The sequence below is a fragment of the Sturnira hondurensis genome, unplaced genomic scaffold (genome assembly GCF_014824575.4).
Source record: "Sturnira hondurensis isolate 20B ecotype Veracruz unplaced genomic scaffold, ASM1482457v3 Scaffold0009223, whole genome shotgun sequence".
Lineage (NCBI taxonomy): Eukaryota > Metazoa > Chordata > Mammalia > Chiroptera > Phyllostomidae > Sturnira > Sturnira hondurensis.
In genome coordinates this window covers 1704557-1758738 of record NW_028081854.1, presented here as the reverse complement: position 1 = coordinate 1758738, position 54182 = coordinate 1704557, and the positions used below count along the sequence as shown (strand labels likewise).

The 54182-nt window shown below is 41.8% G+C and overlaps 1 protein-coding gene across 2 annotated transcripts; it reads right to left on the bottom strand.

The window, feature by feature from the left end:
• Positions 1–3947: 3947 nt before the first annotated feature.
• DCUN1D3 (defective in cullin neddylation 1 domain containing 3) lies at positions 3948–49813 on the bottom strand. Of its 2 annotated transcripts, none has more exons than XM_037056899.1 (3): positions 49446–49813; positions 10387–10922; positions 3948–8987 (listed from the first exon to the last, which is right to left on the bottom strand). In XM_037056899.1, the coding sequence occupies exons 2-3, from the start codon at positions 10815–10817 to the stop codon at positions 8504–8506; spliced, it is 915 nt and encodes a 304-aa protein (XP_036912794.1). In that variant the 5' UTR covers positions 10818–10922; positions 49446–49813; the 3' UTR covers positions 3948–8503. The 2 variants fall into 2 exon arrangements, with proteins under 2 accessions (XP_036912794.1, XP_036912795.1); XM_037056900.1 differs by having other exon boundaries at positions 49519–49813.
• Positions 49814–54182: the final 4369 nt, after the last annotated feature.

Below are 54182 nucleotides of genomic sequence, written 5' to 3'. Positions count from 1 at the left end.
GGATCAGAATATACTACTTTTATAATGGGGGGGGGGGTCTCAAAATTCTGAAGGTTGGGCACTCAGGCAGTGTTTAATCCTTTAAATGTGACTTCTCAATGAATGATCTGGCCCTATGTGAAAGGTGGGACCAGGAACCAGAACTGAAGAGCCTGATTTGGGGTGAGAGACACTGCAACCTGAAGCTCCTTGTAAAGAGGCAGTTTCCCCAGGTACACTGCCACCTCTCCCCTGCAAGGCCTGAGAGTATCCCAAAACTAAGAGTGCTGCTAAACTCCTTCCTGCCCAGGAAGTAGATTCAGATGAGATTTAAGTTATTTGCCCAAGAGCAGAGCCAAAGCACCAACTCCAGGGCCTGTCCATATCAAGGCAAATACTTGTCTCAGGACTGGATTCTCATGAGGTAAACAGCAGCTCAGCTCAAAAGCAGTGGAAGTAGCTCAAAAGCAGTGGGAGTAGCTCAAAAGCAGTGGGAGCTGAGCTGCTGTTTACCTCATGAGAATCCAGTCCTGAGACAAGTATTTGCCTTGATATGGACAGGCCTGGAGTTGATGCTTTGGCTCTGCTCTTGGGCAAATAACTTAAATCTCGTCTGAATCTACTTCCTCAGGTGTATAAAATGAGAAAGTATCTATACTTTCGAGGATTACTGTAAAAAATCAAAGATACACTTTGTGGATATTGACAAGATATTGTGCTATATGAATTATTTTCCCTCTTTGAGCCTCAGTTTCCTCACCTTTAAAATGGGACATTAATACTTCATATATCAGGGAAAACCTACATTGTCAATAAATGACATTTTACTAAGGATTCTCTTCCATGTGCAAGATCACAGAGCAGATTAGGGCTCTCTGTGCCAAGAGCTCCCTTTGCTTCTAGTCATAGCCAAGACCATTTCCTTCTGGATGGGTGGGGCTAGAGGTCCCCTGTGAACCCCCAACTCCAGAACTGCAGAGATAGGCCAGGACCACAGGCCTCTATGAGGCTTCAGTCTGCACACACTGGTTTTGTGGCTCACTCTCTCATCTTTTGGAAGCCAAAGCTGCCAACCTGGGCTCTTGCAAAACATATTCCATTCATAACTGCGTTTGTGCATTTTTCCTCCCACACCCTCTAGACAGCCAGTGCAGAACTGCCAGTGCTGCTGCTTCTTGCAGCGGGTGAGAGCAGCTTTGAGGGTTTTTACAGAACTCTCTATTCAGCTCTAAACATAGTCCTCTGCCTCTGCCCTCCTCACCCACAATGGGGTTGTTCAGACCACTTGGCCATATTTGTCTTTATCTCCTTTTGTCCTTACAAAGGGAACTCATTAATGAAGAACTGAAAAATACAAAAAAGTTAAAATCACATCTAATACCATCACTCGGAGTCAGCGACTGCCACTATTTCATCATTTTCTATCATACCTTTCCATTATTCAAAAGCAGAGTTTTTAATAGCTGCATAATATTCCAGAATGTTAGTGTGTGCCATAATTTCTAAGTTTCCTATGGCTGACACTTAAATTGTTCCCAAATGATGCTATAAATTATGTCCTTGCACACACATCTTTGGCACATAATATATCTTGAAAAATTCCTAGAAGTGAAATTATTGGATTAGACCATAAAAACTTAGTTTCATTTTTTTTATTTCAGAAAAGTTTTTACCCTATGTTTGCTATCATGGATTTGTTTCAAATACTTGCCAATTTGATAAATCATAAAAGTTTTTCATTATAGGTTTATTTTCTGGGTTTTTTAATACCCTTCAGATTGCCATCTACTATTTTTTCCAGAAGGTTTTTGGCTAATCAGTTTTCTTCCACAAGTTGTCAATATCCTTTGCCCATGTGTCTATTAAGTACTTTTCCATGTGCAATTTTTAAGGTCTTAGGGATTAAGTATGCATTCCTCAATCATTGCAAAAGTGTTTCTAATTGTTTTTTTATGTTTTAGAATTTTGTTTTTTATTTTTTCTATCTGCTTTTTTGCTTAGAAAGTCTTGATTGATCCAGAGATCAATTTAATATCCACTAACAGGTATGTATTTTTTAATGCTTTAATTTTTATACTTATACCTTTATTCCTCCTGGAATTTATTTTGGCCTATGGTAACTTTCCCCAAAATATTTAGATTTTACCCAATTATCTATCTTACCCAATAAAGGACTATGCCTCCTTTATTATGTAAGTCCACATATACAAGAGCCTGTGTCCATATTGTCTTGTCTTACACTAGTTCCACACTATTTTGTAGCTCTGTATTTTAGTTTATTAGCAATTTTAGTAGCACCTCCCATAATAAACATAGGCAGGGCCCATGGAGAGTCCCCATCAGCATGGATACTTTGCTGCTGACAGCATTGCTGCCATATTCCACTAGGACTTTCTCAGCACCCCTAAGGTTGGGAAATTATATAGTAAGTGCCTTATGGCTTTCATAGACAGGACATCCTGAAAAATATTAGCACAGGACAGGAAATGGAGAGGTTAGCCTGGCTCCCTCCCTTGCCCTTCCTTCCCAGGCAGACTAACCCTTTTGATATAGATGAAAACCCAGAGGTAGAGGATGACTTCCAGAACCAACCCAGGCATGTGCTTGGCTGGATTTGAGAGGAGGGAAGAGGCCCGTGTTGTGGTGATTCATCTGTACTACTTTGAGCCATCAACATTACACTCAGTATACCTTTCTGCTAGGAAAAGTCCATTGCAGTTAGGCTCATCTGGTAATTGTATGAAGTTGGCTTGCCCCTCATCTAATTGAAAATTGGATTTTAGCCTTATATAATCTGCACACCCCTGTGACAACACTTTGAATAACTCTAGGCTATCTACAAGCATCTAAATCAGTATTTTCACTTTGTTACTTCCCATACCTGTATCTGTAAAGCCCAGTGGCTCATTATTCTTGAAGTGTCACATCACAGAAAGTACAAGCCCAGGAACCAAACAAGTACATGTTCTGGAGGTTTACATTTTAAGTGAGAAAGAAAAGAATCACCATCTAGATTTCCTATATCTGAAGCTGTAGGCTTTGGTAATAATTGAGAAAAAGGAAAAAGTCAAGTTGAGAAATCTTTGTAACCCTCTTTACTGGAGAGGATTATAACCAATGACTCCAGGCCCTTTCCAACTGGAACAGAAACAAAAGCATTTCTAATCCCACCACAGTACTTACTTATTTTTAGGGGACACCAACATGAGATTGGGAATCTTTGGGAAGGCCATTAGGGCTTCCATCAAAGAAGAAGGGTGGCTGGCCAATTGCTTCCCTGAATATAAATACTAACTAGACAAAAAATACAATGAAAGGAAGCTAAGGATTATTAAGCAGTCTATCATAATGAAACTTACATATGTAAGAGCCAGAGAGAGCCATCAGGGATCATCTTAGTCTAAGCTGTCTAAGTCTTTCATCTCTTCCCCAAATTTGGCACAGAGGGAAGCTGGGCCTGTGGGAGACAGTGACCTGGAAAGTTATGTGTGACCATGTCAACCTTCCTCTCCTATTCTCTGGATTTCCTGCATTACTCTCATAACATCCTTTTGAAAATCTTAAACTTACAAGTTTTAGGATTTACAAAGAGTTTTGGAAGCACTTAACACTGATGGAAATAACAGTCTTTGGATTTTACAGATAAGTCAAAGAAACTCAGATTTTCACTCACCTGCCAATGGTCACACAGCAGTGGCACATGACAGCTTCAGCTTGTCTCCTCTGCCTTAATCACTGCCAATCTGATATATGTAGAAGTCATTCATTCAGCACAGTGCTCAAATTTACTTTTTATTCCTCATCGGAAGCCGTATCAGTTGCTAAGGTAAGACTATTTAGGAAATGGCCCTGTGAGGATTTGTTTTCTGCCTAAAGTACTGGGACCCCAAAGGCAATTAAGGGTGGTGAGTGGCAGAGTCTGGGGATCTTATACTATCTGGATTTTCCAAAGCACAGGAATTGCTATCTAGTGTCACTCCAGAATAAAACCACTGATTTTTTATTATTTTCTTCCAGAACTGTTAATAACCAAGTAAACAAATTTGTTAAACCCAATAGCAGGTAACCTTCCAAATAAAAGAACATCAAAAAAAAATAATGTAGGCAGAGATAGAGATATGTGTAATAAGTTAATAAAAATATTCAAGGGGCTATTTGGAGTGTAAGTGCAGAGAAGACAGGTAAGTATTGCCTTCTGTCAATAAATTTGTACAACCTCAAGAAACATACTGGTCACAAACGAAGAGGAATCCATAAAGGTGGAGGGCACATGAGCAGTGGACTCATCACCTCAGCAGGTTAAGGCAGGGTATCTGTAAGACCAATTTATTCGATCAAGCCCCCTTTGGAACCTAGAATCATTTGTTAGTGCAACAGGTAAGAGCAATCAATCACAGACCTGGGTCTGAGACCAGAGTAAGGGAAGACACTTCTACCAGAATAAATGTGTACTGGATAGGTGGAGGGGGGAGAAAGCAGCTGCTGGATGGCTTCCTCTGGATACCCAAGATCTGTGTTGAAAGGTAGGGAGTGGAGGTGGGCAGTGGAAATAGGTCAGTATGAGAGCTGGCTGACCTTTCAAGAGGAACAGGGAGGCTGTGATCAGAAGCAGATCCTGATGGTTACTCAAAGCCATTTGGAAATATCTTGGTTTCTGAACCAGAGCTCAAGCATCTACTTCATCTTCTAATAAGGAAAATATCTGCTGATCCTCACTGACACACAGTCACAGTTCAGGTTCTACTAAATATATTCTGTATTTGCAGCTTCCCTTAGTAGTAAACTGCAGGGAGGTAGTGGGAACCCCCTCTAAATAATTCAGAAAACAAGAATGAAGTAAGAGAAGGGTTGATTTCATGTGCCCTCAAGTGAGTCCCCATCAACACACCCTCATGACTTCAGAGTCCTTTCAGCCAGAGTCCATTACTTGGTTAAGTCCTCACTAAGCAAACAGAGATGTAAGGAAAATGGAAACTCAGGTAACTAACCTAGCAGCACCTTCCTTGCAGTTCTTGCCTTATAATTGTATTGCACAGAACACTTTGCTTTCAGTGTGGCATACCAAACACAGTCCTAAATACAGATGTTTTGGTTTTAAAACTTAAACTCAAGTTCTGATCCCAGTATTTTCCCACCACTGTTTAATACAATTTGGCTTAGTCTGATATGAGGCCATCGTATGACCCATGACACGCCACACCCTGCATTCTCCAGCCCCTGGGAGATGATCTGTTTCAAAGACCATCTAATACTGTGGCTTAAGCCTTTTAATATTGAAAACAATGCCTATACATTTTCAATTGGATTTCCTTGGGCCTGGGAGCTTGGTTGAAATTTGTATCTTTAACCAGCTCTAGATTTTTCTTATGAACTCAGTATGGAGTCTTGGAACCAATTCATACTATGGGCCCATCTGGCAGGGATGAGGGAGAACGGCTGAGTCAACCAACTGATGCCTAACAAAGTACCATTACAGGAGGTGGGGTTAAGAATGAAACATGGCAGAGATGGGGAAGAGTAGTTCAATGAAGTCATACCATCTCATACAGCTTTCCAATAAATTGGTAAAGAAACCTCACTGAAGCTCACAAAACCATCTGCCAAAGCCAAGCAATTTGCCAGCACATGAATTCAGTTTGTGCTCTCTTGGATATCTGCCCGTTTTCAAAAAGTCATCTGTATCCTGCCCCTCCACACCTTGTCACACTGTTCAAATGAAGGGTGCCTTGCTTATTAGCCAAGGGGCATGCATTTGGCCTCTTCCACACAGTTCCTGCTCATTAAGTAGGAAACTTATTTATGGGGCAAGAACAGGCTCTTTCATTTCCCAGAAGTACAAACTGAAAAGCCTACACACCCAGCTTGGATCCCTTTGGAGAAAAACTGCATTTTCCTGTGGTTATAAGACTATTATAATAAGCACTGGCCCAGAGCTACTACAGAATTCCTTGCATCAGGGACTCAAATTTGGAAGGATCTGGTAAGTCCCTCCCTTTTCTAGTTTCTCATTTTTTATTTTTGTAACAACTATATCAGTAAAAATATAACCAAAAAAGATCTTTAAATGGTGGTTCTGTGGGGACTGGGGAAGCTGAACAATTAATTGAAAAGCAAAATCCATCTACTGTAGCACACCTAATGCATGGAATGCCTTCTGGTAGGCTAGGGATGGAATCCAGTGCCTCTCTCCAGTCTTCAGAATCCTTTGTGCACTTCTCTCTATACTTTTCTTATCTGGGACAGAAGGAACCTTAACCTGGCTAGGAGGAGCCTGCCTTTTGCCTTGCTCTACCTTTACCCAATTCAGAATTGGGGAAAATAAGGGATTGCTGACTAGATGAGAATCAGTGTGGGGATTCGGACTACAACTGAACCTGGAGAACTAGCTGTAGCCCCTAGAAACTATTAAGGATCTTGTCTTAGGCTAGAACAAAGCCAGACATGGGGACTGAGATCCAACCCTCTTCTGCTTTCCAGCAGTACTGCTAACTTGCTGTGGCTGACCTTAAATTTCCCCATTTGCCCTGCTAAAGGGACAACTATCAAGTTTAGGATTATAAAAATCCATGCCAATTCAATGCCAATTTCAGAAAGACATCAACTGCAGGATATCCTTAAATAGTCGTTCTAAAGATGGGAGCCTGAATCCATAAGGCTAGTTAGTAATAAACTCAAACTTCTGCCTAGGCTGAGAAACATACCTGGGAGGCAGAGGGGGTAGCTAGGGGAGGAAACTCCAAGCGTTCTATAGACAAACTTGTTATTTCAAAAGCATAAATATTTTTGTAAGTTTTTATTTGAAAGGTTCCTTTTTTAATCTGTTCCAAAGTGTTGAAAGCTGAACTGTACAGTACCTTCCACCCACCCTTCCAGTTCAGTTTTCTAAGGTCATTTCTTTTTAAATGAAAAAATGGCAAGAAGACCCTCTACTGCAACGAGGTAGGACCAGAGTCAGCTCCTATGTGGCAGTTTGTCCAAAGCTGGCCTCATGAAGGGAGCGCGCAGAGGAGTCTGGGGAACTGGGCCTCCCTCTAGTGAGGAAAGAGCTGAGAAAATTCATGTTCTCTTTAGTGAAAATAGTCCAAACTCAAATTCAAAAGCTTCCATTACAACATTCCCTGTGCTCTTATACTTTATATAGTGAAGGCAGCTCCCTCTTTTTATGGCCAGTTTTAGCAGGCAAAGATACAAGAATATAGATACATATACATGTATATATATATATATATTTTAGACAGGTAAAATATATACATATCATATATGTATATTTACCTTATTTGGGTGGAGGGGAAGGAAAGAGGGTCATGTAAACCTAAACAGTCATCACATTACCCCCAAATGAGCCTGACATTAACAGAAATAAATAATGCCTAGGGGTAAAGTGACAACATGGGTACAGCAAAAAGGGAAAGGGCACACATTTAACTATTCAATACCTGCCTGCATTTGTTTGGCAAAGTTCAGGCCGGCCCCAGACTTTTGCACTTGCCAGACAAGTAAGTTGATGATACTCAAAATGTTTTTTAAAAAGTATTCAAGCAGAGCTCCACACCACAGTTTTCCTTCAAGTCAGGTGGCCAACAGGCAATTTTCTGACCACCAGAAACAAACTTTGGCTCCAAGGCAAATAAAAAAATGTATTTCCACTTACAACATGAAAATACAGAAAATTCACCAAAAACAAAAACTATCAAAGTCTACTTCCAGCAAAACTGAGGTAGCACTGCTTTCTCTGCATTCAGTACTTAAGTGGTTGTTAGTATGTGTTCTAAAATCACTGCTCACTTGACTGACAGGTGCAGCATGTTGGTGCATAAAGTCAATGTGAAATGCAATGGGTCAAAGAAATGAGCAAGAAGTGCGAGAAGGAAGGATTTCAGATAAATTCACTTAAAAGAGGTTTGTCACCAGACTACAGACACTCGGCTGGCCTTGGCTCTCCCAGAGCTTTTACTCACCTGGAAATTAATGCAATGTGGTTAACAGTTAACACTGCTAATCAACTCTGTGTAAATCTTTAAAAATTGTCATTACAACCTAAATTCAACCATGTAAACAGCACTACACACAGTACAGACCTGCCCTGAAAAACACTATGCAAAACTGAGATCTGGCACTGCATTGTTTGCAATGTTAATTCAACCTAACTCGCCCACGTTCCCCACCCTGCTCTATGCCCTCCCAACCTGCCCCCCTCCAAAAAAAAATCTGTGCAACAAATGGCAGGCCAATACTATCTGAAGGCTTCAAAAAAAAAAAAAGAAGAAGAAGAAGATACACAACATGTAGCCAGGTTCAAATATTTTGGGGGACCCCCCCAAAATAACCAAAGTAATCCCCCCAAAAGAAAAAAACAGAAAGTGCCTAAAACATGGTACAGCATTTTAGAGCCCTTTCAGATACAAGGCAGAGAAAGGCATAGAGTAGAAAATAATCTGGATATTACGTAATTTCCAGAAAGGTCCAATTCCTCGGGTGGCTCCAGGGCAGCGGGCAGACCCTCATGGCTGCCTGGAACAGAGCACTAAGTCTGCTCCTGGGGACACAAGCCCAAGGGCCCTGAGCTGAGCACACCTCCCCCAGCCCCTTCACTTTTCCTCCGCTCCATCTCCCACTCCACAAAGGTATCAAAGAGACTCGGCCAGGCCTCATCTTCACTGTAGTTGCTGAGGTCGGGGCCAATCACCTGAGTGAAGTTAAGGAACATGTTCCAAGTGTCCCGGGAGATGCCCTTGATCCCGGAAGGGTTCTCTGTTAGGAAGTTTAGCCACTGGTCCAACACTGGAGGATTGTTCTGGGTAAAGACTAACTTCCACAGGGCAATGGCTATTTCCCGATGCAGTGACCGCTGCCCTTCTTCAGAATCCAGGCCAAACTGAAATGTAAACCGGTAGAGATCCTTGAATTTGTCCTCTTGTTTGGCTTCTATTAAGAGGCTGGGGAACTGGGCACAGATCCCATCAATGCTGTCTGCACTTATTGCTTTGCAGCCATCAAAAAACTCCTTCCTGCAACAGGAAGTAAGAGGCATAATTAATAACTGTAAATGAGAATCATTTCCTGTGAGGCAATACAGTGTAGTGATTAGCACCACAGCTCTGGGGATGGATGGCCTGGATGTGAATTCCTACTCCTCCACTTAACGAGTTATCTGTGAAATGCTAAGACTACTACATTGCTTCACAGGGCTTTGGTGAGGACAAGTTAGTATATGCCAACTGATTCTAATAGTGCCTGCACATGGTAGGCAGCTGACGATGGTCCATTCATGTATTCACCTTCCCAAAGCTAAACTCCCACTCCATGCCCTGCTTTCCATCCTGCAGTAGTGACTGAGTTTCAGACTCTCCTCCTATACGAGGCCCTTCCTGCTTTCCTTTCGATTCTCTGAGTATTGTTTTTGGAATATTTTTGGTGACTGCCAAGGGAGATTTCTAAAGCCAAAGATTGTGCATGAACCTAGGTAACTGCCACCATAGATCAAAGTTCTATTATTAACAAACAAAAACTGTGTATGTATTCTGAATATCTGTGTAACACTTCAGCTCAAAATATGGTCTCACATTGATCATCTTCTCAGAGAATACAGTATCCACTAAAGATACAAGGCCCCTGAGGTCTGCTTGGTAAGCTACCCAGGGGCTAGAAATTATAGGAGGGACTTCTCAAAGTAAATTCTTTTTTTAAAGATTTTATTTATTTACTTTTAGAGAGAATGAAAGGGAGAGGGGGAGAGAAACAATATACGAAAGAAATATCAATTGGCTGCCTCTTGCATGCCCCAACTAGGGACCTGACCTACAATCCAGGCACATGCCCTGACTGGGAATTGAACTGGCGACCTTGTGGTTCACAGGCTGACACTCAATCCACTAAGCCATACCAGCCAGGGCTCAAAGTTAATTCTTATTTATCACCCAGTACTTTGCAAACCACACCTTGGGGTGATCCTGCCATGTCCTTTCCAACAAACAACCTCTATAGGGATGTATGACCATGACTGTGCAATTACTGCTAGATAACTGGGCCAGCTGAGGGCACTGTGTGAAATGCAGTGACAGGCACTCCCTCTACAGATACTCTCAGAGTCTGGCACATGACAAGTGCACAATAAATATTGAGGAAGTGAGGGAACTGGTTATTAGGGGAGTGAAAGGCCTGAAGCAACAGGGAGGCTTGGCAGCAACTTGGCAACAGGGCTCAACATGGATTATACCTCATTTAACTTCAGGCAAAGATGGTAGATGCCCAGTTATTCAGAGGCTAAATAGCTTTAGGGTAATTAGACAGAGAGAAAGACTTACCTAAACCCTTTGAAGCCAACCTAGTTTTACCCTAGCTGGGCACTACTGTCCAATGGTGTTCTCTTTCCTTCTCTGCTCACTTGGAAAAATATTTGTGACTAACCTGGTAAATTTGCACATGGTAGCAGCCTGGAACTTCCAAGCCAAAAGCAGCACTCGAAATTCTGTGGGGTCAACACATAGGTCACTGCAAAAGCGCTCCATGCCTTCCTCCAAAATTGCATCCTCCCGCTCGTCCTTGTAGCGCCTGAACAGTTCTTCTAACCGCTGCAAAGAAGATTCTTCGGCATTAGACTTGGGCTCCCTCCCAGCATCTCCTGAGGATGTTGGCAGCTGGCAGGCCTCAGTGGCAGCCTCTGCCTTCTTGGTCCCATTGACGACGATATCCCCACCTGGCTTGCCACAAGCCGGCAGCTGTTCATCACGGTGGCCTGCACCTCGCCTGTTGTGTGACTTGCAGCTGGGGTCTCGATCTCCATTCTTGCTCCCCAGGGTTGATGAGGGATTCTTGCACTTGGTGACACACTGGCCCATGGTACTGGTAGCCTGGCCTCTAGAGTGGCCCCTTCTGGATCAGATGCCCTCGCTGCCAGTGGCCCTTGAATCTCAACATGCCATCAACCAGAGGACCCAGCCAAACTGGAAGGAAATGAGAGAGCAGTCACCACTGGACAAGGAAAAAGGATATGGAAGCCATCCTCTGGGGACTGGGCAGCACATGGAGCCAAGCACAAACCAGGAGAGACCCTGAGCTCATCAGCCCCTTCCCTGTAAGGCAGCTCTGTACATTCACCTTTAAAATGCAGAGGCTATACAGCACAAATGGAGAACCAATACAGAAAATTCCTAAAATTCCTACAATAACACAGGTTACAAAGAAGTTGATTCATGTGCAGAATGCATCAAGGAAAACTATATGTTTGCCAAAAATATTCCAGAGGAAATCTGTCTTGCTAACTTGCCATCACATAAGAAAGTTATCTGAACACAAATTAAACCAGAAGGGGCACATAAAAGGCTCATCTTCTGGTCTCAGGTCAAAATTCTCAGATTTCCTTTTCAAGCAGGATGAATAGAGAGAAGGGGTGTCCACATCCAAGACAACTATAGATTTCATAATGACCTGAAAAAGAGGTAAAGGATTTTTACCTCAAAGGATGAGGTAAAGAGTCAAGGCTACGAGAAGAGTCCCAGCCAAAGAGCAAAGTAAAATTTGTCTCTGATCTCTTCAGAGTCCTTTCTGAGACTCCCACATAGTGTGTGAAATGCCCCTTCTCTACCTTAGGAGCCATGCACAAAACCTGTAGTCCATGCCAAGCTTCCCAGTCCCCGAGCTGCTTTTCTCCCCACCTCAGATCCTCTGCAAAGTAGTATGTAGGTAGAATGCAAGCCAAGTTCACACTATCTATTAATGTCCTATAGGCCTTCAGACTCAGTCCTCCAAGAGGGTGTCGCCAATAGAAACATTTCAAATAAAAAAAAACCTAACCCTACATCTACAAGAACTGGAAGAACAATAACAAACAAAGCCCAGGGGAAGTAGAAGGAAGGAAATCAAGATCAGAACAGAAGTAAATGACATAGAGACTAAAAGAACAATTCAAAGGACCAATAAATCCAGGAGCTAGTTCTATGAAAAGATAACAGAAAATCGACAGGCCTTTAACCAGAGTACTCAAGAGAAAAAAAGAAAGAGGATTCAAATAAATAAAATCAGAAACAAAAGAAGAAAAATTACAACAAATACCACAGAAGTACAAATGATTGTGAGAAATTACTATGAACAGTTATATGCAAAAAAGTATGAAAACCTGGGCAAAAGGGACAAATTTCTAGAAACATATAATACTCCCAAACTGAATCAAGAACTAGCAGAGAGCCTGAATAGACCAATACCAGCTGACAAAATTGAAGCAGTCATCAAAAAATTCCCGGCACACAAAAGCCATGGACTAGATGGGGTCACAGGAGCACTATACAAAACATTTAGGAAAGAGCTAATAACCACTATCCTTCTTAGACTATTCCAAAAAACCCAAGAAGAAGGAAGACTCCCAAACTCTCTTCATGAGGCCAGCATCGTACTAATCCCCCAAAAGACAAAGACAACAAAGAAAAACTACAGGTCTATATTGCTGATGAATAAAAATGCTAAAATCTTTAACAAAATATTGGCAAACCAGATCCAGAAATATGTTAAAAAGGTGATAAACCACCATCAAGTGGGATTCATCCCAGGGATGCAAGGATGGTACAATATTCACAAATCAATAAATGTAATAGCTTCTTCCAGCCAAAATGGAGGCATAGGCAGATACACTCTGCCTCTTTGCTAAAACAAAAGGACAACAACAAATTTACTAAAATAAATAAATAAATAAATAACCAGAACTGCCAGAAAATCAAACTGTATGGAAGTCCAACACCTAAGAAGTTAAAGAAGAAACATTCATCCAGACTGTTACGGGGGATAGAAATAGGCAGCCATGGCAGAGAAGACTTACTGCAAGGTGGTGGCTGGAGGAGCCAGCGGTTCCTCATTTGCATGTGGATAAACTGGGAGGAAAAACAAGGGAGAGAGACAGATTGTGCAACCCAGGGTTCCAGTGCAGGGAAATAAAAGCCTCAAAACCTCTGGGAGTAAAAACCCAGGGGGGTTGAGGCAGAAGGAGAAACTCCCAGCCACACAGGAGAGTTCACTGGGGAGACACACAGGGTTCTAAAACCTACACAAAACCACCCACCTGGGAGTCAATATCCTAAGGGCCCAATTTGCTTGTGGGTATCGCTGGAGGAGACTGGAAGCCAGCAAGGGCTGAACAAGCAGCATTGTTCCCACTTGGACCCCTCCTCCACATATTGCCATAACTCAGTGACCTGGGGTTGGGCTGCCCTGGCAAATACCTAAGGCTCCACCCCTTACTCCATAACAAGCACGCCGAGACAAAAATATATGACCCTAATGAACGAACTGATCAAAGCTCCAGAAAAAATACAACTAGGTGATGAGGAGATGCAGATTTCAAAACACTGGTAATCAGGATGCTCACAGAAGTGACTGAGTATGGTCAAAAAACTGAGGAAAAACTGAAGGCTATGAAAAATGAAATAAAGGAAAACACACAGGGAACCAACAGTGAAGGGAAGGAAACCAGGACTCAAATCAATGGTTTAGACCAGAAGGAAGAAATAAACATTCAACCAGGACAGAATGAAGAAACAAGAATTCAAAAAATGAGGAAAGGCCTAGGAGCCTCCAAAACAACTTTAAATGCTCCAGTATCTGAATCATAGGGATGTCAGAAAGAGAATAGAAAGAGCAAGAAATTGAAAACATAATGGAGGACTTCCCTAACCTTGCAAAGGAAATAGACTTCCAAAAAGTCCAGGAAGCTCAGAGTCCCAAGAAGTTGGACCCAAGGAAGCACACACCAAGGTACATTACAATTACATTAACTAAGATTAAAGATAAGAAGACAATCTTAAAAGCAGCAACAAAAAAGGAAACAGATACATACAAAGCAGTTCCCAGGAGACTATCAGTTGATTTCTCAAAAGAAACCTTGTAGGCAAGAAGGGGCTAGAAAGAACTATTTGAAGTCTGAAAAGCAAGGACCTACATCCAAGATTATTCTATCAAACAAAGTTTTCATTTATACTGGAAGGGCAGGTAAAGTGCTCCCCAGATATTAAGTTAAAGGGGTTCATCATCACCAAGCCCTTATTATATGAAATGCTAAAGGGATTTCGACAAGAAAAAGATAAAAAATACAAACATTAAAATGACAAGAAACACAACTATCCCCAAGTGAACCTAAAAAAACAAAAACAAACTAAGCAAACAATAGAACAAGAACAGAATCACAGAAATGGAGACCAGAGGGAGGGTTATCAGCAGGGAGGTGGTGGGGGGAAGAACGGGGGAAAAGGTACAGGGATAAGAAGCATAAATGGTAGATACAAAATAGACAGGGGAAGGTTAAGAATAGTATGGGAATTGGAGAAGCCAAACTATTTATATGTATGACACATAGACATGAACTAAGATGGGGGAATGATGGTACAGGAGGGTGGTACAGGGTGGAGGGGAATAAAGGGTAGAAAAAAATGGGACAACTATAATAGCACAGTCAATAAAATATATTTAAAAAATAAACATAACATCACATAAACAAAGTGAAAGACAAAAAACACATGATCATATCAATAGATGTGGAAAAAGCATTTGACAAAGTACACTACCCATTTATGATAAAAACATTCAGCAAAGTGGGAGTAGAGGGAGTATACCTCAAGAGAATAAAGCCTTATGAGAAACTTACAGGCAACACCATACTCAACAGACAAAAACTATAAGCTTTCACCATAAGATGAGGAACAAAGCAAGGATGCCCACTTTTACCACTTCTATTCAACACAGTACTGGAAGTTCTAGCCACAGTGATCAGATAAGAAAACGAAAGAAAAGTCATCCAGACTGGAAAGGAGAAAGTAAAACTGTCATTGTTTGCAGATAACATGATAGTATATACAGAAAATCCTTCACCAAAAAACTACTTGATCTGATAAGTGAATTTGGCAAAACAGTGGGATTCAAAGTCAATATTCAGAAATTGAAGGCATTTTTGCACACCAACAAAGAAATAATCAAAACAGAAATCAGGAAAAAATTCCATTTACTATAGCAACAAGAAAAATAAAGTACCTAGGAATAAACTTAAACAAGGAGATAAAAGATCTGTACTTAGAAAACTAAAGCCCTGGCTGGCATAGCTCAGTGGATTGAGTGCGGGCCTGCGAACCAGGCGATTGCGGTTCAATTCCCAGTCAGGGCACATGCCTGGGTTGCAGGCCAGTTCCTTGCAGGCTAACTACCAGCAGGGGACACACAAAAGGCAACCATACATTGATGTTTCTCTCCCTCTCTCCTTCCCCTCTAAGAATAAATAAATAAATAAATAAAATCTTTAAAAAAAAAAACAACTAAAGAACACTGAAGAAAGAAATTAAGGAAGACACAATAAATGGAAGCATGTACCATGTTCATGGATTGCAAGAATTAACATCATTAAAATTCCCATACTACCCAAAGCAATTTATAGATTCAATGCAATCCCTATTAAAATACCAATGACATATATAGAACAAATATTTCAAAAATTTATATGGAACCATAAATGACCCTCAATAGCCTCAGCAATTTTAAGAAAGAAAAACAAAGTAGGAGGTATCACAATACCTGACAAACTATATTACAAGGCCACTGTATTCAAAACAGTCTCATACTAGCATAAGAACAGATACACAGATCAATGGAATAGAACAAACAAGCCACAAATAAAGCCATGCCTCTGTGATCTATTACTATCTGACAAAAGAGGGAGGTGCATAAAATGGAGTAAAAAAAGCCTCTTCAATAAATAGTGTTGGGAGATCTAGGCAGGTACTTGCAAAAAAAAAAGAAGAAACTAGACCACCAACTTACACCATATACACAAAAATAAACTAAAGATGAATGTAAGACTTAAATATAAATTGTGACACCATAAAAGTCCTAAAGGAGAACATAGGCAGGAAAATCTCAGATATCCCACACAGCAATATTTTCACTGACATTTCCCCTAGGGCAAGGGATATAAAGGAAAAACAAACAAATGGGACTATATCAAATTAAAAAGCTTCTGCACAGATAAAGAAAAAAACATCAGCAAAATGAAAAGGGAACCTACCGTAAAGGAAACCATATTTTCCAATGATACCTCAGACAAGGGTTTGATCTCCCAAATATATAAAGAATGTACATAACTGTACTCCAGGAAGACAAACAATCCAATTTAAAAAAATGGGCAAAGGAAATGAATAGACACTTTTCTAGGGAGGACACAGAGGGCCCAGAAACATATGAAAAGATGCTCAGTATCACTAGCCATCAGAGAGATACAAAGTAAACCACAATGAGATACCACTTCACACCAGTGAGAATGGCCACCATAAACAAAGCAACAAACAAGTGCTGGTGAGGTTGTGGAGAAAAGGGGACCCTGGTGCACTGTTGGTGGGAATGCAGATTGGTATAGCCACTGTGAAAAACAGTATGGTATTTTCCCCCCAAAATTAAAGACGGAATTGCCTTTTGATCCAGTGATCCCACTGCTGGGAGTATAACCTAAGAATCCTGAAACACAAATCCAAAAGAACCTATGCACCCCAATGTTCATAGCAGCACAATTTACAATAGCCAGGAGCTGGAAGCAACCTAAGTGCCCATCAGTAAATGAGTGGATGAAAAAATTGTGGTACAAATGTGGTACACAATGGAACACTAAACAGCAGAAAGAAAGCACTGCTAATCTTGACACGAGCATGAACAGAACTGGAGAGTTTCATGCTAAATGAAATAAGCCAGGCAGGGAAAAACAAATACCATATGATTTCACTTGTAAGTGGAACCTAATCAACAAAACAAACAAACAAAACAAACAACCAAAACAGAATAAGAGAGATGGAAATAAAGAACAAACTGACATGACAGTAAGTAGAGGGGTGGGGGTGGGGGATAACAGAAGAAAGAAGGGGAAGAGCCAAGTCAAGGAACATGTATAAAGGACCCATGGACATGGACAACTGTGTGGGGATTTATGGTGGGAGTGGGGGACTGGGCAGGGAAGAGCAACAGGAAAAACTGGGATAACTGTAATTGAACAATTTTTTTAAAAAAAGGTTGTCTCCATCTTAAAAGCAGGGCTGATTTATGCAAATACAATCTCTAAATGGTAGGGAAATTGCTGCATGGAAAAGAAAAGTCTGCATAACAAACCCATCATGGTGGTTTATTATTAGGTAATTAAAAGGTTTTTTTATTTATATTTTTAAAGATTGTATGTATGTATGTATGTATATATGTTCGTATGTATGTATGTGTTTCAGAGAGGAAAAGGGAGGGAGAAAGAAAGGGAGAGATACTTCAATGTGTGGTTGCCTCTGGGGACCCAGGCATGTGCCCTAGAATGGGAATGGAACCAGCGACCCTTTGGTTTGCAGGCCAGCACTCAATCCACTGAATCCAAGCACTCAATCCAAGCGAGGGGTAGGAAGTGTTTTTTAAAGAATTTAAAAGTTCTGGGCCAGGAGTAAGACAATTTCCCTAATGTCCTTGTCTACAAGGACTCTTAATTCTTACTTCTGACTAGTCCACTAGAAGATCTATCTACAAATTAATACAGACTGTCCTTGACTTATGACGGTTCAACTTACAATGCTGCAAAAACTATGTGTATAATAAATTACGTGAGATACACTTATTATAAAAACAGCCTTTGTGTTAGATGATTTTATAGGTTAACATAAATTCTGAGCATATTTAAGGTAGGCTAGGCTAAGCTGGAATGCTTGGTACATTAGGTATATTAAATGCATTTTGACTTACAATATTTTTAGCCTGTGACAGGTTTACTGGGGCAAAACCCACAATAAGTGGAGGAACACCTGTACTTATAAAATTGTACCACCTTCTATAACTCAAGTTATAATGTTAATAGAATTTAGACCAGGAGCCAGAAGTATAATAGGGAAAGTGGACCAACCAATATTAGTACCATGCCTCTGTTCTAAGAACCTTCATGATACAAGTTCAGTGGGCTTAGGAGACTGATAATAGGATAGAGGGTGCTTTTTACAGAAGGTTGAAGCTTTGAACTTTAAAAAAGAACTTCAGCTTCCTCCACATAGTGCCTGGATAAATTCAAGATTATTATCAAAAGGAATTCTAAGGGGAAGTCTGAGTGTACATGTTTAAAATGAAGACCAGAATCATTCTGCAGTTATAGGAGATTCATTTTATTGGGTGTGTCCTATTCTCTACCCTCAAAAAGGATAAATGAACAGAGACACGTCTATGCCTGCACATGCCCTCAAAAGACTCACAGTTTCACTTAGGCTTCAAAAACACACTGAAACCCTTAAACAGTTTTTGATGTCGAAAATGACAGACCCTAATATGCATTTTAAGTCTTTTTATGCTTTAAGAGTTCAACGCCTAAGACAAAAGCATAGCTTAGTAAGCATATAAGGGAAGCAACTGTTTGAGCTGAATTATCTCAAAACAAGCAGGAATATACCATGTGGGGGGGGGGGTCTGATTTCCAGGTTTGTGTTTCTAAATACTAGAGCACCAAAAGAAACAAAAGGCCCAGACTCCACCCTCCCCTCCATACTTGTGAACTGGCAACTCTAATTCCAGGAAACCTGCTTACCAAGGTTTGTTACTCAGCTCCTGCTGCTGAGGAAGACCCAGGTACCAGGTAGGGTAAGAGGATTTCCTGGCCTCCCTCTGACCTACCTACTTCAGAACACTCACCCCACTCCCACCAGACAGATGTGTCACTGCAACAGCTTCCTCCAAAACCTTGTGCCAAAGCCTTCAGGTAGGGGCAAAAAAGGTGGGCTTCCCAAAGACCCCAAATCCAACTTACACACTCAGCCCCCCAAGTTAAGAGCATCTTTGATGATCTGATACAGTACAGCCAGCTGAAACCTGAAGGCTTTTAACATGCTGAGCAGATGAGAAAAAGAAGGGGAAAATCAATTTAAAAAGATGATCAATCAGCAAGTGCCAGCACTACATCCCTTTCTTTCATTCTGGTCCCATCTTTGAAATACTCCCATTCCCGCCAAGTACTGAGGCAAGTGGTAGGCTCAAGACAGGAGAAAATGTTTTCATATATGACGGTGAGGACAGCCACCTGACTATGCAGTGGGCTCTCTTCTATTATGTCTACCTTCTAGTTCTGTTCCCACGTTTTCCCCAGGCTCAATCACAATGCCCAACCCTGGGTCCCAGGCTACCCACACTTAATTAAGCATTTTACAGTTGAAATTTTTCCTGGTCCCACTAGTTGTTGGCTAATAACTAGTAATAGCAGTTATCAATTATTGAACACTTGATATTATGCTGGGCATTAGTACAAAGAAAAAGCACTAGTATGGACATTAAAACTCAAATATCCTCACCACAATCCCATTTAAAGACAAAACTGAGGCACAAAGCAAATTACCTAACATCGCAAACACAAAAATGGCATGTCGGGCTTGAGAAACCATGACCCTTACCTGCTGAGCCCACCCATAACAGTGCACCTAGAGGAAAGCCCAGAAACAAATGGGTCCCAAACTCAAGAGTGTTACCACACAACCCCAGAGTAGTGAATCTTTCCATCAGCCAGCCACTGGAAAGAGAGCAACATGTGGTCTGTGCCCAGTGCTCAAGGAAGGTGTCCTATTCACTGCCCTCTCCCAGGTGAGTCCTTGGTGATCCAGGTAGACCATATGCCCTTGGGCTCAGCCTCCCAGAGGTGGGGACTAAAGTGATTCCAGAGGCCCTAACCCTGTGAAGCTTCAGCCCACTAGTATGGTTCAGAGATCCAGCTCTGCCAGTGCTATCTGACCCTGACTGACACGTGAATTTCTTCAGCTTGCAAATATCTGCTTCACTGTTGTAAGGATGCATCAGGAAATGCAGATAAAGGGTACCTGTCACACAATGTCTCCCTACCTCCTAAAGCCACTTAATATGATAACTATTATCAGCCAAGTAGTATCTGGTTAGCCTACCAGAAACCCCAGCTTGTCCCATCTGAACAATGGGCTCTAGGCTACTGTTTCCCAGACCCTGCCAGGACACCAACCCCTCCTTTACTCATGCACTTGGGTCTTATTCAAAAAACAGTCCCTTGAACCATGGCACCATTTCTGCTTAAAGGCACCACTGCCCAGAAATACCTGGGAGATCAGGTTCTACATAAAATAAGACTCCTTGTGACAGATCCTGAATAAAATCAAGCTAAGTACTGACTGATCTTCCCTAGGGATATTCTGAATCACTGGTCACTCCCTGTCCAATGGGCAAGCTTCCAGCCAGTTCCAGAGTCCTTCCCTTTCCACTTATTCCCAGGTTTGTAAGTTTGCAAAAGACAGAATTTCTAACTATTCATTTATTATACTCATTTAATGGAAATGCCTTCCCATTCAGTCCTCTTGCTAAGTGTTTGAAGTGAACAGTCTGGGTACTCCAGAATCAAATGTCATCAGTAACAGCATCACTATTAATGAATACCACTCAGTACTTATTAGTACATTATAATAGATACACATAAATGTAGCTCTGGGAAGACATCCTCATTTCATAGAAAAAGTAGTAAAGGCACACCAGTGTCAAGGAGCTACATAGGGAGTCAGAAAAAGTAGAATAATTAAGAGGGTAAGCTTAGCAGGCAGATAAACCTGAATCTGTGTCATCAGAATGGAACCAGCTACGTGGCTTCAGCAGGTAAGTTTAAAATTGGACAGCTGGACCTCAAGGACTGGTGGGTGCAGTAAATGAGATAATTCATGTAAAATGCTCTGCCCATACCTGACTCATAGAAAGGACTCAGCCATTTATTGGAGTTGTTAATATCAAAAAGTTCACGACAGAATAAAACCTCCCTTGTAACAGTGCCCTTTTCTGTGGCCATCCCACTTTGCCACAGTATACGGGCATGTGGGACTTCCCAGAGCCCACAGCAACTCTGCTCACAGTGACTGCTACCTCCTTCTGCTAAGTGGCAAAAATGAGTTGAATGGAGCCAGGGATAAGGAGGGTGGAGAGAAAGAAAAGGCAGAAATAATACAGGAAAAAACAAAACAAAACAGTTGTAACTTAGGGATTACATGAAAGATAGAAGACAGCAACTGCTCAGCCTATGCTGGACCAAGATCAGTCTCCAGGTTTTCCTCTTCAACTTCAGCTCCAGCGGCTTCTGTCTCTCTCCTCCCCCCTCTATGAACATCAGCCTTCAACCTCCCTCTTTCCCTGGGCCAACCCTGGCTGCTATTCCTGTGCATGGGCTTGGCTGGCTGCCTGCCTGGACCCAGGCCTGGAGCTGGTGGCATTGATGGGCTGAGGGCAGTCCCGTAGGCTATGATCTCTGCAGGTGGCTCTAACCCAAAGAGCAACCAGGAAGCGGCTTCCATCTCTCATGGAGTTCTGTGAAGTGACAATCAGGCTAGTTCCTGTTTTCTAGGACTTACTGTCTACTGCTGAGAAAAAATTCACCTCTTGGGGAACTGAACAACCATTAAGAGCTAAGCCACACAGACACAGTGCAAAATGGAATAGGAGACAGGAATAGGAGAAACGAGTGTGAACTCCTGTTACAGAAAGAAATGTGGAGGGACTAACAAGGAGGAACTCACAGTTGTGGGTCATGGGTTGCACACTTCACACACATCCTCACCCTCATACTTCCTAACCACTGGACTGTCAAAGCTTGTAAACATTAGGAAAGAGGTTTTTTCACTACTCAGCATTGCAGCTAGGAAATGGAATCAGTCTGTCAGACCACAAGGCCTGTTCCGAGTCCTCCAATGACTGGAGCATGGAATGGAATGGAGGAAGGCAAAGGGCACATCCAGTTCGTTCACGCTGAGAGGTGATTTTAAAATATGTATTGATAAACCTGGCTGGTGTAGCTCAGTGCATTGACCACAGGCTGTGAATTGAAGGGTCACAGGTTTGATTCCCAGTCAGGGCAAAAGCCTGAGTTGCAGGACAGGTCCCCAGTGGGGGCCACGTAAGAGGCCACCAAACACTGATGTTTCTCTCCCTTTCTCCCTTCCTTCCCCCATTCCTAAAAATACATAAATACAATTTAAAAAATAAAACATGTATTGATAGCAGTTATCTTTTAAGTTACATATATTCACTGAGGAGACTGATATAAATTGTCACATTTAACCCACTACAACAGTATGTGGAAGAGAATATAATCTTTTTACAGAGGGGAAAATGAATAGAGATTAAGGGATTTGGGTAAAGGCCATATACCAGTCTATAAAGGAAAAAAGATTCCAGCCCTGGTGTCTGATTCTAAATGTGCCATTCCACTTTACTGGCCTTACTCTGTTCTCTGTCTGCCAGGATAATACCTTTCCCCTAAGGAGATGACAATGCCCAAGAAGAAAAGATACATTATCAACACCTGGGTGTTCTCGAGGGGTACTTAGTCAACAAGAACAGAGTCAACTAACTTCCAGGAAGTCTTCAGTTCTGGTCTGGGATCCCCCTGAGCAATATGTACCCTTGAACAGGTCATTTAACCTCTCTGAATTTCTGGGATCCTAACATTATGGGGTCTGGGCTATTGTGGAATTACCTTCACTTTTTGTCACCCAAAGAGGATAAAGTTCTAAATTTGCAAGCCTTCTGAAGGCAGACACTTTCCTCCTTAGTGAACGGCTCTCACACTTCTTGCCCAAGCCTATTCAAGCTAACAGAAAATCAGGTAAGACCAAAAGGAGAGTGAAAGCAGGGCCACACCTATCTGAATAAGGAGTGAAAAATTACCCTGCTGTTCCAGCCTTCCCTCTCTCCTTAATCATCTTAGTTTGATCTCTCCAGAGTCAGCAATAGGCCCTGACATATGGAAAACAGACCAGAACAAGCTGGCTCCATACTGCAGCTGGTTGGTCAGGAAGACCACAGAGGAATGCTATGATAGCTGCTAAAGGGAGCCTGTCACCTAAGGAAACAGCCCTGGGAAATAAGCAACTAAAATCAGGAGGCAAATGCTAGCACCAAATACCAGCATCAGTATCAGCAAGGCTTCCTTGGGAGAAGGGACTAATCCAATCTACCTTTCTCATTCTTTTCCTATGCAGATTCTGTTCAGGAGCAAGGAGCCACTGACAAATGCTGATCTTTCTACGTATCAGCAACAAGAAATCCATCTTTCAAACTTTCAACTAAACAGTTGGTAGAGCTAGTCAGGTGCATGCTTTTTTCCCTACTCTATCTGCCAGATACTCAAAGGCCAGAGAACACGAGGACATGAGTTCCTTAGCTCTTCACTGGCTGCCAGAGGCTGAAGCCGCTGCACAACTATGGGGAGTCTCAAATCCAAGATCACAAGGGCCCCTGTTCTCACCAGGCAGCTGTAGAAGCTGAATGACCAACCAAGAAAAGGCTGGGACTGGGTGGTGCCTATTTGTAAGTTACTTCCTAAAAAGTAAATTTGCAGAATTAATGTGGATGAAGGCTGAGTACTGTAAATGCAGTCGCTTGCTGTCACCTGGAACTTGGGATTTACAAGATCATTTTTGGAAATTAGGTCTTACCCAGAGCAACTTGGGAGAGGAAGCTGTTCCTTCTACTAAAGCACACATGCCTCATCTGCTGCTATTTTCATACTTTTAAACAGCTTTTTGTCCTAAAATGTACTGCAGCAGCAAGCTAAGACAAGAGTTGTAATTAGGGTTGGTAGGAACACGTGACTTTCTACATCAACCAATCTTAAAAATGAAAAAAAAAAAAGAGAGAGAGAACAAGGATGAAGGGAGGAAGAAAGGAAGAAAGGAAAGAAAAAAATTTTTGAAGAAAATAAACCAATTGGTTATGTTTCTGTAAAATAATCTTTAGTTCCTAAGACCAATCGGGTTTGCACAAAGTAATTTTTCTTTTCTTTTTAACATGTTCTTACTGTTCCTTACCTTGCATACTTCAAATACACTAATAAGATTATCTACCCAGTTAAGACGTGAGGACTGCAGCCAGTTTAGGCTGCTAGAACAAATACTACTTGCCAAATACAGCCAAGCCAACCCACACATGCACTATAAAATTTCCAAATACCAAATCATAAAGCCTTCTGGGTCTCTGGACTCCAGAACTGAACTATATGATGAATCCCACATAACTCAAAATAACCCAAAAGGAGTCGTATCACTTTACTGACCCACATTTGGAATAATTTTTGCTGTCACACTACCTACTTCTGTGCAGACAGCCCCACTGAGGGCACAGTCTTAGGCTGGCCACTATTTGCCTTTTCCCCATCCTCTTCTGTCATTCCCCTGTTTAAAACCAGAGGGCTGGGCTGTACTGGGTGTGTGCTACATGGCATCATAATAAAAATGACACATCTGCCACACTCTTTGTCTCTGATTTTAAGCTTGGAGCTTGTCTTCTTACCTAGCAGACGGATACCTTGGACCCAGCGGAAAGTAGACCACTGACCAGGCACAAATTCCCTGCTTCCATTAGCATGTGGATACCAGCCACTCAGGTTGAGGATGATTAATCCTCAACATCCAATTACCATACCAACTCTTCACTTTTCAGTTATCTTTTCAGGAATTCAGTTGTCAGTATCCGACTGAAAAATAGTTAACTGGGGATGATACCTGGTTTTTGCATTTAAGCCAAAGAAAGGTAAGAAAGGAACTTGTGAAATGAATCAAAAGATGAGGAAGGAAACCCATACAAAGATGACATGCCGTAGAGGTAAGTGAGTGACCACAAATGTCTCCATGTGATTCCCAGAGCCACATTTCCTCTAAGTAGGCCTCAGATTCACCACATAGTAATTCATCAATCTCTTAAAATGTTTGCTAATTCTTTAAGGAAAAAAACCCAAATCCATTAAGGCCACAGTTACGTTTCTTCCTAGAGGCCCAAGATGGCAGCTGACTGTTAATGCATAGTTAGCAGGAAGAGGAAGAAGGACAGAAAAAAGATCTGTACAATCAAAAAATATGTTTTCAGCCACCCCAATAAGCTAGTCAGAGAAGGGAGGCCACTAAGGCTTTCTCTCAGCTGCCAAATTCAGAAGCATTCCACATTATTATATAAAGTTTAGAAAATACAAGGCAAAAGGAAAAGAAAGTCCCCTAGTAACCTGTCATCCACAATTATTATGTGGGAGTCTATCCACACAGTCTCTTCTATGAGCACACATAGGCAGCACACAGAGATGGATGGCCCCATGCTTGTACATATTATGCACATGGAACTTTTAAACAAAACTGGGGTTGTACTGTACATTCTTTTTTGCAAACTTTTCCATTGCCACTTTGGTATATCAATATTCTCATCTCATACAATGCTTTTAAAAGAGCAGCAATTCAATAGTAGTACTAGCATTACTACTAATGCACCAGCCATTTCATGTAACCCACACACTATTTACATTCTACTATTCAATCTGTCAAAACTTTGGTGCTGTACTGCAAAGGGGGTACAAAAAGGTTGAGACTCTTTTAAAACATATTTAATAGTCATATAAGTCTTCCACTAGATCGGGGTACCACAATTTGTTCATTTAATCCCATTGTTGGACAATAATAGGACAATAAACAGGATACGCAGCTAATAAACTAAAATCTTTATAATTATTTCCTGAGAATAAATTCCTAGAAGTGAAACCAACAAATCAAAGTATATGCAAAAAAATTATATAAATTATCCAACATGAATTCCAAAAAAGTAGTGATTCACATAATGGCAATATATTATAGTGTATATCTCTCCCAACATCATCTTATAATACTGGCCACCTAATTAAATTATTAAAAAATCCTTACCCAAAGCACATTAAGATATTACCTTTAAGGAAAAATACCAAACTACCAAAGGAAGATGGAAAACAGGTAAAGAAGGAAACCACTTGCTTCACTGTAAATCACTTCAGAAAGGCTGATAAATCCAATGGTTCTAGCTCCAAAGACTGCAAGGCAGTGTTGGTAAATAGTGAGTAGGGGCAGGAGTTGAAGGGCAGAAAGAGATTAATCATTAGGACATCTTTCATTTATATATGAATTTCCCAAATTTATTCTTTCAAAAGAAAAATCAACCTCTCTCCCTTGTCTCCACCCCCCCCCCCAAAAAAAAGAAGAAGAAGAAGAAAGAAGAGAAAGGATGATTCCTATATAAAGGTCTGATGAATACTAGTCCCCTTATTATACTGGTTTAGCAACAAGGGTAGAAGGGTCTGGCCAATGTACCAGCCAGAATCTGAGGGAAATCACATTCCCAGGAAGCATGAGGTTTGCTCAAAATGGAACTGTGGGCCTTGGCCCAGCAGCTCAGTTGGTTGCAGTGTCATCCTGTACATCACAGGTGGCAAACACAAGGCCTGCAGGCTAAATCTGGCCCTCCACCTTGTTTGGGATACCTTTTGTACGTGACCTCATCACGGATGGAACCAGCAACCTTTGACACCACCACCTCATGCAGCGGTGGTGTCAAACTCGTTTTCACCAGGGGCCACATCAGCCTGCTGGCAGCAGCACCAAGTTCTAGCTTAACTGTTAAGGAGTAGTCACGTTTATACTCCTAAAATTACATTTGGCCCTTTGAAGGCAACCTCGAGGCTGATGTGGCCCCTGGTGAAAACGAGTTTGACACCACTGCTGTATGAGGTGGTGGTGTCAAAGGTTGCTGGTTCCATCCCTGATCAGGGCACGTACAAAAGGTATCCATCAATGTTTCTCTCTCTAAAATAAACTACAAATCCTTGGGTGAGAATTTAAAAAGAAAAAAATAGGACTGTAGAACCCCTGGAAATGATTAATATGCCAGCCTACCTTATCATATGGCCCACAGACTTATTATAAGGGCTTTCTAATTCAAAATGAAGCCATGGCTACTACTACTGCATGCAGCAGAGTCTTTAGCCTTCCCAGCATCCAAGCTCTTCATCAAAAGACCCCTCTTGCTCACTGTTGGCCAAGTGGTACGGTGAGGCTCATTATGGACCATGTGACTCAGGCCCACCAAAGCTCACATGCCCCCAGCTTTAATGACTGGATCAGGGATAAGCAGGTGACCTTAGCCAGCCAGAATGAATTAAGTACTGCAAACACAGGAGGTTGGAGCTGCTATACTAATCTGATCAGAAACTGTACCAGGGAAAATAATAATGCCTATCCAAAGGTTAAATGGGACTTCCTCCAAGACGGAGGCGTAGGTGGAAATACTGTGCCTTCTCCCACAACCAAGTTTGAATACAAGTTTAGTAAACAAAGATGCAGCCAAAGAACAGAAAATTGAACTATATGGAAGTCTGACAACAACCAACCGTTCAAGCGGACCGGTAAGAGGGGTAGAGCCAGCAGTGGAGCGGGGTCGGGCAGGAAAGATCCCCAGACCCAGGCATGCAGGCAGCTGGGGTAAGCAGCGCGGACCCAGTGAGGGTGCGGGGCAGGCTGACCACAGAGGTCACACATTTGCGTGCAGATAAACCAGCAGAGGAGTGAGCAGTGAGACAGACGGCGCAGGCCCCAGTGGGCAAACCCAGTGAGTATGCAAGGCAGCTGGCTGACTGTGGTTGCACATTCGTGGGCAGTGGGACGAAACGCACGGACCCCAGCAGCGCGAGGTGGGAGAGGGGACCACCATTGCTTCCCTTTGACTCTGCCCCCACGTACAGCGTCACAACCCAGCAACTGAGTTGCCCCGCCCTGGTGAATACCTAGGGCTCCGCTCCTCATACGTAACAGGTGCGAACAGTCCAAAATATGGCTCAAGAAGAACTCAAAGCCCCAGACCCAATAACTCTAAGTGAAGAAGAAATAGCGAACCTCTCAGATGCACAGTTGAAGACACTGGTGATCAGGATGCTCACAGAACTGGTTGATTATAGTCACAAATTAGAGGAACATATGAAGGCTAAACTAATTGAAATGAAAGGAAATGCACAGGAAACCAATAGTGATGAAAAGGAAACTGGGACACAAATCAATGGAATGGACCAGAAGGAAGAACGAAACAACCAACCAGAAAAGAAGGAAGAAACAAGAATTCAAAAAAATGAGGAGGCTTAGGAACCTCTAGGACACCTTTAAACGTTCCAACATCCGAATTATAGGGGTGCCAGAAGGGGAAAAGAAACAGCCACAAGTGGAAAACTTATTTGAACAAATAATAAAGGAGAACTTCCCCAATCTGGCAAAGGAAATAGACTTCCAGGAAATCCAGGAAGCTCAGAGAGTCCCAAAGAAGTTGGACCCGAGGAGGAACACACCAAGGCACATTATAATTACATTAGCCAAGATTAAAATGAAGGAGAGAATTCTAGAAGCAGCAAGAGATAAGGGGACAGTCACCTACAAAGGAGTTCCCATCAGACTGTCAGCAGATTTCTCAAAAGAGACCTTACAGGCAAGAAGGGACTGGAAAGAAATATTCCAAGTCATGAATTCCAAAGACCTACATCCAATATTGCTTTATCCAGCAAAGCTTTCATTTAGAATGGAAGGACAGATAAAGTGCTTCTCAGATAAGATCAAATTCAAGGAGTTCATCACCACCAAGCCCTTATTATATGAAATGTTAAAGGGACTTATCTAAGAAAAAGATGAAAAATCTGAACAGTGAAAGGACAGCAAACTCACAGTTATTAACAACCACACCTAAAACAAAAGCAAACCAAGAAGACAGCTAGATCAGGAGCGAAACCATAGAAACGAAGAACACATGGAGGGTTAGCAACAGGGGAGTGGGAGGAGGAGAAGGGGGAGAAGGTACAGAAAATAGCATAGACAGTAGGTAGAAAACAGATAGGGGGGAGGGCAACAATAGTGGGGGAAATATAGAATCTAAAGAACTTGAGACACGTGGTCATAAACTAAAGGGGGGGAATGGTGGGAGGGGGTGTGCAGGGTGGAGGGGAATGAAGGGAGGGAATAGAACAGCTGTAATGGTATAATCAATAAAATATAAATTTTTTTAAAAAAGGTTAAATGATCGCCTCTTACCATGGAAATCAAGAATAAAACACCACCAAGTGACAAAGAGAAAATGAGTTTTGAAGGCATATTTGCACCCTGAATCCAACTGTACCTAAAGTCAGATTGAAGCCTAAATTTCTGTTATGTTAGCCAATAAACTCCCTTTCTGCATAAGCCAAATGTCAGGTTTTCTGTAATAAAAGGAACTCCTACCAAGACACTGGCTGTTACTCACATTTCTTCTATTCACAGAAAAGAGAAAATCTGATACCTTGACATTCTGATTCACAAACTGGGACCAACTTACAGGGCCACAATTTCAACCCAATATATCAAGGGATCCATATCTGAACATTAGGACCAGTAACACCAAAACTGTGCAAACTGCAAAATTCCATTATAGTTGGGCCATTAGGATGATATTTACAAGATAGTGTTACAAATGAGCTAAAATAACCTTGCCAATTTCAATCTTTGCAGCCTTAAGTTTCCTTCAAGCAGATATACACATGCTTTTGCCTGCTGTGCATACATTTTCTCTCATCTTTACATTTCAAGAAGAAACCTTCTCCCAGCACTCAGATGCCACATGAAAGGCCATAAAGCAAGAGCTCCTGGAAATTTCTTTGCACAATAACAATATGACCGATCTTCAGGTGTTAACAAATAACAGCCACATCCTATAAAACTGAAAAACCAGATCTGACCAGAACCTGGCTACCCTCTTGGTTTCAATTACTATTACTGAAACAATTTCTTTGGTTTCAAGTACTAAAAATGCCGTTTAGAAAGTATTTACGTTTTGAAGTCAGTGACAGGAAATGCTCTTGTCTATGTACCTCTATTGAAAATAAAGTTCGCTGTAGGGTGAAACTTGAGGCCCCAACAGAATAGTTACTGATTTCTCAAATGTGTGCTCCTATGACCAAAGGGTACATTATCATTTGTAAAGATAAGCAAATAATTAAATTGAAATAGAGATCTCGACCTGACACCTGGCACCATGGTGTTACATGCTTGGCAAAGTAAGGCATCTGATGATCCCAGCCCAGTCCCTGTCCACTTCATGCCAAAGCTGCCGTCACCTAATGGCCATTGCAATGCTGTCTACTATAACTCTGTGATGGAAGAAGGTGTAGGAGGTAAATGGTAAGGGAAAAACTACAATAAAAAATGTAAAATGATTATAATGGTAAACACAGACACACAGACACACACACACACACACACACACACACACACACACACACACACCATGAGAAAATCCTAAAATCAGTCCTTTTCATGACTTCAGCAGGAGGCAGAGTTTATGATACCCGTCTTCTCAGGCTGCTTCCTGACCCAGACATGGCTTGGCTACTCCTGGCCTTGTGACTAAAAGCACGCTTTGAACCCAAAGCAGCCCCTGAGCATTGAGGGCTTTAGCCCCAGTGTTTGCAGCAATCAGAAAAGCTTCAAGGAAAACTTTCTTCACAAGACTCATGAGAACCCAATGGTACCCACAGGCTGCCTGGGCATGGTGGCTGCCCTCACCTTTAATCCCCCAGGGTCAGAGCCAGCACTTCCAGCTCATGATGCCCACCTGGATAGTCACCCAGGGCTTCAGAGTCTCAGCCATCTTGCCGGGTTTGGCTGCAACCACTCTTAAATCTCAACCCTAAGCCTACATCCTGGCCTTGAAATCTCTGCAGAGTTTATTCCCAGGCCCAGGAGCAACCATGAGTCCTGCCACCAGACTTATTCCCTCTTCTCTTGACAAGCCCGTGTCAATGGGGGAGGAACTGGCCAAATGAATACCTGACCCCCCCCCCCCCCCAAGAGTCTTAGGTTCTGTTCTGTTTGGGAGTTCCATACTTCTATTTCTGCTGCACCTTCTCCACCCTCTACTTCATAAACTCTCATCTGCTTGAAGGAGGAAAAGAAAGAAAGAAAATCCTAAAATCAGCCAGCCAGCTGTTTTGGTCATCAATACCTTCAAAAAATGTGAATACAGTTTCGGACCCCAACACACACTCAGATTCTGTGTCCTGTGACTGGGGACCATGAAATGATGTGCATCTTCTCAGAGGCATCTATACTACAGCCCCACCCTCCCTCCACTCAACATCAGCTGGCCCTGCAGCACATGCCTTCTGAAAGAGTAGGCCATGCTCTGGGTGCAGAATGACTGGGTTTGACCAGCCAAGCTCTGCTGTGCCCCAGCACACAGTTAATCACCCCGTGCCTCCACTAACCCACCTGGAGGTTAGGGAAATCAGAGGGTCCTTGGTATCAGATGGGTCTGAGCTCAAACGCTGAGATGCACTTCCTGTCCAATCTAGAGAATCGCCTCACTCTTATACAGCATAGTACTTTATTTCTTCATAGCACAGGCCACTCTCTCTCTCTGAAATTCTTATTTGTTGACTTATTTATTATCTGATCCCCTACCAGAAAGTGAGTGCCTTAGGAACAGGAATTTTACCTGTCCAGTTCTTGATCCTATGTACTTCTCAGCTATGCTACATAAGCAATGTTTGATAAATAGCTGTTAAATGGATAATAATCACTGATATATACTGGGTACTTCTGTTGAAGGCACTAATCCATGTACTTCAAATGCCTTAAATGATGACAAAATAAGTGAGTCCAACATACTGAGAACTGTTATTATTAGCACAGTTATTTAGCACAGGTGACCCCTGAACAACATGGGTTTGAACTGTATGAGTCAATTTACCCGGATTTTTTTTTTAATCTGTACTGCATTTTCTCTTCCTTAGAATTTTCTTAATGACACACCAATTCTGATTGTATGATGATGTTACCAAACGCTCAACAGCAAAGGGAATGGAGCTCTAAGGGTTCTTCATTGCTTCTCTCAAGAACAGGTTCCTAAGGTTCAGTTTCTCCTGGACCCTGTCCTCCCAGCACTGCCCACCTCATCACTTCCCAGATGTGATGCCAGCACAGCTTCTCAGCCAGTAGTATGTGTTCCTTCTCTCCTCACTCAAGCAGACTTTCACCTTGAAGGAGCAAAAGCCAACTTGTGAGGTTAAAAAAGGGAGATGGCATCCTGTCATGCCTCCTTTGATCTGCACCTCAGTCCTTTGGAGAAAATTCATATTAATAATGGCCATCAGTCCTGCCTCTGTTAGCGAGAAGTCCATAGGGTGTAATGAAGCCATAGCTAAGTAGCATCCCAGGATGCTCCCAGGTTTGCCAGTGGGTGAGCCTCAATGAGAAACTGTCTGGTGCTGGTCTGAACTGCATCTTCTCTACCTCAGTTAACAAAGGCAGCCCTCTTAAAGTGCCTGCAGATACCAGAGCAAAAGCCAGCAGCTTTTTTGAATACTGCACACTGAACTCAAAGGACTCACAGCTAGTTTTATACCCTGAGATATTGTATCTTATTCCACTCATATTTACTGAATTTGCTTGATAACAGAGAGACTTTTAACTAATGGCTGAAGCAGGCACCATTGTCCAAGGAGATGAGAGATGTGGACCATCAAGGCCCTTAATCTCTTCAGAACCACTGGAAACAATGGGCTATGTCTCAGATGGCAGCAAGAAAAGGCCAAGAACTAAAGTCCTAATTAGGGCCATGAAAGCCAGATGCAGCTGCCAAAAAGCAAAGGGCAGACTCCACCTCTACTGAGTGGCAGGTCCACACATTCTGCTCTCCCCATGAAACACCCAGCTCCTGTTCCCCATATCCCTAGGACTAGTAATAATATTTGGGATAGCAACACTGGTTACCTTTCTAGGAGAATGTTTTACAAAAATAAAGCTTCCAATTTTAGGTCTAAAATCAAAAAGAAAAATGGCCAGAATTAGAAGTTTGTTTTAACACAAAACATTGAAAAATTACAAGTTTAAGCACTGGTAGCTGGGGACAGGAATCACACTACCACATTTCTTACTAAGTCAAAAAAAGTGCAGGCTTGTTTGCACTGGATGGCCACAGTAATAGAATTAAGAAGTCCACGGGAGTCAGGTAATGGAAAACCAAAGTGACATTTGCTTCAGGAATGGCAGGAGTGACACAAATGAATAGCTATAGCAACTGACAAGATAGAAACATTAATATACCTTTTTTAAGACTAGTCAAAGAGAAAATGTTTGAAACCCTAAACATGACTCATTTTTCAGAAGTTAAATCAGCTTAATGGGGGGGGGGGGGGGAGCCTTCTAAGCTACTAATAAGTCACTAAGTGAAATATCTCTGAATTTCTAACAACAATTCCTGATTAACTTTGGCAAAACAAAAGCCAAGTACAGGCATTTAACAGTAAGTTGCTACCCTTTCAGTTATGAGAATCACTCTGGTGGACCTAGATGGGAACAAAAATTAATAATCTTCAGGCCTTAAATGGATAGTGTCATGATAGTAAGATAATAAAAACCTCCCCAAAGGGTTCCTGGGTACCATAATTATACAACAAATCCACTTCTGCCAGGCAGCCAGGATTAGCTCCTACTCACCCAGAGTACCACTCTGTATCAGAGTGGAAGGTAGAGCTAGCATCCCCCACTGATCTGGCAAAGGCAGTGTTCTCACTGCACATCAGTCTACTGACATCAACTACTCACTGCAAAAGAAGTCTCCCTCACAATCTCAAAACAACTTTTGATACTTGCTTCTTCCCAAAAACTTTTTATAAATACAGGAAAGAAAAATATTTTATTAATAAGTTCTTCTGACTGAATTTTTAAAATCATCTGTTATGACTTTTTACTATTTGTTTCCATTATGCACTCAAGGTTTAAATGCACTGTACATTATTTACCCCTAACAGAACATAAACATTCATTACTCTCAAGCACTCAAAAATGACAAGTACATAGAACAGAAAGGATGTCACTGTTTCAGTGACAGTATCTTAAGACTGCCAATCCCAAGAAGGCAGGGAGTGTGTGTATGATAACATGAAAAGGGCTAAGTTACATCAAACAACACTTTCTAAAGATTCAAATGAAAAATAAACACCTACTGTGTGCCTAGTGCACCGTGTAAGTCTACATACATGCACAGCACTAGCCTCTTTCACATGATCTTGTCTATAAATACTTACAAAAAGTTTACTATGTGCCAGTCTGTTTTCAAAACATTTTACACCTATCAACTAATCCAACAATCCAACAATAATATCCTATGAGTTAGGTATTGTCATCATGATTTTACAGGTGAGAAAACTGAGGTACAGAAACTTGCCTAAGGGTACACAGCTACCAAGTGGCAAAGCTAAAACTCAAACCCATGTTTTACTCTTTCTCAAAATTAAGGTTAATCCTTTTTAAAAATCTGGAAGTGTAAACTGATTATTTCAAAAAAAAGTATACTGCAATAGAATGGGGTTCTTTGTTTGGTATGCATAAGTCTTTCAGTCACTGCGAACTGAGAGACTGTACTATGAACTAGACCAGTGTCTTTTGAACTCTATCTGCAACCTTCAGTGCGAACAACACTTTACATACTGACCAAATAAATCAGTACATGTATAACTCAAAAGTTTCTTACAGCAGCACCCACTCTCAGTTCTATGATGCACTCTATGCTTTTTATTTTGGGGGCTTGGAGGGGGGGACCGGTGTTAAATTATTGGTTATAACCTACTAATTAGATATGACCCACATTAAGAAAATCTCAAGATCAAAGACTTTCTCCAATGGCTTCATTGTGACAGATACACCTCTAGGCATTTTATAGCTGTTATAGCAGTTAATCCCCACAGCTACTCTATGAGGTTGGTACTACTGATATTCCCCTTTTACAGATAAGAAATAAGCTCAGAAATAAAAGCATCTTACTCAAGTTCCTACGTTGTGGCACAGACAGAGCTCACTAAACATTCCATCTGCTCCCCCAGTTTCCCAGTTTCTTTTTAGTTAGGTGGGGGAACATGCCTATTTTGGGCCAATAGGCTGTAGTTAGATGTGATACCTAGAATTTCCAAACCCAAGCATAGAGCTGGCATGTGACATCCCAGCTATCTTGTCCCCTGTCATGGGGACCAAGACAGTCCATGACAGTTCAAGATACAACAGCCTCTAAGTGATTATATAAAGCAAGCACCCTTCAGCCTACTGACCCATGTGGAACCTACAAGCAATAAAATTTTATCAGACTCAGACAAACTTTGTAAATTCTAACTCAGTAATTCTACAGTTCAGGCCCCTGCCATCTTTACTGCAGTACCTTCACAAATAGTTTAATCTACTATTAATAGTTTAATAGTTTAATCTTTTCTCCAATCTCTCTGCCACGGGACTGATCTAAAATACACACACCCACACACATGCTCCAAGGGAGTATGCCATTATTTAATAGTACCCTTTTATCTATACAATAAAACTCAAACTCAATAAAGCACACAAGGCCCTTCTGAATTTGGCCTTGACTCCTGTCATTCTCCACCTCATTCCACAGGCATCCTGAAACATCTGCCATTCCCAAGATGCCATGGCCCCTTGTGCCACTCTAGTTTTACCCATGCTGTTACCTCACTTCTGCTTGGAAGGTCTCCTTACTCTCTAATGTTGGTCTTTCAAGCCCAGTTCAGACTTTACCTCTCACAGGACTCCTCTCCTGTCCTAGAGACTCTCTGTCCCTCCACACCTCCCAAGACAGCACTTACACTTTTTAGTCCTGATTTAGCATTTTCTAATTGTTCTAATGTCTATACTTGTTAGGTGTGTTTTCCTACCATACCATAAAAACCAGATCCACAACAGGGCACTCAAATTTATTGGTATAACTGGCAAAACATAAAAATATTCTTTTTCCTGAAACATCATGTATCCAATTCTAGGGTCAATCCTTAAGAAAAATCAGACTATATATACTTCACTTTGAATTCAATAGTAAGAAACTCAAATTTGGAGGCCAATTTTTTTCTAGCTTACAAGACTGCTTTTGAGTTTCAGAAGTCCCCTATGAATGATCCATATTCTGCCTGGGAAAGCTGGTTCATTGCTCACATACATCTAACTTGAGAACTATCATACTCTGGTTCTTAGAGAAAACTTCTATCTGTAGCAAAAGCTTGAGAACTGTAAAAAGTGTGTTTTTAAAAGCTGTGTTCTAATAAGCTGCTATTGTAGTCAAAAACTCTTTTGCTTAGGTAGATGGTCAGAAGTACTAAGTACTGGAGACCCTCAGAGCTCAGTATTGAATGAATCAATTTATTTACTGTGCAAATAGTAAATCTAGAAACCAGAAAGAGGAGGAACTTAGGCTAAACTGCTCAGAGGGAAGAAAAAACTGTTCCCTTCCAAATGTGGAAAAAGCAACTAGACTTTTACCTGTTACATAAATTTTTATTATTTCTGCCAGGACAAGCAAATGGTTGTAGTTGGAATCTCAGAAATGCAAATGCTCAGATAAATTAAGCAATTTCAGTTCTTTGCCTGGAGAGGTTTAAATAAAGTCTTTGATTATACATTTTTATTTAAATAACCATGAAATTTCCAGTTTCCAACAACGTGAATGGGCTTTATTTTAGAAATGAAGATTGCAGATAAATTACAAGGTTAGTCTGTTCTGAGAAGACCAGAGTGAGTGGTGCTGGAAACATGTAAGAATGGCTACAGAAGATCTGACTCCACCACTACATGTGTACATATCTTATTTTGATCTAAGTTTTATTTAATCTTTTCAAATGTGTGGCCTTGAATGCTTATACATGGACATTATGCTGCCACAGAGATAATTTTTTGTATGACAAGGAAAGAATATTGTTTCTTATGGCTCTCATCTTCAAAAGTCCAACTATTCAGCTGCCCATAGGAGATATTAACCAAGACTCACTGATCCAATGGTAATTTCCCAAGAGAAGGAAATGAACAACCTCACTCTGGCTTTGCAAATCCTAGTCTACAGACCAAGGACAAATGTCACAACTCCCACCCATCCATCCCTCTTCAGAATTTCTCCACACTTACCAGCAATTATCTATAAATTATGACTAACAACTGTTTCGGGAACCTGACGTTTACCTTGTATAAGGAGGTCTTGTGGATCTGTGCAAAGGATGAACATCGTGAAATAGATTTTAGTAAGAAGATTTTTAATCCTGCAAAATACAGCCTTGAGTAAAGACTTTCCCCCTTTCCCAATGCACCAAATAATACAGTCACCACTTCTCTCAGGAGACAACACAGTATGAATGACAAAACCAAAATTTAGAAAGCATGAGGGCTCGTGGCTTGTAACATCAGATTCTACCTTAGGTGGGAAAACTCTGAGAGTTTCTACATGATTATAAAATCGTGTAGAAATTCTGTACTAAATTAACAGACGAGAAAAATCTTGGGCCATACCACTGTCACCATTTTACTCTGTTTTAACCTATTTTGACTAGATGACACATGGTACAGAAAGATAACAGACCTGGAACCATCTTTATAGCAATTTTTTAAACTAAATTTGAAACATTATACTAGTTGTATGGCCCTTAACGCTGAGGTAACTATAGAACAAAACCACTTGTAGAACACAGGCCAACAATCAAATGGAGATAATAAAATATTACAGTGTCAGGACACACAGAAAACGTCAAGGAAACACATGTAATTAAGGCTTAAAATAAAATAACGTCAAGAAACCAAATCTGGAAGGAGCTTTCTTAACTACTACTACACAATTGAGACTTCAATTTCATTCTGAGGTTCTACTTAAAAAGAAAGCACCTCCCAATTTGTTTTATTTCTGACTGGTTGTTTTACCTAAGAAGACCCCACTGTTATCAGTGATATGGCAGACAATGAAATGAAGTTTTAAATAAAGATTGACTTCACTTTAGGGCTCATATCACATTGTACCTTTGTTTTTTTTAAAGATTTTATTTATTTATTTTTAGAGAAAGAGGAAAGGAAGGAGAGAAACCTCAATGTGTGGCTGCCTCTCATGCACCCATAACTGGGAACCTGGCCTGCAATCCAGGCACGTGCCCTGACTGGGGATTGAACTGGTGACCCTTTGGTGTGCAGGCCCGTGCTCAATCCATTGAGCTACACCACCCAGGGCTCACATTTTAACTTTAAAGCAGTTTCCAGCAAGAAGTAATGTAGAAGGTCATTATGATCGGGCAGAGTCACAGCCTTCCAGAACCTAGAATATACGCACTGGCATGCATTCAAGAGAGGGGTGGCTTTTTGTCCCACCTAAAAGTCAGAACATAAACTCCTAGCATGGGGTGTTCCAACACCAAAGAATGGAAGGAAGTAAGAATCACTCCAGGCTTTGGGGAAACTGCTAATGGTGAAAGTGAAAGCAGTAGTATTCATTTTTCATCACTAAAAAAAGCTATACTACTAACATTTACCATGTTTTAAAATCTACATAATGTATTTACAGGTATTTTCACCATAAATGCACAAATAGAAATTTCTCAATTCGCTTAAGTTGGGCTAGTCTTTAAATCCATTTAGTAAATCTAACTGGTCTCTGCACCAGAATTACTGAACCTTAGAAATGTCAGCCACTCCAATACAACCTTTATGATCTTATATCTGTTTAACACCCCAATGATTATTCACCTAATACTTTTCTTAAAAGCTTAAAAAAATAATATCCATTGTAACATCATCCTAAAAATCACTATCGCTGGAGGTCACAGACCTGATATGCTGATTATGTTTTCATTAATACACATAAAAATACAGAAGAGTAAAAGTGTTCATCAAAGTAACACCCAAAAATCATCTCACATGCCATCAACAGTACAAAAAGACACACTCTTGAGTGTTCTTTCAAGCAGCACATACACAAAAAATGTAGTCAAGCCACAATGGGAAAGTTATTTAGCCCCAAATGCTTTTTAAAATTGAATTTATTGGATTGACACTGGTTAATAAAATTTTATTGGTTTCAGGGGTACAATTCTACAATATGTCATCTGTATCACCACTTATCCCCCCTTTAACTTCTTTTACCTTCTCCATCACCACGCTGTTGTCTAAGAGTGTTTTCTTTTCTTTTTTTAGTTAATCCCTCCACCTTTTTCACCCAGCTCCTCTACCACCTCTGACAGTTGTCAGTCTATTCTTTGTATCCATAAGTCTGCTCCTATTTCGTTCGTTACCTTCTTTTCTTCATTAGATTCCATGAGTGAAATCATATGGTACTTATCTTTCTCTGACTGGCTTATTTCACTTAACATAACATTCTCCAGGTCCATTCATGCTGTCACAAAGGGTAAAATTTCCTTCTTGTTATGGATGAATAGTATTTCACTGTGTAAATGTATCATAGCCTTTTTATCCACTCATCTACTTGTGGCCACCTGGGCTGCTTCCCAATCTTGACTATTTTAAATAATGCTGCAGTGAACATAGGGGTACAAATACATTCTTGTGAATTAGGTGTTTTGAGTTTCTTCAGAAATACAACTACTTCTATAGATGGAATTGCTGAGTCATAAGGCAGTTCCAATTTTAATTTTCCAAGGTAACTCCATACTCTTTCCACAGTGTAGTCCCAAATGCTTTATATCACACAACACGGTATCTGACAGCCCATTCTCAAAGACTGTCTCAACCCGCTGAAATAAATGTTATTCCCTTCCCAAAGTCTCATGTGGTTTTTCCCAACTCACTAAACCTCAAAGCATAATGCCAAAGACAAAAACATCTTCTGAAACAATTCCCTATTTTTGATTCAGCAGACTCCTAGACCCTAAACCCGCACCCCGTCCCTCTCCCTGCCCCCATTGCCATACCTTGCATGTTCTACAGGATTCCAGGAAAAAGGTTTTCCATCTCTAGGGTTTTAAGCTAGCTTTGAAAACAGGGTGGAAGTTTCCATTACAGAGTCATTCCTCTATTTTCCAGATACCCAGAGCAGGTTTTATTTTCACCTGTGTCTACTGTGTGCCTAGCAATGTTTCATACAATGTCCTATACGTCCCCCTACAAGGTGAGAAAAAATGATATTTCTGGGGAGCTGTCAATCCAGGTGAGTTTAGCTATGCATGCAAGTAGACAGTAAGAACTAATGTTATTAAATTTTTAATTATATGCCAGGCACTATGCCATATCCTTCAAGTGCACTTACCTTACTGAATCCACAAAACACTTTACTATGATTATCCTCATTTTACACTTAAAGGAAATGAGGCTTAGAGACATTAGGTGGCTCATCCAAAGTCAAGTGACAAGTTGGTGGTAGCATTCAGACTCAAACCCAAACTGACTGTAGCCTGATGCTCTTAAACCCAATGCACTATGTATACCCGACTCTTTTTATACTCACTGAAAGAAAACATGAATTCTGTATACCCGATACCTTTTTAAGAAAGATTTTCTTTCTTTCTTTCTTTCTTTAAAGAGAGGGGAAAGGCAGGGAAAAAGAGAGGGAAACATTAAAGTGCAAGAGATACATGGATAGGCTGCCTCTTGCACACCCCCAACTAAGGACTGACTCGCAACCTAGGCATGTGCCCTGACTGGGAATCAAACCTGCATTCTTTTAGTTTGCAGGCCTGCACTCATCCACTGAGCCACACCAGCCAGGGCTGTATACCTGGTATCTTATAGTAAGTTCATTTCTTGCATTATGGAGGTCTAGAGCTAGTGTAATCTGAAGTTCAAGAATATATACCATTCTGGAGTATTAATGTGGTATAATAAAAAATATATTTGGTCTTTATCTCCAGGTCCAGATGAAGGCCCTAAAACCCCTGGAACTTCCTTATAGATAGGAATGTCCTTTGTTACTCATAGGCTCACAATGGAGTTCATGCTAAAGATGTGACTCAGGGTGTGACCCAAGAGAGGGTCTGGCCATACCAGAAAGAGCAGGCACAGGATTAGAAAGTAGAAACTTTCAGTGCCACCTCCAAACCACGGGGGAGGGAAAGGTGGCTGAAATTCAATCACCAATTGCCAGTATTTTAATCTAATTGGGCCTACATATAGGAACCATAGTTGAAACTGAACAAGACTAGGAAAACTTCAGGGTTGGTGAACACATTCAGGTGCTGAGAAGCTAGTATGCCCAGAGGTGAAATGGAAGCTCTGTGTCCCCAATCCCTACCTTGCCCTATGCATCGCTTCCATTTGGCTGTCCCTAAGTTGTATCCTTGATAATGAAACTGTAATCCTAAATATCATGCTTTGCTGTGTTCTGAGTGTCACATGTTTTATCATCCTGGGCAAGAGGTATCATAGGAACTCCCAAATTCGTCTGCCAGGCAGAAGGAATAGCAGGTAACTTGGGGCTATCTCATACTTGTGGCTAGTACCTGAAGTGGGGCAATCTTGTGAGACTGAGTCATTAACTTGTGGGGTCAACACTAACTCCAGGCAGTCTGTGTCAGAAATGAATTGAATTGAATTGAATTGTTGCTGGACACTCAGATGGAGTCAGAGAATTGTTGAAATGATATAATTACAACCTCAAAAAAAAAGAGTCCATATTAAAACTAACTTAACAGATACCTTGAGAGCCACTTCCCTGCTTGATCTAATCATTAAATACGCTATTATATCACCAATTCATAGTCCTGCTTGATGTTTTTGGCACTAGTAGGAAATTCTCACCCTATGGAGAGATCCACAAGAAACTGGTAAAACAACATGTCTCTTAAAAGACCAAAAAACTAATTTCACCTGCTACAGAATCTTGTATAAGTATGAAGTTAAAACTGATTTATTAATCATTTTAATTATGATTTATTTCACATCTATTATAGATCCCATGGGAGAATTATATATTACCTCAATAGTTACATGTAACTGGTCCCTGTGGATAGCAGATATTGTTAAATGACAATAGACACCATCTTGTATTTGCCTCAACATGTACTTAAACCAAACTCGAGTGGACCCAGGGACATGACTATTCCTCTTGTTTACCAACTTCTGTCAAAAATAAAGTCAAAGGAGCCAGAGATCTCAAAAAAATTAGGCTACTACTCCATAAACTGTCAATCATGACTAACAAGTCAATCTTGAAGATTAATCCAGTCAAACCAGCCTCTGAGTCCCTTCATAAATCCCTTCCCACCAGGAATGCAAATTCTAGTCATGGAAGAGAGTGATTATGGTCAGGACTACTGATTACTCAACTCTATAGGCCCCCCAGCCCCCTCCTTGTGAATAGTGTTCCCTGGAGTTGGGCCATCTTCTAGGCCTACTCCTTCCCCACCCACTCTTCCCAAGTGCCATTGTGAGCATTTTTGACACATTTCCAGCTGGACCACAAAGGGCATTTCTCTTCACCCTATACACCCAAGTCCACAATACGACCATACCACCACCACCTTCTCCTCCTCCCCCACAACAGAACCCCACTATCAATATCAAACTGCCTCTAGACAGATCTTCAGACTTTTCTTTTTCAGTGTTAGGAAACCTCCAAGCAAGATTCTCCTTGTCGTAAACATCAGCTATAACCAACTGTTTTGAATAAATGACTGGAGAAGTGACTAGTTATTTCAAAGTAAAGTTGACTAGAAGAAAAAGAACCATGGAAATAATTTTTTTAATCCTCACCCAAGGATATGTTCACTGATATTTTTAAGGGTGGAAAGAGAGGAAGGAAGAAAGAAGGGGGGGAGGGAGAAAAATATCGATGTGAGACAGAAACATAACCTGAAATTTTTTGGTGTTCAAGGTGATGCTCCAACAAACTGAGGCCATGGAAATATTCTTTAAATGGACACAAGAATATTCACTGTATCATTCCTCACTCTTGACTTCTACTCACTTGGAAGAAAATGTCACAACTGGGAAAAATGCCTTCTCTGAGGACCAGGGACTTGCAGCATGTGCATGATCCTGCTACCAAGGATCCTTATAGCAGTGGTCCTCTCAACCTTCCCCTCCTGTCAGAAGAATAACCACTAGTAGTTATAAAGTAACAACAAAGCAAGTATTCAACTGAAAATAAATTTACTTCACATTTGAAAAAGGAGGTGGCCACTACAGTTATTTCCAGAGCTGTTTGAAAGCTGTCTGTCAATGGGTACACCTGGGTTTCCCTGTTCAGATTCCACAGCAGGTCACTGGGAAGAGGCAGTATTCAAATCAGCATTTTGCAAAGGTGTTCTCCACAGCAGGCCCACTAGCTTAGCTTTAAGCTAAATTCTTAGAACTTGGAGTGATAAAGACTCAACTTCTTTTTGAAAGACGTATTGTCACTTTCAGAAACAGTCTGAGGAAAAAAGGTCAGCTACTTACTAGTACCACTAGTAAGTAGTGGTACTTTGCATGTTTCAAAGACAGTTCTAGGGAATCTTTTCTGAAAAAGAGTGGTAGTCTGTTACATGTTTGGATTCAATTAAGCTCAAACAAACTCTAAAGTTCCAATAATGACGTATATGAGGCTATGTAAATGAGAAAACAAAATTTAATGCAGAGACAGCCTGAGTCCAGTCCTGTAGCTGGCAGTACCTTGCTCTGTAACTTTAAACCAAGTTTACTAAGCTTTCTAGATTTCCATTTCCTTACTAAATCAATACTTTTCAACTTGTTTTCAGTCTCAAAATACTCTATTCACCTGAAATCTCATGGGGAAATCCAATATAACAATATTAAGATAACTTTCAGAGTGAAGCATAGTGGGGTGAAATGGAAGGAAGACATCAAAGCCCACTCATTCCTGAATTCCCTAGCAATGACCCCTGAGAGGCGTCCCCGAAGCCCAGTTTGAAAAAATATGACACTAGATACATTCAAAGGTTTTTTCAGGGTCTTTTCCCTCCTTCTTGCTAAACTAGAGAAAGAGGAATTAACTGCATTCAATATACTTAATGATGTAACTTCAGTCTTATTCAGAATCAAAATTATAGGTCATACATCAACCCACTTTAGGCAAAAACTGCAGAGTCCAAACCCTTCACCAACTGACAAGAGCTAAAAGCTGTTAACTAAAGTCTGCTATCTTGATAGGATGGAAACAATCTGCTAATCAGGTAAGGGAGCAAATGTTTCTAAGAGTCTTCCAGACTAACAAGCAGAGACTGGAGCAGTGGTTACAAAAAAAAAAGCTAAACAAATATCTCCAAAAATGAGAAGTCCTACACTGTGCAATGTTGCTATCCAAGATCCTCAGCTATCATATCTAGTTTGGATCTACAGACCTCAGTGACAGAATTATTTCCAGCCTTCATGAGCCCTCCAGCAGAGCAGGGCAGAATAGGAAGTAGATGAGGCTTCCCAACACTATGCAACCTAAGCTTCCATGCTGCAATTCAGCCAGAAACCCAACAATCTAGCACAGCTCACAGGACACTCGAGAGCAGGCCAACTCCTACAATTAGGTTGGTTTGGGATGGAGTGCTAGCCATAGCCAGCTTATTTTGCCACAACAAAAGCAATTCACCATGGAAGAATGATTTACCGAGCTTCCTTATTTTGATGTACACTATTAAAATAAGGTCTCATTTGTACCATTTTAAAAGATCACTTGGGCCCTGGCTGGTGTAGCTCAGTGGATTGAGCACGGGCCTGCGAACCACACAATCGCGGTTCAATTCCCAGTCAGGGCACATGCCTGGGTTGCAGGCCAGTTCCCAGCAGGGGCCGGTTCCCAGCAGGGGATGCACAAGAAGCAACCATACACTGATGTTTCTCTTACTCTCTCCTTCCCTTCCCCTCTAAAGATAAATAAATAAAATATTTAAAAAAATAAAATAAAATAAAATCACTTGGCATTTTGCCCCTCCCACTTTCTCCTTTCAATATCACAACTTTGAAGAAATCGAGTTTCAGCCACTTCCAATGTTTTCTCTTGTTACTTCACTAAATTATGTTAAATTCTACTTTGTAGTTATTTGCCAATCAAATGGTCAGGTGCTGTGGTAATCTCCTTGTAAACCCCCAAAGAAATAGGACTCTCCATTACCTAGAAAAACAGACATGAGAACTAGTGAAACTTGATTTTAATTCAAAGACACTAACTCAATTAAACACAATGTTCTACCGTTCAAAGAACTTCAGAACATTTAGGAAGAACTGATCCTGGTTCACTGGTATCAACATCTGTACATATACACAAAGATGTAATTAAAGAGTTAATTACCACTGTTTCAATCTGAGTTACCCCACCCTCACCTCGGATCAACTGGAAGTCAGTGTACAATTCCATTATGCTGCACACCTACCAAAACAGTAGCAAAATCCGATTAATTTAAGTCATCTAATGCAATGCAAAATACCCACAACTCTAAAAGAAGGTGGCATCAATTGGCTCTAGGTTGTCCACCTTTCAGTTTATCTAAAAGCCCTCAGAGTTTAAGAAACAAATTCATTGGTAACTCAGAAAAAAACCCAGTTCTTAGATTCGTGGAGTCTTTCCCCAAACACATTTAGCACCAAATGTAGAAATCAATGGCTTCTCCCTGTGTCTAAGTCCCCTCCTACCTATCCAATGCTCTTTAGGAAATTAAAGTCTCCAAACTGGCTAATGAAATCTCAGCCAGTAGGATATTTTCATACATGAGTTATAATAAACCACTGAAATAAAGATGAATAGAGGCCTGGCTGATGTAGCTCAGTGGATTGAGTGCGGGCCTGTGAACCAAAAATCATGGTTTGATTCCCAATCAGGGCACATGCCTGGGTTGCAGGCCAGTTCCTGGCAGGGAATGCACGCGAGGCAACCATACATTGATATTTCTCTTCCGCTCTCCTTCCCCTCCCCTCTAAAAGATAAATAAATAAATTCTTAAAAAAAAAGATGAATCTATTGACCAGAAAATGTATAGCCCAGCATTAGGACACAAAGTTCAAAATTCTATAACCTAGGCCAAAGCCAAGTTATTCATATATATATATATATATATATATATATATATATATATATATATATAAAATTTCTCTGTGTGTATACACACACATATACACACAGTGGGAAGGGCGCCAAAAAAATAAGTAAAATAAAACAGAATTCTCTTCTGAAGGGCAGGCCCCTTGTAGTATATGCTTCCCCCACTTAGAGAGTATTCAAGGAACCCATCTGTTTCAGTGAACCCACTGGTGGTGTTGTGAGAGGCTGTGTTCAGCTTCAGTGATTTTTTCTGAAGACTCTTTCAACATATTTGCCCAATTCGTGAGTGATTTAATAGCACACCTGCCCATACCACGCTGAATGTTCAGTTTTTAACCAAAAACAGCATGAGCCTCCAAGCCCTACCCTCCCTATTCACCTAATCTCACCCCCGAGTGACTTTGTTTCCCAGGATGAAAAATGTCCTCAAAGGGAAATGTTTTGCTGATGTGGAAGAGGTGAAACAAAACACAGTAGCCCTAAAAAGCATCAAAATCAATGAGTTCAAAAACTGTTTTTGAACAGTGGAAAAAAACATGACTAGATAGGAGTATTGCATCAACTGGAGAGTACTCTGAAGGTGACAGGTTTAAGAATCAGCACACAATTTTTTTATAAATAAATTACCATTTTGGGGGGCCCCCCATCGCATAAAGAGAATCACAAAGGAATTCTCCATTTCTTTGAGCTACTCTGTAGTACAGAGGGTAGTCTACTGGCTGCCTCACCCTAGTTGTTCACTCTAGTCACTTGCTTGCTAAGTAAAAGACTTTCCATTTGCACTCAAGTTGGAATTTAGTACCAGGCTCTCTATTCCATCCCCTTCAAGACTGCCTAGTATACTTACTCAAGTTTTGATGATCCACCTACAGATGCTACTAAAGTACTAGAACCTAGAACAGGTGACAAGTCCTCAATTTCTGATTGTTTTCCCCAAACACTAAAAGGTTTTATTTAGCATTTTTAATAATGACTTTTATACATGTAGACCAAGCAACATTAAGGGGTCTTTTTAACCCGGGCTCAAAGAACCAATACACACTAGTCACTGTTGTGGGGTTCAAAAGAAGAAAACAGCATATTGTTTTAGCCCACTTTAACATGTCTCAAGAGAGGCAAATCGAAAAGGAGTACAGTTGGTCCTTCCAAGTATACAATCTGGTCAAGGTGAGGCTGAAAACTAGCTGACTATTGGAGATTAATGACCCCAACAAAAGGCAAAAGTCAGTTACATCCTTTAGTTACAGGTCAGTCCAAAGATGCGGACACAGTGGGATTGGGCCCACAATGGTCATTTATCTAGTGGAATCCATGGAGCAAACTTTTAGCACCAACTCAAATCTCAGCTGGGTGTTATTAGCCATCATGCTGACCAGACATGAGTGGAAGTATTGCAACATAAAACCTGCCTCCCTACAAAAACCTCAACTTCAACTTAGATCTTGATGGTCATCTTTACAGACCAACAGGGGCATATTATTATCACCTGCCCAACCTTCAGCCCTAGCTAGAAGGAAGATTCATATACTAAAACACATTCAGGGTTCTTGATATGCAATTTTAAATAGTAGTATGTAGGACAAAAATCCTGTCAGGAAAAAGGTACGCCCTCAATTGAACATCCACTGAATTATGAACAGAGCTTGGGCTTTAGCTGCCATTAAAGACCCAGGTAACCACTGCCACCTCCTCTCCTACTCTCCTACTCTCAGTGGGGTGACTTTTTTGTTGAGTAGCCCATCAGTATCTACAAAACAGTAAAAGATAAGACTCTAGGAAAGGCTATAGAGAGAATCAAAAGGATCTCATCCCCCTTTCCATCTTATTATTTGCCCAGTTTCTTCCTCTCTGACTTAGGCTCTTTTCATTCCCTTTTGCTCACTAGGCTCTGGTTGTCACTGTTGCCCCTTCCCTGTCTTTCCCCTTCTTCCCACCTCCTGTCCACCCCACCCCCTCTTCTCCCAGTCCTCAGAAACTTGCCAAAGTCACTCCAGCCAGTTTCTGTACTACCTACCTAGTTCCAGAACCCAGGAGGCACCTCCCCATGCTGGGTACTTTTTAGTCACCCCCTCAGGAAATTGTTCCTTGACTGCATCCCAATCACCTTCTTTTACACCACTTGTTTTCTTTAGCACTCATCAAAATCTGATTTATTGATTATGTGTCACTACCCCGATGTAAGCTGCCTGAGAGTGGACATTACACTTCTGTTCATCTTTGTACCCCAGCACTCAAAACATCGGCTATGTAGCCACTCAAAAAATGCTTATTGAATTAATGAATTCTGGACCTTTTATTCAGTAATTCCAGCTCAATTAAGGTGACAGCAGCAATCATTCTTTTCTTTTGTTGCATTTCAGTGAAACACCTAAACATGTTGTCACTGGTACAATCAAAGCATTTAAACTCAAGTCATATAGGGCCAGGATTCATGCACTCTTTATAACCAAAGGATCCCAAAATTAGACACTAGCTCTTAAAGTTCTTCAGAAAACAGGGTTCCAAATTCAACAGAGGATTTCCGAAGAAAACATGAACAACAAAATATGAGTCATCACACTCCACTGTGAAACCCCTGTGATGAAGGAGCAAGCACACTACTTGGAGATTTTTTTTTTTTTTTTTAACGAAAAGAACATCAATAAACAGACCTTTTTAAGCATTCTTTGCTTTCTTCAAAAAATTTTTCACATCTGTTACTGACTGAACAGATCACATTTTCTAATTTAAAACCACCTATTCAAAAAGAATCAGCAAAAAAAAAAAAAATGGGCATTAGTATAAACCAAATGTCACTGAAGACTCATGTGCCAGACACATAAATTGAAAAAAATATAAAAGAGCTATTGTCCACGTGTAAAAACAAAAAAGTAATATGGGGTTTTCTTTTATCTGAAGTGCATCACAAAGTGTGGATGGAGAGAAACACAGAAATCCAGAATTGGCCTAACATCAAATCATTTTGAAAAGAGCTGACCAAAATGTAAATTCCTCACAATTAAAGTATTTAGAGCAAGAGTCTGGGCTATAATGCTATGTAGAAATTCTTGCAAGGGCCTTGGAATTCCAGTACTCACGGGAGAAAATGCTCATCTGAAGTAGGAGCTACTAGGCTTTGAGAGGTACCCTCAAAATGACACAGCCTGTAACGGAAGTATTTACAAAGCTTGCATTTAAGATGTGGATGGAGGCTGAAATTCAAAAGAGGTGACCAATGTACCAAGTGCCGCAAAGAGGGGAAAAAACCCTCGATTACCACGTAACCATAGATAATTATCGTGAAAACATGGGTATATTGGGAAGGAGTGAGGAGTGAGGGGCAATGGAAAAAAATACATTTGTCACCCTGTCCCACTTTCTATATAGGATACAGGCAAAGCCTCCAGCCCCACAACTTCGGGCACAAACGGTTATCGTCTATAGCAAAGATGCAGAGCAAGGTCTTCAGGTTTGAGCCCCTTAATTCCCGAACTGTTAATGATTAAAGAGAAGGGTGGGGAGGGAAATGAGGGCAGAGGGAGTTGGGAGATTTACCCACCACCTCCCGCCTGGGCTCCCACCTCCCAGCGCTTACCCAGGGCACAGGACCAGAGTCTGCACCACTTCCAGGGCAGCTCCGGCCCCCAAACCCTAGGTTGAGGGGCACTGGCGGTGAGGAGGCAGAGACAGTAGGTTAAGTTTTCTGAGCCCTGCGGCTGACAGACTCCCCTCACCTCCTCTCCTTCCAGAGGAACCAGTCCAGACAAGGCGCTGACTTCCACTCCTCCCCTTACGCCCGCCTTTTTCCGAGGTACCCAACCCCCGCCCCTTCAGCACTCAACGCTCCCCCCTTTTCCTCGACCCCTCCCCCCCAACAAACTCACAGTTGCTCCAGAGGTTCCTCCAGTCAGACCCTTTCTGGAAACGACGGCGGCCCGGCGAGTCCAAACCACCTACCATCCCCGCTCGCGTTTCCAAGCTCCCTATCCCCGCCGCCGTCGTCCCCGCCGCCGTCCCCGCCGCCGCCTCTTTCTCCACCGCAGGAGCCGCCTTGTCTTCATCTGCGGCCCACCGGCCGCGGCCGCCCCGGAGCCCCGCCCCTCCATCCCTCCTGCATCATCACTTCCGGTAACCCCGCCAGCGGCCTGCTCCAGGAGGAGAATGGAAGAGGGGAGGGGAACGAACGGGTAGAAGATTGCATCACGATCTACGCAAAGACGTACGAAGCCGTAGCCAAGTAAGGGCAAAGATCAAGCGCCTGGGAGGTAGGTAGAGCTGGACTGAACCACTTGGGTGGCTGGAAGAGGGGAAAAGATAGCGAAAGAGGTAAGGGGAAAACGGGGAGAGACTATGAAGTTGGCTGTACTGTTGGGAGGAGGGTGGGCTAGAGTTGAGATTTGAGGGAAACTCCAGACTACCTTAGACCTGGGACAGACCTCTCCCACAGAGGTCCGTCCAGTGGTTAGGTCCGGCCTGGCCGCAGGACCTGCCGGAGCTCCGTTGGCCCCGTCGCTCAGCTAGGCTTGTGGAACCACCTCCTCCCAGTTGGGCTGTGGCGCTTCTGCGGGTTGGGGAAGGCAGGACTGACGCTGAGTGAGTGTACTGGTTGGAGACGCGGACACCTTGCGCGGGAGACTGGGGGAATGGGTTGGCTCCCCTGGGGCAGAGATAGGTTGAGGGTGGAGGGCTACGACGTTGCTAGGAGACGTTTTTGTGTGACCCCCAACCTCGCGGGGGCGGCTCCGGTTCAGCGCCTCTGGCCAGTATTACCTGCAGAGGGAAGAGGCCAGAAGGCCAGTAAGGGGAAGCCTGATCTGGGGACGCTGGTACGCCGGATTGCCGCCCCTCTAAGACTATTCTGAATCCTTTGGATCCCCTACTGTAAATGGGAAATTAGCAGGGGCAATTCCAGAGGCGAGAATGTTTAGCGTAGGAAGATTGACCCAAACGGAGCCCCCGTACGGGCTGCAGAAATTTTCTAGGGTAGGGAGAACCAGCGTTGTAAGCCCCTCAGTCCTTAAAAGGGGGCTTTGCTCTGTGACTTTTTATTCGAGTTCAGGAGAAAGTAGATCTAAAAAGTAGATCAATGGGGAAGATATCAGCAAGTGAGAAATGCACTCAAAGACAGTAACACCAGATGAACTGGTAGAAGATGTGGGTAGCGCCACTTTAAATCGGGTAAGGCAGTTTCGAGAAGGTCAGGTTTTGCGGAGATCTAAGAAAAGGGGGAACTGGCTAAAGAGGTTTCTAGGCGGAGAAAAAAGCCAGTAGGCAGTGTTCTGAGGACGAAAATGCATGGCGGCCAGGTGGCTGTGGTTTGTGATGGACGAGTGGCAGGGCCTGATCAAGCATAGCCTTTTAGCCCAAGGTAAGGGTTTGGTTATCTTACCGGACAGCTTTAAAAAGGTAAGTGACATGATCAGACTTACGTTTTAAAAAAAATGATTTGTGGCTGCTGGATGGAGAAGGGTAGAAGATGTCAGACCTGTTAGGCTGCTGCAGTAGCCGAGGGAGAGATGAAAGCAGTGTTGCAGTAGCAGTGGATTAAAAAAACTGATTAAATTCGCGGTGTATGATAAGAGCAAGTTTATTTAGAAACCTACAGAGGCAAAAGAAGGGCCTGGAAGCTTTGGAGAGAGAATGGCAAAGGCAACTGGCTTGAGGGGAAGAAGAGAGGGAAGGGAAAGGCCTGGACTGGGAGGAAGAGCTGGCCCTCAGTGTTATTTTGGGAGTAGAGCCTGTAGGATTTGTTGCTGAGTTGGGCATGCAGTGGGTAGGAGAGGGAGAAACCAAGGATGGCTCCTATGGGAAAACTATGGAGGCAATTATCTTATGTCTCTTTGGTAAGTCTGTTAACCATCCAGGTGAAGATGTTAAGTTGCTTATACAAGTCAGGGGAAAGGTCATAGAGAAAATAAATGTAGGTAGGGGTTTATTTCTAGATAATCTAGGGCCTCTCAACTTTTGGGGGCTCTTTACGTTTAGAGATTACCCAGAGAAGGAGAAGCCTGCAAAGGAAACTCCTAACACAGACAAGTCCTAAAAGATATCTTGGAACAATAGGATCCACCCTCATAATCAGTGAGACTCATCTACCTGTAAGAGGGTGCAGCCAGGGGGCTCCCAAAAGAAGGATTTGTAATGGGGTCCAGAACTCGGGGTGTCCAGGAAATATTACAAATATGGGATGTCCTCACCCCCAACAGTCTGAGCTGGGGATAGGATCCATGGAGCAGGGCCATTGTGTTTTGCATAGCCACAGTTTTGCAGATACCTCTAGAACAGTCATTTAACATATCTATAACCTTTAACTGGTTTCATAGATATGTAAATAGCTGTGGCCACGCTTTGAGCCAGGGAGATGGGAGTGACTTCCACCTAAGATGTAACTGGGAGGCAACTCCCCCTGGTTACAGAACTTGCATGAGAGCTTAGAGATGATTGGCTCCACGCCATGGGACCACACCTGCCCAGACTTACTATGGAAGCCCAGAAAAGCTGGAAAATACAGGAGTGCTGGCAAGTGTAGCTGATTGTGGGAGGAGTCGGAAATGGGGCTGCAGAGGAAGATTAGAGCTGGGATTTAAACCTAGGTGCAGCAGCCACAACAAGATTCAGGAATCATCACATGGCTTTGGCAGGGGAGAATCACTTGGCTTTGGGTCTCCCTTTGCCACACAGCTTAGGAATCTGGAAAGCAAGATGTAGCAGTGATGCATAGCTCTCTCTTAGCAGTTCAGAAGAATGCAGGAGAGATGCTGCAAGAGTGAAAAGGGTGAAAGGACTCTTGCTGGTGGGCCATGAGAAGGTGCCATGTGGTTTTGGAATAAGAGCTGGCGATTCTGACAATACAGCAGATGGTGCTGGGAACAGAGGGAGGCCTACCAGCCAAGCACGGATTACTGGGAAGAACTGGGGGCTGCCTGAGCCACAGATTTCTATTTCTTTTCCTGAGGTATGGTACCCCAGACCAGGCAAAGGTGGGGAAGGAAGGACTGTGTGTGTTTATGGGTGTTTTAAGGGTCTTTGGGAATTTGATGAAGACATTAAATCATTACTCTTAAGTCTGTATAACTTGAATAAACAATTCCTTTCCTTTTCACCAATTTCTAACGTAGAGAGCTATAATTCTCTGGTGATGGACAAGGTGAACCTAGTACAGGAGCACCCCAAGAGAAGAGGTGTCAATTCAGTAATATTGTGGGACACCCCCTTCCCTAGGGGCTAATCAGGGAAAAGCATGGGAGACCACAAGCACAGTAGCCTTAAAGTAATACAACTACTTGCACATGCATAGTAAAAGCCTGCCAAAACTAGCCAGAAAGGATCCTCCCTTTAAGAGTAGAGTCCCTCTGGCCCATGAGGTCAATCTCTGCTTGGAGTCAGCGTGCTTCCATGTTCTCTGCTATAAATTATGGGTGTTCTTTGTCCCAGTCACCAAGAACCTGGTTATCTGTGCACACTGTGACACGTCCACTAGCCAGCTTCTATTCATCCTTTAAGGTCTGGCTTCAATCTTGTCTTTCAGTCTCCTGAGGGCAGTGCTTTTGGTCTGGTGCCCACATGATTTGTGCTCGTAGCAAACCCAGCTTTGCCTGTTAATTGTTTATATATGCCTGTCTCCCCCACACACTATTTCTTTGTGTCCTGCTGGCTCCCCATAGGGTTCAACATGTGGCTATAGCCAGGTAGAAACAGTTTTCATAACATATCACATGGAGACTTAAACAGCTTCTGACAAAGGCTTTTGTCCTCGTTGCTGCCACTACGTTGCTGTCACATTTAGATACGCTCAATCTCATAAAATTGAGAAAAAGTATCAGAAGAAGAATCAGAGGGCCTGGATTTCAATTTTGGATCTGCTACAGATCAGCAGAGTGGCCTTGGATAAGGCACTTTTCTTTGAGCAGAGGGGATTGGCCTGAATGGAGGTTGCAAACTGGCAAGATAGATATTGCCTGCAAACATTTTATTCAGCTCAGAAAGTGATTTGAATTTTTTGTAATCCTCATCGAGGATATATTTATTGATTTTTAAGGAGAGATAGGGGGTGGTGGAGAGAGAGAAACAGATAATGTTGCCTCCCAACCGGCGATTGAACCTGCAACCTAGATATGTGCCCTAACCAGGAATTCAACCTGCAGCCTTTTGGTGTATGGGCTGATGGTCCAACCAACTGAGCCACCCAGCCACAGTGATTTAAATTATTTTCTATCTAATTTACTTGTCAACATTTAAATAATGGGCATCGGAGGCTTTTGATATCTTGCTCTCTGGCATGTTGTCAGTTTGGCTCAAATAAACTCATAAAAATTAAAATAAATAAAAAACATTTTGTATCAAAATCTAGATTTTTGGCTTCACTCTAAAAATGAGGCAGTCTGGCAATAGCATCCTGAGGTTCCTACATAGCAACAGTTACCTGGAGCCAAGAAGCTGCTTCTCTCTTTGTGATTCGGTGATCAAGTTTGCCTAAATGTCTCTCTCCTCCACTACCTACCTGGTCCCTATGGGCATTGGATTTGCAGTTCTGAGTCTAGAGCTCTCCATATGTAGCCATTAGCTATGTGTAACTACTTAAATTTAAGTAAAATTAAATTTAAAATTCAGTTCTCAGGTGG

Excerpts from the sequence above, each read along its gene's own strand:
- DCUN1D3 (XM_037056899.1), bottom strand. The coding sequence starts at position 10,817 with ATGGGCCAGTGTGTCACCAAGTGCAAGAATCCCTCATCAACCCTGGGG. Across the intron at positions 8,988-10,386 it reads ACCATGTGCAAATTTACCAG|GAAGGAGTTTTTTGATGGCT; the intron begins GTTAGTCACAAA and ends TTCCTGTTGCAG.